Here is a 70054-nt window from a genome sequence, read left to right as displayed (position 1 = left end):
TGTTACTATAGGCTTGCGGTTGAACGAGGCATGCATATAGATAATTTTTAATGTATGCCATGTCTTTGGTCAAAGCTAGCTAGCTTATTTAAATAAAACTATTAATAGTTTTTGAACATAAGCTTTAATCATGCTAGGACGAATTTTATCTCTAAAGGAACAATAATGTGAGAATATCAATCTTCTTTGTGTTTATTGGCTTGTGCTTTAGTAGACCAAAGTTTAGGTTTTGCCCTTTTTGAGCATTCTCTAGTTAAAGGTCAAATGTGCTAGCTTGGGTTTGGGGTCATAAAATTTTGTTTACATGTAAATGGGTAGTATATCATATGTAGTGCTGAGTTAATAAAAAAGTTAGACGAGTTTTTATTTTCATAGGATTTTGCGAGATTTCTATACATGTATATATTTTGAAACTTCGATGGTCTACTAAAATAGTTAAGGAAAATTTAGAAAATCATAAAATGCTCTTTTTACCAATTATATTGTTTTTTTAATAAAAGCAAAAGCTAGCTATTAAGTAGCAAGTGAACAACGTCCCAGCGATCCAACAAAAACAAAACACAAAGGAAAAAAAAAACGATAACACCCTATCACAACAATTAAAGCAAAGAGAAATATACCATAAAAACGAAAAACAAATGGAAGACCGCAACAACAGAAGCGTAACAAAACAACTCCGGATAGACGTACACCAAAAAAACAGGGAACAATCAAGGGGATTCAACAAAGAAGCTTACCTTCAAGTCCAACTTTTGATGTAGCTTGAGTCATCAGTCATGAAGAAATTCGGGCATCAACTTGTAGTCTATAAACAAAGACGACGTCCAATAAGTCTACTTTTTACAAGCTCCAAATTCGATCATAATCCTCAAAAGATGACCTTATTCCCAATATGCTATGAATTTTCAATTAAGCTAAATAAAAGTTACTAACATATAAGAAAAGAAGTATTGTACTAGTATATATAACGGAAAACACGCTTACTACGCAAGAAGAATTGCCACATACTAATTGTGTGATCTTACAATCGTCGTTATATTTACTTCAAGTTCAATCTATGATGTGATTTACTTTTCTTTTTTATGGCAGGAAATATAAGTTTGTTAAATTTTCTTTTCCTAGACCTTCGCCTACGGAAACTAAGTTGCAATGTGTTGGCAAAAGTATTCGGAAAAGAATATAAAGCTTTGATTATAAAATGATAGTACTTCATCTCAAATTTTATTGCATCCATATAATTATTAATTAGCATTATAGATTCACGACATCAAGCATGAAGAAGAATAAGATAGACGGCCGAATAAATTAATTATTTGCTAAATACGGAATATATATAGAATAATAGAACCAAGGATTTCATTTAGAACTAGCAATTATCACCCTAATTAAATAGAATAAAAATGGGGTGGAATGCAAATTATTTGCAACCAAATAACATAGGATTGGAATGTATGTGGTCAAAAGATAAAAAAGATCCTCTTAGACCTTTGGCAATTGGCAGAAAATGATCACATAAATCTATATAGTCCAAGAGACATAACTTAGAGGATGCTAGTGATCATTATCATAAATTAAAGGGTCTAGAACATTATTCCCATTATCTTTTTGTAGCATTAAAAATAATTGTGAAACTTTATGTTGCAACTCATACAATACTATAACAATGACTTTTCAAGTATAAAATGGGTTAGGAGCTTAGGATTCACTTATTTTTCATATTTATACACCGATTTCACGATATCAACTTAATTAAATCTACGATTACCACCACTTCTGAATTCGGTGAATTTGTTAACATTTAGTCTTTTTTTAATAATAAGGTGCTTCAGCATAAAACAAATACTCACTTCATCCACGACAAATAGAACATATTTGTCATTTTTGTTCTTCATGAAAAATAGGGCACATTAAAAAAAATGATCCTCCCTCCATCCCACGTTACTTGATACTTCCTCCGTCCCACGTTACTCTTAACTATATTATTCTCTTTCTTACTTTTTTTTATCTCCACTTTAACTATTTATTATTATTTTTACAAAATGAGTGCGAAAAAGAAGTGACTCAAATAACGTGGGACGGAGGGAGTAGTTCTCAACAACTTCTCTCTTACTTTTTTCCCATCTCTCTTACTTTTTTTCTCTTCTCTCTTACTTTTTTAATTTTACATTTAAACCCTGTCATTCACAAAGTGTTCTACTATTTTTTATGGACGAAAAGAGTACTGGTAGAAATCTCACGGAATCGTACTATTTCCGTAACTGATTGTGCATTTGTGACAAAATTACCCCTTGCTGATATAGTCGGTTGCCATATAACGTTAATCACACCCGTATGATTTCCAAATCCAGAATCCTAAAGCTAATATTTGGTCTTAGTTTGTGTATATTTTAAGAAGCACAGAGATTATATAACAACCTCAATTTTGAGCGTAACTTATACGGTTACACCCTATCAAATATACAAAATACTAGAATAATAAAAAGATGAAATAATAATTAAATGTGTCATAACTCATAACTGTTTCTACATAAGGAAAAAGTACACAATCTAATTAAGTTAAGAACTTGTAATGCTACTTTTTAGATAATCAATTAGACTCTCAAAATTGCAAACACTGTAATGTAATGGGCCTTCTCTGCTCAGGTTTTTAAACGGGCTGAGCTTATATTTTGAATAAATGACTAAATTTGGTTTCGGGCTTAAGTATATTTAATTTTCACGACATGAGTAATTAAATTTAATACTCTAATGATTTTTTTTCTGTTTCCTTATAAATATTTTCGATATGTTTTTTTGGGACATAATTACTATCGCATTGAAAAAAAAAATCTATAAGAAGGATATAATAATTATGAATTGCGAAATTAAGCGCCAGGTATACAGTTAAAGGAGTCCAAATCATAATCAGCAATAATAAAAATAAACTTTATAAAATTCTATGCTACAAAATATATATCTACGTTATACGTTGTTTATATATACTTGAAACTTGAAAGTACCTAGTCCCTATGTTTATTATAAGAGTGTGTTTCTATACCTATTCACTCTATTTATCATAAAAGTGTGCTCTCCTTCATTGTAAATTCATCAAAGTAGCTAGAATGAGGAAAAGGAAAATTTCACCATCTCTTATTTCTTATTTTCGCTCCAATAAAGAAAAATATCTTCACGCCATTTCTCATGATAATATTTTTTTTCATCAAACTGAGAAGGAGAAACAAGAAAAGATGAAATTCTATTTTTTTTCTTGATAAGCAAGGGAAAGAAAGAAGAAATTTAAAATGGATTTTTTCTCTCACGAATTAACATGAATATTTGAAAATCATCCGGAGATACTCGAGAATCAAAGATATCCCCTATGGTCATCGCGATGCATTTCACATAGACAATGATATTGTAACGCAAATGAATGATCGAAGCAAAAGAAATGGCACAAGGTTGCCATGTTTGTTCCACAACAATCTATGTGCACGCAAGAAAATATTAACTTCTTTAATATTAAGATTTCTAAAATGCAATACAAAACCTGAAGTAAAATATATGATGAACTCCCTCAAAAACCCCAATTTAAAGAAATTATCTACCCTCTTTCAAAGTCAAGTACTCCTACTCCGTTTCAAAAACTACCCCAATTTTAAGAAATTATCTACCCTCTTTCAAAGTCAAGTACTCCTACTCCGTTTCAAAAACTACCCCAATTTTAAGAAATTATCTACCCTCTTTCAAAGTCAAGTACTCCTACTCCGTTTCAACAACTTTATGTGTTAGGCCATCCGCATCCCTGTCTCTTAACTGTCTCATCTCTTCACTATTCATGGGCCCCACTGTACTTTTCACCTCATCTTTTAACTAAGAGACAACACCTGCATCCCTCCATCTCTTAACCATCTCATCCCTTAACTATTCATTCAATTTCATTTTTTATTTTTATTTCCAACAAATTCAATTAATATTTCATTGAAATATTAAATTAATACTAATGATTCATTAAATCATCAAAAACCACAAAAATTACAACATCCGAAAATACGAAAAATACATAATTGAAATCCTATGGAGTATTTTTAATTTTAATTTTTTAATTTTCAATTTTATTACAATATTGAAAAATACAAAAACTAAAAATTATAATATTTTAATTTATTTTATTTTCGAATTATCTTGATTTTTTTTAAAAAAACAAAAAAAATACATTTTAAACGGATATAAACGACGCCCACTCGCGGGCCGGCGAGTGGGCGTCACGCACGAACCGGAGCACGCCACGTCGCCAAGGCGCGTGTCTCGCCAGCTCGAGGCCGGCCTCTTCGGGACGAGTCACGCGACGAGACGGCTCGTCTCTTAGGGACGAGATGCATGCCGCATCGCCGTCTTGATGTTGTCTCGTCTCGTCTCGACGAGATAGGGACCACATCGAGACGCGATGTGGATGCCCTTATGTGTGTGTAAACAATCTTAATGCATCGTACAACTGCATGTATATAGATATTCGGGAAGAGATCCTGTGTTGTGCATAAATGCACAGACAAGGGCTGATGTTTCTCACAATTGAATAAAATAATATATATTTATTTAATTTATTTGATTATTTTAATTGTTTATGTGAAAGCGCTGGGACTGCTGTACATTTGTGCACAACAGAGGATCCCCATCCTAGATATTCGGGATGGAATCCCCTGCTATGCAAAATGTCATGGCAGGAATGTGTGATGATCTACACCATTGATTAATTTTATTTACTTATATTATTTTTTCAGGAATCCCAGTCCTAGATATATTCACACACAAGAATGAGATTCTGTCAAGATAGTGACTGATGTCTCTTGTTGAGCAGCCAAGAAGAGAGCTAGATCAAGATCAACTATGAGTCTATGACAAACACTCATCAAGACATCAACTACCTACAAATGAGTCCTCCTTAAGACAATATGAGGCGGTTAAAGTATTAGCGCCTTTAATACTCACTTACATGTGTAATTTAATAAAAGAAAAAACACAGTGTCTCGATTGTATACGATTTTGTGGCACTAGTTGTCGCATGAAGCGATGAAACACGTGACATATAGAAACAAAATTATGGTGCAGTGTACAGTATTAGAAAAAAACAAACAAAATTGTTTTAACGTCTATTTCAAGTGCTTATTAGAAAGAAACTATGCATTTTTCGAGATTTGACAATAGATTAATAAAATTCAATTCAAAATAGTAAAGCACTTGTTTTTTATGGTAGAATTTTATCTCCAAATAAAACACTCACTAGAAAATGTAATAGTAATAATATCGTCCAACAATTACAATAATAATAAAAAAAATTTAACCCACACAAAAAGATATTTTTGGAATCCAATCATAGGTACCCACGTGAGCAACAGAAATCAAACGACTCGGCCGAGTCAGCTCAGTCAAACCACCTCGAATCGCCAGCCCTTCGTCGTCATGACTCTCTCCAACTCGCCGATCCCAACTTCAGCACAAGTAAACACCAACGTATTCAAAATCATTCCGTCACGTTCCACCACATTCCTCACCTTCCACCACCGGCATTCTCCCGCCAACTCGCACGCCACCACCTCCTCCGCCGCAGCGGAATTATAAACGTACACGAAATTCCCCGCTAATCGAACATCGATAGAAAAATCTTCTGAATCGCTCTTCAGTCCAGCTACCAAATCTTCCGGCATTTCACCGATTTCTTCAATCGAGAAATCATTTTCCCCAATTCGCCACATTTTAATTGTTTCACCGTTTCCAATTGGACAAATTCCGACGAGGATCAAACCGGTGAAGCTGGAGTAGCTGACGTGGCAGCTCTGGACCGGCTGGCTAGGGTTCAGAGCGATCGGACCGGACCAGGAATTCGCCTCCGGATCGAACCAGTGAGTCAAACCGGTTTGTTTCTCGACGAGGAAGAGCTTCTCCTGCGTGGCGGCGGCGGAAAGCCACGACGAGGAGGCGGAGTCCTTCAAACTCGGCGGCATTGACTTGCACGTGCGCCAGGCGCGCTCGCGGAGGTCGTAGAGCTCGACCGCCAGCGGATCGTCCTCGAAGTAGCACGCGCCGCCGGCGACGACGACGGCTCCGGCGACTCTGGCGACGATCGGATCCGTCCGCCAGACGCGGGGAGGGGTGACGCTGCGCCAGTCGGAGTGGAGGCGATCTGTGGAGAAGGCGAAGGCGGAGGGGGAGAGCATGTAGAGCATATTCGCGGTGGATGACGATCGGAGGGCGGCGACGTGCTCGATCGGAGGGCGGCGGATGCGCATCCAGACGTCGGAGCGAGGATCGTAGGCGAGGGCGGCGAGGGCGTGCGGGGGCCTAGTGGACTGCGTGTGGAGGATGAGCCACGGCTTCGGGTGGCGGAGGGAGGTGGCGACGGCGCCGTGCCATGACTCGGACACGTGCGAGGCGGAGACTAGGTCGACTGACGGCACGTGCGAAAAGATGGCTTCTAGAACGTCGCCATGAATCTCGGCTTCTTCTTCTCGCTCCACTCTCGTTGCCATTTTCTTTTTCCGGTCAGTCATCCAAACTCAAAGTTTTTTATTTGAAATCTTGATTTGTTTTGGAGACATTTTGGAATTGAATAATGTTGCATAAAATGTACATAGCTTTCAAACTTTCAATTCAAGGAAATGTTTACTCCCTTAATAAAATGGACCCATAATCAACTAGTAATATTAATTTCATTATTTTTTTTTCCTTCTCTTTACTTTACCAATTTTCTCTTCATTTCTCTTACTTTACCAAATTGTGCATTAAAACTCGTATCGTTCCAAACATATTTTAGTAAACGGACGTAGTAAGAAATGGAGCAAGATCAATACTTCATCTATTTAATATTGAATATCTCATTTTATTTTCTAACACGTATTTTTAAAATTGTAAAAAAACAAAATTCAAAATGGTGGAACATATCTTCTATTTTTACGTGCTTCGTATTAATTTGAAAATAAAAAATGAGTAAAATAATTTAGTTGTAGATTCATTTATTAAATTAGTAAAATTAGAATATAATAGGACTCTACATTTGCGTTTAAATTGAGTTAGTACCGATTTGCGTTTAAATGGAGTATAAACAAAAACAGGTGAAAAATCATTGATACGACTTGAAATGCGATTCTCATTTTTATATTCAGTTTTATTCTTAATACACACTCCATTTAAACTAGAATTAGTCAAAACTTCTAAGTGCATACTAACCAAAATATCAAACTAGAACTCCTAATAATAATAGTAATAGATGGAGAGAGTAATAGGGAGTAGTACTGTTTAATTAGTGGTAAACTTCAAAATCATTTGCCACTACTATTTTTTAGAATTTCGCCTTTCGTGCATGAATTATGCAATTTTTAGTCCATTCATATTTTATTGCAATTTTTGCGTAAACAAATTTGAATCCATCTATACTTCTCAGTGTCACTTCTCCGTCACAACATTTATGATCTATGTTCTCTGCACAATCTTTTCGATGTTTATATTTATCCTCTCTCTCTCTTCTTTAAATTTCTATTTTTCTTCTTCAATTGGGCATGCAGATGAAGAAGTATACTAGCTAGCGTACAGAATTTATAGGGTTATTGATGTGTTTATGTGTGGATGCGGTATACAAATGCAAGAGACTCTTCATTTTTAAGTTACTCGACCTTTGGAAGTATTGTATTTGTATACGATTGAAACAGGGTATATTACCGCTAGTGGGATTCCGAGGAGGCGAGAGTAAATGCATACTCTATTAATATAACATTCTTTTTGAGTGTTACAACTAATAGGATTTTTTTTTGGGAAAGGTAATTTCCATCTAATCCCATTTTTTGAGTGTTACAACTAATCATTCTTCAATATGACATCCACGTACAACACCATGAGATACATACATCTACAATGGTTCCAAACTAAAATGAAAGAAATCAATCGATTGAATGAACCCTCTTCTGTCCAAATACTTACTACCATTTAATACTCTATCCGTGTTTTAAATTAGTTTATAATTGTCATTTTAGGATATCTCTTAAAAATAAATCAATAGTAGTGGAGTAATATTTAAGGAAACATTTTTCTTTCTAATGGGATGAGTCTCATTCTTCACTAACAATAATCCAATTATTTTTTTCTTTTTATCTATCTCTTACTTTACCAATTATACATTAAAACATGTGTCGTTTCAAACGTTGTCCAATCTTTCAGGGACGAAAAGAGTATATCAGAATATCAATGAGCAATAATCTTCATCGGTCTATAAAAAAAAGGCACAAAAAGGACTCGAGATGTCTGCATTAATTTCTTGGGATTTTATAATTCTCAAAACCTATTTTCAAACATTTTCCTATTGCCATATGTATATTAACTTTTGCACTAATTTTTTGTTTGTGAAAATATGAAGTTCGGATCATTAAGTTTTTTATAATGTCCAGTCTCTTAATTAGAGGAAAATATCTTATTGATTGAGTTGCAATTCGCAATTGCTAGATATAAATCAATAGGTAATGCATAAATATATACTCCCTCCGTCCGCGAATAAAAATCCTGTTTTGCTATTTTAGTCCGTCTGTAAATAGGAGTCTCTGTTCATTTTTATCATAAATGGTAATAGGGTCCCACATTCCGCTAACTCATTTCACTCATATTTCATTTAAAACTAATACATACAAGTAGAACCTCAATTCCACTATTTTTTTTTCCCTCACTTTTTTTAATATTTCTTAAAACTCGTGCTGCCAAGAAATGAGACTTCTAATGGCGAACGGATGAAGTTTAGTTCAATCACTTACACTTATAGACTTATATAGTTCAATCGCTCTAATCAATAACTCTAGCAATTACCTAGAGTTAGTCTAATTTTATGTCTCATTAATATTAAGTATATTACGAAACTAGGTAATTGAATTTCAGTAGTACTTTATTCATTAGAACTACAGTCGATATGTTATTGAGTACTAGTACATCTTAAATTTTGTCTATACCTATCTTTATTTAATTTAACACTACATGTCACTAAGATTTTGTCAATTGATATTGAATGCAAATATTATGACATTATCATCTCAACGAGTGTAATAAATTTGTCCTCCATGTATTTCATGTTATGTGCACTTTTTTATTTTGTCTCGTCCCAAATTACTTAGTATTTATATTATTTTTGTTTTAAGTAAAAATTAAGATATTTAAATAATACTCCATATTATAGTAGCTAATTAAATATTTTCTCATTACATTTAAAATACTAATTTAATTATAATAAAAAATTAATTTTAAATTTACAGCTTAAAATAAAAAGAAACAAGTAACGTCCACGAATAGGATATGAATATCCTAAGTAGTAACGTCAGTGGGAGCCGGATCGGGTTGGATAATGTTATCTAAATCGAGAAGAATTGATAACTTGTACCTCTCTACAATTCTATTGGTGCTTCAGTTCCTATCAAATTTATTGTTGTACAACAATATGATATCTGAAAAGAATAAGAGGCTGAAAATGTGTTTCTACTCATTCTGGATAAGAGTAAATAGAAGCCATAATATTTATATATACATATATAATAGGTTTCTGTTAAAATGACAATCCATCTTAAAGTGACATCGTGACACTATTTATATAGCAATATTATAAACGCTACACAGTAATATTATAAACGTTACACAACAATCTATAGATTGCTGTATAGCTTGTTGGATATTGCTAATCAAGAAAAATTGTTCTATAGTGTATAAAATATTGTTGGCTGTCTTTTTAAGAAAATTTTTTTGCCATGTGGCAGCTTATTATTCGTCCACGTGTACAAATGATTGACTAGAAATAGTGGTATGATGTTATTTTAAGAGGTGGTGACACCCTAACACTCCCCATAAAAAATATCCCTATAAATAACATATTCTTGTATGGTTGTGTGAATAAGATTGAATATGTATAATGCGTGAACATTAATAAAATAGCTTTGGAATAATTTCAAATAATATTGAGCATCAATATACTACTTCTATCCAAATTTAATTGATAAAAAATTGTTGTGTGAATAAGATTGAATGTACTCCACAATAAGAAGATTGAATATACTCCATATGGGTCTATTCTAATGCTTATAGCACCCTAATCCAAAATCAAGACTAAATTTCCATCCTTTGGATTTTAAAATGAGTGGATGAGATTAAAACTCACAAATCTCAATAAATAGTAGACAAAATATCAACAAAAGGGTAATATCGTCATTATGTTATCATATGATAATTTTCGTGGGTGTTTTTTATATCAACATTGTGTATTACAAATATCAACAATATGATATAAAAATATCAACATTAGTACAAGAAAATATCAACACATATTTATTGAGATTTTTTACTGTGGTTTTATTGAGATTTTTTGATGTATTTGTTGATAAAAATCTGGGTATCAACATTTACTTAAAACTAAAATAAAAAATATTAAATTTCATCATCCGAACGTCGTCGGAACATATGCAATTGAGATCTCGTTGGAATCCTTATTAAATTATCTTTAATTTGATATATTTTTTTTGCTGAAAAAATAATTTAAATTGAGAGAGTTACGTAAATTTAAAGATTTGAGATGATTTTGAGGAGAGAGAGAAGGTAGTTAGTTATAATTACTACATATAGGATTTGACATTAATACCCTTTTAATTTAATTAATAACTATTTAAATTTAAAATATATTATATTTGACATTATATTAATCACAAGATCTTCTAATCTAATGGTTGAAAATTGATCTCAATTAGTTAGCAATTGATTACATCCCTACTCCATATTAATAACCTACTCCATATTAATAAAATAGCTTGGAATAATTTTAGTAATATTAACTTGAGCATCAAGATACTGTATCCGTTGAAGTTAACTGAGATATTTCTTTCTAAAAAAGAATTAAAAAATTAAATTCATTATTGATTCTCTTGCGGCTGCTGTCATGTGAATATTATCACTCAAAATCAAGATTGATGGCTGATAAGATGTACTATTGTATCCAACCTTTTATTTTAGTTTTCAACGCGGGATTCTAAGAGCATCTGCAATGGGCGGCTAGCGACCGGCTAGTCGATTCGTCGCGCTGACTGATCGGCTAGCCGAATAATTGGAGTCGGCCAGCGCGAAATCGGCGAGCCGATCGGCGTGGGCTGGCCGATCGCTGGCCGCCATTGTGGCGGCCCGATCGGTCAGCGCCGAATTTTGTTTTTTTTTTAATTCCTTTTTTTAATTCCTTTTTTTAATTCTTTTTTTTTTTTAAAAAATCTAATTTTTTTTTAATTTTTGAAAAACTATATAAACGCGATTTTCTCTATCTCTAAATTTCTGTATGCAGAGCAACATCTAGCGATGGACAACAACAACTAGCCCAATACAAAATTAAGACCTAAAACAAAAACATGTCATACCGTCGGGCCGGGGCCTCTCCGCGCCCCTCGGACCCCATGGCAGGGGGCGTCGCCCCCCTTGACAAGGGGGCAGCGAGACCCCGTTCGGCTAGCGGCAAACTATAACAGATTCAAGGTGGCTCGTGTGTGGAAGCCCGGATTTTTTTTTTGTTGTGTTATTTTTATGATTTTTAGTTAATGTCCTTTTTTTATTTAAATAAAATTAATGAATTTTCCCGTATGTCTCATAAATTTAATTCCGTATTTTAATCGTAATTATAATTCCGTAAATGTAGTATATTTTGAATTATTTTTATTGCGGCTAGCCTATGGCTGGCCTAAATCTGATGTGGCAGGTAGATTTTTTAGTGTTGCTGACGTGGCAGGGGAGAGAATGGCTGGCTTATTGCTGGCCTAAGCACCATTACGGATGCTCTACGTCAGGGCGTAGAAAACTCCGATTTTGGCGCAATTTATGATTTTATTTTTGTACTCTCAAACTTATTACTAGTACTCTAGTATTTCATTAGAAACTAAAAATATATGGCATTTCTAATTTCCACAACAACGTGTAAATAAAATTCGTAAAACATAAGCACTAAAATTTTAAAAACATAGTACTAGTATTATACTCCGTCCGTCCACAAAAAATACATCAATTTTGTCATTTTAGTACGTCCAAAAAAAATATATCACTTTCTAAAAATGGAAAGTTTATCTATCGTACTTTACCCACTTTTTCTTCCCTCTCTCGTACTTTACTCACTCTTTCTCCCTATCTCTCTTACTTTACCTACTTTTTCTCCTCATCTCTACTACATTATCAATCCTACATTAAAACTCGTGTCGAACAATAAGAGATCTATTGTTTATGGACGGAGGGAGTATATGGTTCCGCCGCCATCCAGCTCATCATCGTATTAAACCTCAACCCAACACCATTGTTAAAACTGTGCGACGCCGCCGTTGCTGGTCACTGGAATCACGCACTGCCATTGTGGTTAAAACATTATACACCGAAAAAGAGAGGTATTTATATAAGAGTAATGATAAACAACCAAATTTTGTACAACCAAAATAAGATTATATTAGCTATTTTGATGTGTTAATTAAATATTAAAATAATAAATATAGTTAGTTAACAAATTAAAAACAATTTATTAGTCTTTGGCATCATTTTCAATTTTTTATTTTTATATTTGAATTATTTCTCTATTATTTTTCAAATTTGAATTAAAGTATGCATTAATTACATTTTATGGTTCAATTTTTTTTTAAAAAGTATACACAAATACCGTAATATTATGCACGTTCCTTATACTATATGTATGTCTATATTTTTTAATTAAATGTATATATAAATTACTTTTTCTCTCAAATAAACCAATTTTTGGTTGTACAAAATTTGGTTGCATAGACTTATTGTTTATATAAATTCTTAAATACAAAAGTCTGGTGGTTATCATTTATCTAGACAAACGTGTGAATCAGACAAAATCTACAATGATTTTGCGGTCCAACATTACAATATATTTACAGATTAATTAATAGAGTGAACTATAAAAATAGTCTATGAATTACGTGTTTATCTCGCCAATGAATCCTGTACTTTAAAAATATTCTCAGACAACCCTACACTAAGCGTTTATCTCAAAAATGGTCATTTTTCACTGTTTCGTGACAAAAATACCCTTTTAGGGGGTTTTGGAGGGTTTGGGCAATTTGGTCTTTTTACATTTTAAATCTGATATTATTTCAGTTATGTACTAAATCTGATATTATTTCAAAATTATCATTCTTCTTCCCTTTTGTCATCCTTCACTTTGTTTCTTTATTTCAATATTAGATTTAATTTTATAAAATTAAATTTTAAATTTTGATTTTTAAATATCAATAAATTTTTTTAATTATTAAAATTACTATTAAATAACAAATTAATAGTTTTAATCAATATTTGATAGTGTCTAATATTTAATCAATAAGGTACGACGACGCCTTAGTTTTAATCATAAATAGATCATATAACACGATTTATTCCAAAAATAAATATGCATCTAATGTATAGGAGAATTTGATTAAAAATATTATGAAGTTGACTAAATCGTGTTATATGATCTATTTATGATTAAAACTATTGCATATTGATTAAAACTAAGGCGTCGTCGTACCTTATTGATTAAATATTAGACACTATCAAATATTGATTAAAACTATTAATTTGTTATTTAATAGTAATTTTAATAATAATAAAAATTTATTGATATTTAAAAATCAAAATTTAAAATTTAATTTTATAAAATTAAATCTAATAATGAAATAAAGAAACAAAGTGAAGGATGCCAAAAGGGAAGAAGAATGATAATTTTGAAATAATATCAGATTTAGTATATAACTGAAATAATATCATATTTAAAATGTAAAAAGACCAAATTGCCCAAACCCCCCAACCCCTCAAAAGGGTATTTTCGTCACAAAACAGTGAAAAAAAGAACCATTTTCGAGATAAACGCTTAGTTCAGGGTTGTCTGGGGATATTTTTAAAGTCCAGGGTTCATTGGCGAGATAAACGCATAGTCCAGGGACTATTTTTGTAGTTCACTCTAAAAAATAAGTTCATTTGGAATATCACAAGAATTAATACATTAATTGATAAAGAAAAAAGAGTTAATTACATTTTTAGGCTCTTTACTTTCAGCGACGAACATTTGCGGTATCTATATTTGCAAAATATTATTTGCGGTACCCAAACTATATCACTTGCTCGTTTCAATTCCCATTAAGACAAAAACACCCCCAAAGGCCTAAAGGCCATTTTTGTACATTACGGTCCAAAAGTAGGCGTCATTTTGTGACTCAAGATTTCCCAATAAATTCAATTAGTGGGGGATATATGTTGTTTATGAGATTCAGATTTCTGCTTAATTTCTTGTTGGATTTCGAATAAGCTATGGTTGGTATAAAGTGCTTGTTTGTTTAATTTCTAGAATTTTTCAAATTTTGCATAGCGACTGGTGATGTTGGATTTTCGGTTGCTTTTGTGGTTGAACAACTGTTTTCTTTTTGCGATTTAGAGCATCCGCAATGGTGCTTAGGACAGCCATAGGCCAGCCATTCTCTCCGCTGCCTCGTCAGCAACACTAAAAAATCCACCCGCCACATCGATTTAGGTCAGACCATAGGCCAGCTATAGGCCAGCCGCAATAAAAATAATTCAAAATATACTACATTTACGGAATTAAAATTATGATTAAATTACGGAATTAAATTTACGACACATATACGGGAAAAATAATCCATTCCATTAAAAAAAAAAGTAAAAAGATTTTTTAAAAAAAGTACTCCCTCTGTCCCATTAGAAATGAAACGTTTTCCTTTTTGGTCTGTCCCATTAAAAATGAAACGTTTCTAAAAATGGAAATAATACCCTTTCTACTTTTTTTTCTCTTTTACTTTACTCTCTCTTCATTAACTCACAAAACAACACCGCATAAAATCTTGTGCCGAAAAACAAATGTTGCATATTTAATGGGACGGAGGGAGTACATAATTTTTTTTTTTAAAAAAAGGGCTTCCACACACGAGCCCCGCCGCTCTCTACTCCTCATCGCCGTCGCCGTCGCCGTCGCCTCCGCCGCCGCGCCACCCGTGGTATCTGAGCCCACGTCGGAACCCGCTAGCCGTGCCCTCGCGATCTCCAAATCAACACGCATGCTCTCGAGCATCTCGTGAAGAAACATCTTCTCCGTGGGGTCAGTGGCGGCCTTCCACTCTTGGAAGACCTTGTACATCTGATCCCGCGTATGGTTACGCGAATGGAGAGTGTACTCGAGTGGGGCGGGTGGGAGGGCGGAGGACTGGACCCTCGCGGGGCGATAGGGGGGGATCCGCCCCTCGCAGCCCGCTGCGCCCGCTTCTGTCCAACCGGGCGAGGGCGACCGGCAAATGAAGGGGGGATGGAAACTCCTCGGCATCCAGGGGAGGTCGTGGGATCCGCCAGCCATAGTTGAGTCGGCTGCTTCTTGACCACCCGTAGCACCGCCGGAACTTCTCCGAATCCTTCAGCAACAAGAAGCACTCCCTGAAGGTGAACTCCTTATACTTCCCTCAAGAGGCCGACTGTGACTATCCTCGGGGCGTCGTCCTCATTACGCCTCTTGAGTGTGGGCGTTGGTGGCCACAAATTCGCAAAGCGGCCCACGCCCGGCTCTTGTGCGGCTCCCACCCTGCCCTCTTCAACTGGCACTAGGACCTCCTTGTTCTTGAAGTCCTTCCGTGCGGGAGCGGTGCCTCCTATAAGCTGACTACGATCATAGAGCCATGTTGGCGACCGGTTGTTCGCAACCGGCGGATCGTCGCACCCTCCAACCACCCCCTGGCCACCCCCGCGTACTCATCCTCCGTCCACTTCCTCCGGCCCGGGGTGTGGTCAAACAGCGGACTGCGATGACTCGCCGACCGCCTTGGCCTTCCCCTCGTCTTCTTCGACGCGGCCCGCCTCGCTGGGGAGTATCCGGATCCTCGAGATCGATCCCATATCATGCAATGACAAAAGGTCATCTTCAGTGAACTGCGTCTCCAGGGTCGACGTGTGAGACGAAGTCATCAAAAAATCAAGCGAGGGCCGATGTCTGAGTGTCCCCTCGCAACCTTTCACGATAGGTAGCCAAAGCCTATCTAGGTTGTGAAATTCTTCTTTTTCTTTTGCAAAGCATTGCATAGATCTGACCGTGTTACCTTAAAGTGGACGACGCCCACAACCGGTCTACTAAGCAAAAGACTTAGACTTTGTTTACTTCTTATGCATTTAAATGTTTGTAAAACATCTTATAAATGCACAAGCAAACACAATGTAATAATAATAGTGATTCTATTCGTGCGAGACTGCCGAATAATACTGAATCGGGTTAAAAGTGGATTATAGAGTTTTACGTATACAAGCAAGATTCTATTCGAAAAACTTGCTCGAAACATGCTTGAAACATGCTTTTCAGTATACCAAACCTAACAAGCCCACGCCAAAGCGCTAGCCGATTTCGCTCTCGCCGACTGCAATGGTTCGACTAGCCGGTCGCTTGCCGACCATTGCGGATGCTCTTAATATCCATCGCAACAATTCAGTGTTTAGAGCTATGGGTCAAACTTTAGATTTTGTGATTTAATATTCAACTGATTTTGTGAATATAATATTCATCGCAGTTCATCGGAAAATGTTCCCAGTGGCCCTACTTTTGGAACGTAATGTACAAAAATCCCCTTTAGTTCTTTAGGGGTGTTTTTGCCTAAAAGCTTGCTCAAAAAGTGAAAATGCACTTGAAACGAGCAAATGGTATAGTTTGGATACCGCAAATGATATTTTGCAAGTATAGGTACCGCAATTGTTCGTCACTGAAAGTATAGAGCCTAAAAATGCAATTCACTCAAGTAAAAAAGATGAAGAGAAAATATGATATTTAAAATAGTGTTAGTAGATAATGAGACTCACATTATTATAGTAAGTGTTTAATGGTAGGCCTAGTGATAACAGTAAGTTGTACATAAATTGATTTATATTTATAATGAGTTTAGGAGAACTTTCTATAAATGCAAATGAACTATTTTTATGAGACGGACCGAAAATGAATCTGACCTTATTTTTATAGGGTAGAGGAGTATTACACAATATATTGTTAATAACTACTCCTAGAATTACTCCCTTTGTCTTTGAACTCGAACAATATGAACTTTTGGTTGAGCACGATTTTAAGACATACTTCCTTTGTCTCGGATAATTCGACTCACTTTGACCGGGCACGAATTTTAAGAAATGTAATGAAAAGTGAGTTGAAAAAGTTAGTGGGATGTGAGTCCTACTTTTATATATTAGTTTTATAATAAAATGTGAGTAGGAATGAGTTAGTGGAATATATGATCCACTACCAAAAATGATAAAAGTGAAATGAGTCAAATTATCTGGGATGGACCGAAATGGAATACTGGGTCAAATTATCTGGGAGTGAGTAGTTAGTAAGGATGTAGAAAAAGGATAGTAGAAATAATGTTAGTAGATAGTTTGATCCATATCATTAGTATTGTAGTCGGATTAAAAAAATTTGCAAGGTTCATAATTTATAGGAATGAACTAAAAAAATAGCTCATATTTTTCATAGATGGAGGGAGTACTAATTAAGTGGTGGAGACAAAATTTTTATCAATTTTCTGTGATCTTAACAAATTTTAATTAAATTTCGGAATACAACTAATTATCGTTGTATTTCATGTGTATCCCATTAGTGTTGTGTCAGTAGTATTTATTTTGGATTATTCATTACATTTGGATCATTTTCTTTTTTTTCAAATTCCAACCCATTTAATTTTTCTTACTTTATTCTCGTACCTTATTCTTTTTACTTTTCTCTCACCACTCTTCTATTAATTTTCTCTTACTTTATTTAATTGCAAGACTTAGTCATTAACGATCAATCCTTTCTAATAACTATTCATGTCCTCGTAGTCTCAGCCCTCATGATATAATTTTTTACTCCATCTCTTGAATACGAGATGACCCACACAATTCAATATCTCAACCCCCAACCCACCCGTAAATATATCGGGTCAGGTTTTGGATAGACATTTAGATGATTTTTAGAAGGGTACTCGACTTTTTCGGGTCGAATATCCACGGATACTCATATTCCCACCCTTAGCCTCATGATATAATTTTTTTACTCCCATCTCTTGTTCAAGAGATGACCCACACAATTCAATATCTCAACCCCCAACCCACCCCCAACAATTGAGTCCTACTAGTATTGAGTCCTACTAGTATTATTTTATTGAAGAAGAATATATATATATATATACAATAGCACGGAAACAATTGAATATAAGTATATGTAATAGAGATGGAAAAACAATAGAAATTAATATACAGTATAAATTTGTAAAAGTGAGAGAAATAATGAAAGAGTGTGAGTAATATATAGTACTACCTCCGTCCATCAAAATTTGTCCTGTTTTTCTATTTCCGTCCGTCTCCCAAAATTTGTCCCATTTCATATTTACCATTTTTGGTAGTGGACTCTATATTCCACTAACTTATTCCTACTCACATTTTATTATAAAACTAATATATAAAAGTAGGACCCACAATCCACTAACTTTTTCAACTCACTTTCCATTACATTTCTTAAAATCCGTGCCGAATCAAAGTGGGACAAATTTTGGTGGATGGAGGTAATAATATATTAGATGTATATGCCCTTGCCTTTAAGCCAAAAATATAGAAAAATAGTAGAAATGTCAAATGTCTAAAAAGTGTGAAAGGATCGAAAACGTAATTATCCCCATTGTTAAGTACTATTGGTGCTCATAAAATTTATCAGGCAAAAATGCAAATGCAATTGTCCAGGTAATAGTTTACTAAAAAAAAGTATGATTGACGAACTTAGAAGTAAAACATCCCACTTCAAAGAAAAATTAGAATATAAAATTATTTACTTTTAAAATTGAATTATACGTTGTGTTATTTTTAATTTAGTTATTCAAGATTTTTAATCGAACAATTACGTAATGAAATTCTTTTGTTATATTTAAGTTATTTATTTGGATTAAGTTGTGATATGATCTGAAGTATAATGTTTTTTAAAAAGTAAAGGTCAAAATTGATTCTAAATATATAGTCAGAATATCAATTTGGTTCAAAATATTCAATTTTTGAAAATCGGGTCTTTAAACATTTGAAATCGTTAACGAAGTGGTCCTAATTTGACGGAACCGTTAATTCTGACTGTCAACACCCAATTAACGATTTTTTTGACTTAATTAGTATAATGATGCATAATAATTTAATAAATTAAAAATAGTTTAATTCAAAATAAAAATATTAAAAAAATCTAAAATAGAATTTCTCACATCTCTCTTCCTCACTCCCTCCTCTCTCACCGGCGACACTCAATTCATCACTCTCCCTCGTCAATTCTAAAGGGGTACCCTCTCCTGCTAAATCGACACCTTCATCTCCACATCCAATTCTCATTCCCACCCCATTAAAATCCAAGAATTCACCTACAAAGACTTCCAATTAGCCACCGCCAACTTCTCCGACTCCAAGAAGCCCTCTGCCAACAACCTCGACAATGAGATCGACATCCTCTCCTCCCTCTACAGCCCCTCCCTCGTCAACCTCCTCGGCTTCTCCACCAACTCCGACGGCCGCCGCCTCCTCGTCGAATTCATGAGCAACGACAATCTGTATGACTTCCTCCACACCAATCCTCGCTCCCCAACCTGGCCCCGCTGCCTCCGATTAGCTCTCCATACTGCCAGAGCTGGATATGGTGAATTCGTCGTCGTTGGTGGTGGATTGGACGATTCCGCTGATAAAAAAGCGGAAATTTATGAGCGAGTACGATCCTAGGGCTCCGGCGCCCAGGGATGCAAGGGTGAGGAATATGGTGTCGGCGAAATGCGTGAGGTCGTGCAGAGAGAGGAGGTTGTCGATGAAGGAGGTGGCAAGGTGTTTGAGTAAGCTACTGAATTTGTGGAATGGATTATCGAATCCTTGCATCATGGGGAAGGATGTGGAAATCGTTGAAACGCCATTGAAGGATCAACAACTAGAGTTGGCGGTTCGAAGCAATTTGATGGAATTAATGGTTTAGGCTTACAACTACAAATCTCAGATTTTAGAATTGATGAGGGAGAGTGATGAATTGAGTATTGCTGGAGAGAGAGGGGGGAGAGAAAGAGAGATGTGAGAGAGATTTTATTTTAATATTTTTAAATTTTAATTCTATTTTATATTTAATTAATTACTAATCTGGTCAAATTTTTTGTTAATTACGGTTGACTGTAAGAAAATTGATGGAATCGTCAAAAAAAGGACTAAACCGACAACGTTTTCATATATTTAGGACCAAACTGACAGCGTTTCAATATGTTATGGACCCATTTTTGAAAAAATGAATGTTTTGAAGCAAATTCGTATTTTGAGTATATGTTTAGGACCAAAATTGGCCTTTACTCTTCTTTAAATTATGATTTGGTACCTAATTTAAGGAAAATAATAATATAACAAAATCTTGATCTAATTTACGATATAGGGATCATTTTTATTAATACTAAACCAAATAATTTCGTGTGTCTCTATACTTCAACAATTATTAGGGTCCGTTTGATAAGAAATGTGAGATATAAAAAGATACGTGAATTAAGATAAGTAATATGGGTTTTGTGTCAATATATGACCAGATAAAACTTTTACGTTGTTGTTTGATAGGCGAGATATTATCTAAATTTATGTACCAGATAACACATGAAATGACATAATTGCCCTTCTTTAAAAATGTGTCGTAGTAGGAGTTCGTCTAAAGAAACAAAGCAAACCTGTGGATCCAAAATCCTTTTAAGAGCAATTTATTTGGAAAATCAAATATGCTCATATAACCACAGTATCATCACTACTTTCGAGAATCAAAGAATCATTTGGACATTTGAATGGAAAAAATCAAAGTGAAAAATTGGTATACAACAAAATCATCACTGCTACATCTTTCATTAACAAGAAATTGAAGAAGAAAGGTACTAGTTGTCACAGACAATCAAAGAGAAACATCATACTCTCTCTCTCTCTCTCTCTCTCGGCAAGTCCCAAAAATCGGGACTCTAGCACCTTCGTCCAGCACGGCGCCGACTCGGCGGCGTTCCTCAGCCGAAATCCGGTTTGGCCTCCCTATTTCCGCCTCTTTTCCTTCTCACAGCCATTGTCCAACGCAGCTCCATCATCGGCTTGGGTTCGCCATCCATGGTTATTTTCCGGTGGTCTGCCTCAAAGAGGTCATCGTGCAGCGTCTGATCGAAGAATACTCCAGCCGCGTTGCAACCCGCTCTCTGGCATCCGAAATCGTGCCTCCAGATGCGGTCGTCGGCGTTCCTGCTCCACGGTGGTGTGAACTTTATTGAGAAAGGGGGAGAATCATTGGAATATGAGATGTGGGTAGTGCTGGAGAGAGAGAGGTAGAATCGGATATCGAGAGAGAAAATTTGGTGGGATACATAGCTTAGCATTAATGTGTATATTTGGTCGGGCCGAGACGGGCTTAGACGTTATACTGGGCTTTGAGGTAAGTATTTCAATCATATCAAATAAATAAAAAAGCCAAGATATAAATCTCTATCTTGGCATTACAGCCTTATCGAACATACCCTTACAATATAGGGATCATTTCGTTAAATAAATTCTGCTACATATACACAAAAAATCGAAAAAATAAATTCTCCTAAGTCCTAAAAGTACACGGACCGGTCGAATTAGGATCCAATCTCCGTCGCGTCGTGATCTCCTCAATTAGGGTTTCTATTATTTTGGGGAGAAACCAACACTTTCTTTATTCCTTCAATTGGAAGGAAATTGCCGGTAGATCTCGTTTTCGACTTGAATTTCACAGCTCAAATCGTATTCACTTATTTCTGAGTTCTGATAATATCGAACCTTTTTTTAATAGCAATGGATGACCAGAAATTGGAGAATCTGAAGATCCAATTGCAGCAGTTACACAATGAAGCACACGAATTTGTGCAGAGTATCCCGCCAACGCAGCTCTATGGTGCTATCGGAGTAGTCATTTTCACTATATTCTTCTTCTTAATCAGTAAGTTGACCTAACAATCTTAATTTTTTTTTACCGACTCGAGGTGAATTTTGAATTATGTTTTCTTCCTGTTGCTCGAGCTGTTTGGTCGTGTAGCATTGTGTTTGTGCATGTGATTTTGCATAAGTCGTAAGCGAATAGCGATCTTCTCATTGCTCCTGTGTTGTTAAGTGATCGATATCTGAAATTTCATATTTAGAGTGATTCAATCAATTGTGGATACAAAATCACCTAATTTCACACTTGCGCTGTTGCCTATGCACAATTGCAAACCCAATTTTAGGCATCTTGAAGACGTGAGCGAGTTGAATCTATATAAGTATGTTTCGATTTTTCCTTCTCTTTTGAGCTTCAGATTGTGTTTAATATAGTTTAATTAGTTGCTGGTGGACTGACATTGTTAGAGCTATAATATAGTGACGATATGATTGAGGTGTTTGCTAGTTTCAGTGTGATTTTATTTATTTTAACTTGTGGAGTGGAGCACTGGAGCTTGAGCTGATCATAATTTAATCAAACCAAAAAGAGTGTAAACGCTTAGTTCATTATGCTTCATGGTACAAATTCAAATGAGATTTGAGCAATTGATAGTCCTATGATGAAATAGTTCAATTGTGATTCTCAAGATAGGACATCGTAGGTAACTCTTGTATCACGTTACAGTTGTGCTTCAAGTTTGACTGCATTGTGTAATATGGCAAATGTTAAAGAGATGACCAGTTTCCGGCAAAATGACTTCTTATTGTCTGGTGAAAACTGCCTCAGTGTATAAACTTTTGGTGCAAAATTTGTAATGCACACTAAACATGTTATTTTAATGCTCTGGTTTGTATCGTCAGTTGCATGACAATGGGTATGTTCACTCTGTTCATTTATTTGAAATACTTGTGGCTGCAGTTCGTCTTTTCAAGCGTAGGGCTTCGAATACCATTGTGCTCACTGGATTAAGTGGAAGTGGAAAAACTGTTCTTTTTTACCAGGTACATATGCAAGAAAGAGTTTTAGATGATTTAGATTCTCTTCCTATTTTCTTGAATCGAGTACTGTACTACTGTTATAGTTTACTTAATTAAAATTTTCATGTTCCAGCTTCGGGATGGCTCCTCCCATCAAGGTACTGTGACATCAATGGAACCAAATGAGGATACATTTGTACTACACTCGGAGACAACTAAGGTGATGCACCCTTTTATTTCTTCTGAAAAGTGGGTTTAGATGAATTCTTCGAGCATGTTTAACTGATTAAGTAGTGTCTCTTGCAACAATATCATTTTCAAGCATAAATTAATTATATCATCTAATGCCAAAATTACTCCATATGTTACTTTGCTGTATCCAGCTTGCAAAATAAACATTTATTATTTTTCACCTAAAGTATAATAACAAAGGTGTTGAACTAAATATAATTCGGTTACATGCTGCAGAAGGGAAAAGTGAATCCTGTTCACATTGTTGATGTTCCTGGGCATTCACGTCTTAGACCCAAACTAGATGAATTCTTGCCTCTGGCAGCTGGAATAGTTTTTGTAGTAGATGCTGTGGAATTCTTACCTAATGTCCGTGCTGCTTCAGAGTACGTACTATTTGGATTTTTAGCATCGTCTTGCAGAGGCCTGAAATTTCATCTCATGTTGTGTTGGTTTTTATATATATTGTTGTATTTATTCATGCAGGTACCTCTATGATATTTTAACCAAGGCTAGTGTTGTGAAGAGAAAGATCCCTTTGCTACTCTTGTGCAACAAGGTAGACAAAGTTACAGCACATACAAAAGATTTCATCAGAAAACAACTCGAGAAGGAAATGTAAGATAATTATTTCCGACACCTCTGTCGGAACATTTGCTCTTCTTCTAGTTAGATATGTATGCCGTGATGTCTCACTGATAAAGAACTCCCCTGTCCCAAGCATCACCAGAAAATATCATCTTAAACTAATTAATTAAAAGTGGACAAATTGCCTTTTGCACCTCTGGAATAATTCATACACAGACATAACAAGGCTTGGATCAGAAAGGTAATGAAGGGTGATAGTAGCTTTGAGTAGATGTTTTTTAGGTTATTGTGTGAAGCCTTGATACATATAACTCATTCCTATTGTATTACTTGCTTTGGTTTGTCTTGATTTAATGAAATTATATTGCGAATCATATTTCTCATTTCCTTCTGTAATTCTTGTTTTGTGCTCAGCGACAAGCTCCGTGCATCAAGAACAGCATTATCTTCAGCTGACATTGCTAATGAATACTCACTTGGGGTACCTGGAGAAGCTTTTGCATTTCATCAGTGCCTCAATAAAATCTCAGTTGCAGAAACTTCTGGTTCGACTGGTGACATCTCTCAGTTGGAGCAGTTTATCAGAGACTATGTTCAAGCTTGACCGATTGTACCAAATTAGAACCATGGTTGTGATTTTTGTTTTCTACTGGTGACTGTAAAAGCATTGACATCTGTAGAGACGAGAGAGCAAGAAGAGCGGTCTTTGTATAACCTTGTATTCTTAATTTTCAGTCACAGAAATACTTGTGCCAGTTGTGTACGAAAAAAATTGTTTAGACATACAACTCAGTATTAGCCAATTTATGCTTCTAGAATCTAGGATATATTTTGATGAGCTTTATCCCCTCAAAATTATTGTTGCAGTCTTGCTATCTTGATAAATAACGTCGCTTGATCTTGAATATAAGAGAGAAGATCCCATATAATGGAATATGCATCAAGCCAACACCCAGATACCTGCTTGTCCATCAACTATGAGCATATAGAATGAAGAGAATGAAGTTTAGTGTGTGTGTGTGTGAGAGAGAGAGAGAGAGAGAGATTACCATAAGGGTGCATAAGGAGATGACAAGTCTAGGAAGGTATACGGCCAACTGTTACACAGAAATTTCAACCTAATGTCAAACAATGCTAGAAATATTTTGATTAAAATATGACTAAGACAATTAATTTCTTACTATTTTTTAAGAAAAAAGAAATGCAAACCTCATTGAAACACAAGCATGGATGATCCACTGGAAAATGACGAATACACATGTCCACAGAGCAAAATATGCAATTCGAAAGAAGGGGAAACTCTGCAAGGAAAAAATCACACTTGTTTTAGTCGATAAATCTTCGAAGCAAACTTAGGTTTACGATCAATTCTGTATGGTTTGTAGGCTCTCGTCCAAGAAAAGGAAAGAGAAAAGGGCTTTCAGAGAATACCAGGGCGTTTAAAATGGTGTCGCCGAGGAGGAAAACTGCATTGACAGAATGCATGCAAACTTCCAGCTGTGTTGGATAGAATACAACAAATTGAATACACATTACACAGTCAATAGTCCATAGGAGTATTATCATAACATTCTACTTACAAAGGATATATTGTCTTCTTTGCTGTACAGTACGAGCCAATAAACTGAATCAGTGAGCAAGACAGCCCCAGCACATATCTACAACCAAGTAGTAGCAGAAGGAATTGATAAACACGAGAAAGAAAGTTCTTATTTATAGCAAGTTCTTGTCTTAAAATAGACTAATGGACTGCATTTGCAGAAACAAAGGATGTGTTTCATGATTTTGGAGAAAAACTACCTGAAAGATTATTTGAAAGGCGTATTCTGCGATAGATGGAGTTACAGGAGTAGTGTTGTGAGAGTCGCTCAAGCTTGTTTTTGTGGTGTCCGGTGGTGGTACAAACAGGCCATGCTCTGTATCTGCAACGATGGAATGATCCCCCTTCGTCTCCCTTTTAATGCAGCAACGCAGACATCCGAGGATGGAGAGAGATGAAGCCATCTACAGAACATAAGAAACTTATGTGATTATAGTATGTTACAAGATCAAATAAGAAGCAATATAGTGAGAGTTTGCAAATTACAACACATTAGGAAATGTAAATTTATGTGACATACCCCAAAATAGATGGTGACCAATGTGAATGTCCACCTGCAAAATGGAATTATCATAAAAAAATTAAATTAAACCATAAGGTACTTATGTGAAAATACACAATTATTGGAACACTATCAAGTCTACAATATACTGCTAAAAATCGAAAGTGATCAAGAAGCATATTGTCAAAAGTAACGGCCTTAACTGCGTGTAGTAGTAGAATATGCCAACACCATGGAGAATAGTATCAGCAAGAATCAATCCTAGCATGGTGCAGAAAGCAACAATCCGAAAACCAAGCAGCCAAACAGGATGGATTGAGCTCGAACTTGTTGCCCAAGACGCACCCTTGTTCCTCTGATCCCCACTTGTACGACTACTGGGCGAGCTGCGCCCTTCATACCTCCATATAACGAGCGCTGCAACGATCATACCCACCACAATCCATATTGCACACAGCAAGAATCTCCAGTTCAGCCAGTAGCTCAGGGCCGTCGTGTCCGTTGCCATCACAGGCCACCAAGCAACATACAACCCTTCTTCTAATCGAAATTTCAAAACTATATCAACATTTTAGTTAATTAAAGCATGAAAATAGCTATCTTATCTTGGAATTGTGTACATTCTTGACATTTTTGGTGAATTCCAACATCAAAAATTGTAAAATTGTTTGTGTTGATAGCATAATGGACAACACAATACAAGTAACACAATCGAGCTAAATTCATTACATATTAGCAGCAAACATAAAACCAATTTCATCAGCAAAAAACAACCTTTTCACATAGTACTAAAAGTAAAAAAGGCTCGCATACCTGAATTTTCTCGAAATGAATGTTTGATCAGAGATTCTAGAATTGGGAGGTCTTTTCCTTTTTCTCCTGCAATCCCAAAAATCCCTAAACTTCGCTGCCTAATTCACAGCTATGTTCGTTAGAGATGGGGAGCGGGATTTTCGGGATCAGTCAAGAGAGAATTTTTTTTTTATTTTTTTTTTCAATTTCACGAAAGCTCAGGCTCAGCTACTCCGCCATTTGACCTTGATTCAGTATCTTCTGATCAAGATCCGTTGCTTGCCTTTTAAAAACAAAAAATAAGTGACACGTGGCTGCATTTCACTCGTGAACATAATAAAATAAATAAAAGCTACTGCATGAAATCCCTACCTCATATCAATATTGACCGCTATCTAATCATTATTCCCAATTTCAAGATTTAATTTTATCATAAACGACTACACATTTATTGATCATTGGCCAAGAATAGTTACACTGTTTGAATTACAAAATTGGCAAGAGCTATACTTATATATACATATCCTAAATATGTATATAGGCATATGCTCTAATTCTCATAATCAGATTCATCACCATCGCTGAATTGCATTGCTAACAGATCTATTGGCAGTGATCCTAATGGAACTTGAGATTCCACTGCATCAAAACACTCATCATCTTCACTAAAATCATCGTCGCCATCCTCATCCTCATCCTCATCCTCTCCAACTAGGGCTCTAGAATCCGACGACGAGCTCCCGTCATCCGAATAGATCGTGGCGGGATAAGAGTGTGTGATTGCCTGAGACGCGCTCTCAAACTCCTCCACCTTCGAAAGAAGCTCGTCCGGGCTCACGTTAACCTCATGTAGAACCGATGCTCTTCCCGACTCAATGGCCCGTTGCCACAGCGCCATCATCTTAGGGCTTACCTGCCTCGACTCTGTATCTGATTAGCACGAAAAACCAATACGATTAGACAAAAATGCCGATCACCATTTGTGAGGAAGAGAATAGTTCTGTACAAACCCGAAAGATCTGTAGGGGACGAGTCATTAGCAGAAGGTAGGTATATCCGAGGAACTTCGTTCCGATACATTGATTTCCACTCCCTTCCTCTCCACATCAGTATTTGCTCATCATCAAACGATAGCAGCACGCAGGGCACCAATTCCTGCAGTCAAGGAATGTGAAATGAGATTAGAGAGATTGTTAGGGGAAGCACAATAATGAACAGCAGCGAAGAAACGGAACAAACCTTCAATTTAGCTCCTATCTTCTTGTAATCACTAGGTTGCAACCCTCGGCAATCTATCCTCACCAATTCGGAACCTTCAAACGCGGTCCTCACATCCCTCACCAGGGTTATGTAAACCCCATTTTTTGCTATAAAGGACACGATTTGTCACAAAAGCAAGTTAACATCAAGAAGACGAAAAAGCTAATGTCTTTGAAATTTGAATACACTACCTAACTTTCACCTTATATGAAAATGCATCATGATATAAGCCCTAGTTTTTAGATTAGGGAAAAACATGAAGCAATACACGTTTTTGAGTTGGTACCTAATTTACGGATTGGGAGAAGCCTTTTCCCTTTCATTCTCAACTCATCTGCTTCTTCCTTTGTCAGCCCCTCGGGGGCATCTTGTATAAGCTTCGGATAAACTGGTGTAGCCGGTTTCCAAAGCATTATCGGGAAGCGAGGCCGTTTTTGGTGATCATAGTTTCTGCCACGGAACAGATACAACACTCCGCCCATCCTATAAATAATCTTGCCACCGGATTTTTCCTGCATGATCAGTACTCAGTCGTTAGGTAGTCATAAATGAACAAGTTGTCCATAGCAATTCTAGTAGCAAAAGCATCAGCAAGACTAAGCCAAGAACTCATGATCACCAAAAATCCGATGAGAAAGTGAGAACCTCAATGCATCGGCATATGTTATTCATGTCAACAGTTGGGACACCCAAACAACGGACTTTACAAACAGGCTGTCTCCTCCAATGTGTGTGTATCAGCTCCAGCATATTATGTGTTAATCCATCTCTACCTGCAGAATTCAACATTTCAATCAAGCAACAATGTTTATTACTACCTTATTACAACCCGACACTAACTGAAATCCTCATCCCAGCACAAAATCAAAACAAAAAGACATAATCCCACTGAAGTTATCTAGAAATGCAGCTCTCAAGTCCCAAGTAGTGAAGTAATGAAAAAACAGCATGTGAAATAGCAAGAAACAGTTTTGAAATATCATAATGCATTAACTCAACCTAAACCCCAATCACCCTAATATATCCAAACAAGACAAAGAGAATAATGCATACAGCACTAAATAAACTGAAAAACAACAATTACAACAGCAAAAAACAAATTTTGAAGCATCATAACATTAAATCACTAAATTCCCATTATCCCAATACGAAACAAGAAGAAAAACCATAAACCCAATTTCCTTGCAACTTTCAAGAAACTGAAACAACAAGAAACAAAACAGGAAGAAACAATTTTGATACATCAGAACACATTAACTCACCTAAATTCCCCATCCCAACATGAAATCCAAACAAGGAGAAAACACACACACACAATCCCACTTAACTAATCCAAAAATGCAACTCTCACGAAACAGAAACAAAAGCAAATAAAACAGCAAGACACAATTTTAAAGCAACATAGTACAATAACTCACTAGATGCAAACATCCCAAAAACTAGAAACTCAAACAAACCAAACCAGACGGCAATAACAATCTTGAAGCATCATAACTCATAACACAATAACTCACTAAATCCCCATCATCCCAACACAAAATGAAAAACCAACAAGTAGAAAACAGCAGCAACAAACAATCTCTCCATAAAACGAACTCACCTAAATTCACCTGTTTGTTACTAGACAACAAGGGTTTCACCATCTCTCTCATCTCCGCCCTCGTCAGCGGCGCCCCCAACACCTCCTTCCGCGGCCTCACATTGAACTTCCCCATCTCATAGCCCCTCAGCATCTCGTACTTCTTCGACCACAAATTCTCATTAGGATTTTCATCACCGCCGCCGCCGCCCAACGGCTCAAACAGCTTGATATTCCTCTTACTCTTCTTCACCGGCGCCTTCCCCGTCCAGGGGCGCGGCATCGTGGGAGGGGCGAAGGGCAGAAACGCAGGCTCCCGAATCGCCAGAGGCTGAGCCCTAGGCGTCTCGGAATAGCTGTACATGAATTCGAAAGGGGCGCCGGGCAATTGGTAGGAAATTCCGGAATTTCCGACGACGACGGCGCGGTCATCGTTGTCGTCGGGGTGGAGCTTCTGCCCGGGCTTGACGGGTTTGTAGTATTTGGAGGTGCGGTGGTGGGAATTGAAGGCGGGGTTAGTGGAAGGGTCTGATTTTGGTGGGCGTTTGGATTTTAAAGGGGGGTATTTGGGGGGTTGGATTGGGGGCTTTTGGGGGAGAGAGGGGTGGCTGGAGGGGGGTGGAGTGGTGGGGAGAGATGAGAAGAGGTTTGGATTTGGGAGTGATGAGAGAATCGCCATGGAAATGTGATTTCTAATGGAGAAATGTGAAGAAGATAAATTGCATGGATATTTTGAGGGGAAATTTTAGAATTTTTTAAAGTTGAGGGGTCGGAATGTTAATATTAGAACATTAAATACTCCATCGATTTACGAAAATCGAACTACTACGTTTTTTTATATACATTAATAAATTGAGGAAGCGTATATCGTGATTTTATGATTACCATACTTTTGTTGTGTGGAAACTGTGTGTTGTTTATGTATTTTTGGCATGGTAAAATACTCGAACCTCAGTGGTTAGTTTGTGATAAGCAAACTCGAAGCATGCACATTACCACATCGATCAAAATTCAAATACAATACATACATATATATATATCCCACATTATATAACTAGATCCTTCTTCTATTGTCGACACGCGCCTTCTTGAAAGACCCCAATGCCCCATGCTCTGAACTTGATTCTATCTGTATAAATCGTGATGTGAATATATAAAGCTATAAACTGATAGTACTAATGAAAAAGAAAATACAAAGAAAGAGGGGATATGGAATTTGAGAATTTAGTCACCTTATTCAATTTCTCCCTAACCAACTTAACCGTTTGATTCATCGATTCTGATGGAAAATATTCCTGCCAGGATTCAAGTCAACCAAGGATTCGAAACAATGCAATATACTTCCGAGAAAATTCACTTATAAACCAACCTTATCCGAAGAGACTAATGGCATGGAGGAAGCATATCCTGTGATACCAGCCCGTGACTCGACCGAATTCCTAAACAAACAGATAAGGCGTATCCAAACATCACGAAACATGAAATTTTTGAACGAAATTGCTAAGGGGGCGAAGTGCAGGAGTACCTTTGAGATAAGGAAGAAGTAGGGGGACCTGACTCCTTGATCGAAGGAGTGGAAGCTAAGGAAGGCTCTCTACTGGAATCCGAAGGGCCTTTAGATCTTCTTGCTGAAAGAAAATTGGAAGGTTTCACAAGCAATGTAATGGATAAGAGGAACTCTGCAACAACAACGAACGTGTCACTTTGGACTTACGGTTAAGTCGTGCTAGAACTTCCTTCCTCCGTCCTTCTAACTTCTCTTTTGTGTCAGAGAGGCTCTCATACTCGGGTGCATATGTCACTTGTATTTGGTTTCCTAGAAAAACAGACTCGTCTAACTTTCTTTTGGCAAACCTATCACCAACATCAGATTAAAGAATTAAGCCTCTACACATGTGGCAAATTTTTGAAACGTACGTAATACATTATATGCACGGAACTTGTATATAGACATTTGTAACCAGCCTTTCCCGCAAAAACTCACCTATACGTGTGCCTAAGTTACACGCGTAATGTGCTGCACATAATGAAAAACCAACTCGTGAATGAGTGCGAATGTGCATATTTGTCACAAGAAACAAATCGTAAATGACATTTTCTACACGAACCACCGCTAGTTTGTTAACCAGAGAATAACACATGCACCAATGCTCACACCCAACCTAACCTATAAACAACACACAATATGTTGCACTCATGTGAAACCACACAAAAGAACACATGCATAAACACTTACTAATCAAGATAAATAAATTGTAAAATGCCCCTTTTCCACACAAATCACCACAGATATTATACATATTCCAATACATTTTACACACAATTACACATATTTACCAAAAGAAAACAAATCACAGAAACCCCCATCCCCAATCACCAAATGCATCAAGTATGGAGTCATTGACTGATTAAGCAACATAACTTCTCAATTAGAACACAAATATCCATGAAATGCAAAGCATCAAATCGGTAAAATCATCTAGCATTGCTGAGTTGATGAAATTTGATCCAATAAACATCGGTATAAGCCTCACATTCTTCCGCATCCATCGGCTTACATCTGACAAATAATAACAATCACAACACCATCACTATTTGCACTTTCACATCAAATTTCCATGAAAAAACAGATCCCGTAGCTACACACTTTCTTCATTTCTTACATACAATAACAACTCTACCTTTCTAAAGCAATCTGCATAAAATCCATAAAAAAATCTATTTGTTCTTCTTAAATCATTCTGAAGTATGCAATAACTTACTCTGCAACTGGGCCATAAGTAGAGAACAATTTCAAGAGCTCATCTCCACAACCCAAAGAAGGAACATTCCTAACAATCAGGTACCTGCATCCAAAGCCAAAATACTCAAAATCCTAAGCTCAATAACTGAAACTTTCTTCATTTATCCCCCCTTTCCCGAATAAAATTAGGGGGAAGAGAAAAAAACTGAAGGAAAAACCTTGATTCATCACAAACTGTATAAACGCGAACTGCAGGGGTCTCGTTTTTTGATTTAGGCATCGCTTCCCAATCGAATAAACTGCAATTTGGGACGACAAATAGAGGAAACCTTAAGAAAAAAAATTGGAATTTAAATATTATTCAAAAATTATAAATGAATATGTGGAACTGGGCTCCATGCTTCAAAAGTTATGGCCTATATATGTTATTGTAAAAGATTTTGGGCGGAAAACAAAATATTATAGCCAAGAAAGAAATGAATGTATACATATGGTTTCATGTATTAGTCTGCAAATTTTGAATCTGAAATGGTTGAACTGCACTGACCCTTTATGAGATCTCTTGGCGTCAGTGGCGGATCCAGGGGGGGCAGGAGCGACGGCCAAGAGCGTCAAATTTTCCTAAGGGTGTTGCAATTCGAGCTCAAATCCAGCTAGATCGCAACTATCGCAGCAACACAACAACACCAATTAGCACAATAACACTCAAACACACCAACAATATAATCGAGCTAAGATAAATCGAGCTGAGGCGAAATCGAATGTGTATTGCGAATAGGAACTACGAAATTAACAGTAACAGCAGCAACAACACAACAATAATATGTACTAGTGTTTTTTCATGAGTTAATGAATAAAGATTATAGTAAGAAAGATGAAAAGGTAGAGATGACGTTGTTTGCATTTTAGAAAACGTTTCATTTTTAATGGGAAGTGGAGGTATTATTTTATTATTAAAAAATATATTAAAATATTATATTTAATTTTTATATACTACTAATAAATTCTGCCCCCTCCGTTTTGAAGCGTTGGGTTATTAATGTAGTGATAAACAAAAAATGTTTCTTATCGACCTCAATTGCATTTCCTTTGATCTTAGAGGTATAAAATGAGCATCATTTATCGACAGCGGCAGATCCAGAACTTGAGAATGAAGGGACGGAATACAGATACAGCGTGCTACAAAGTCTCCTTTTAATTCCAACTTACTCCATTAAACTATTCTTCCCATCCTCTATTTGTTACAAGAAGTGATCTCTAATTACCCCTCAAACATCTAAGGCATACCTTTCTACCAACACTATAAACTCAACTTAGTATAAAATGCAAGATCCACACAAGTAAAATCCCAAATTCTGTTGGTTTAACAAGAATTATCCTTTCCTAAGTTCTTGAGCATTATAACATTCTACTGCTCATGTGTCAAATAACTCACAAAACTTTATACTACTCCCACTCAAATGTACATTTCAAATTATACTTCAATATTCTAGGCCTACCTTTCGATCAGTACATGCCTCCTACTAAGTCTAGATTCCACTCACTATCATTATCAAACCCCATTACTAAATATGCTTATAATACAACTTCAGATTATTTACAGTAGTTAAAAGAAACTCCCAAACTCAATTAAAGTTCATAATTTTTGGTCCTTAATATTACCCACACCGCCCTAATCTATTTCACAAACCTCAATTCCAATGGACAGTATTTACTCTCAGTCTCAGTCATACATAAAACCAATTTAAATAGATTAAAGCAAGAAAAAAAATCCTAATTCAGCTATTAACTAAAGCAGAAAATCCAATTCATCAAATTAGGGAACTATAGCATTCGGGAACCTTTCAATGTTTCAACCTAGGAGTGGATTCCTTCTAAATCCGAATCAAATTGTAAGCTTAATTCTATTTCTAAATCGTGAATTAACAAGAAATTGATGGAGAAAGGATAGAATTTCACCTATATAAATGTCACTGTATGTGCGATTGTATACTGTGGGATATGAAGCAGATGACGAATGAGAAATGAAGGCACGCGCGACGGTTGGCGGTTGAATGTCGTCGGAACATGGAAACAACGCCGTTGGCGGCAATCGGCCAATGTGCGAAATTGCTTGCTTACATAATTGAAGTTTATCAATTTATGCTTTCCTTTTTTTCAAGTTAAAATGCTTGCCCAATTGGCCCAAATTTCGGCCCATAACTTATATACTCTATTTAAGAATTTGTTTTCATTTAATTATAATTTTTATTTAATTCTAATTAATTAAGCTTATTAAGCTGATACATGATCTTTATGATAAAAAATAGCAAATACTGCATTAGACAAACTTCCCAAATTCTCAACCAATTAAAGTTCAATAAATTTCTATATATATAGTACTTATCACCCCTCAACCCTTATGCTTATACACTTACTATAACTAAATTCAAAATTTAAAATAAATAATTCACATGTCAACTACATAAAATTCACATATTATATCAATTACATATTTCAAAACATTCTAAAAAGCAGTAGGACCCTCTCACCTCTCTATATACTATACATTTATCTACATGCAAAAATGATGAGGAAGGGATGTTGCCAAAATGCGTCAGCCGCCGACCCTGATAACATGTAGAGTTTGTATAACTCACATTAACCGAAACATCACTGATATCTTATTCCTGAAAAATATTAGTGGTTTATATGAGCCACAACTCAGTGTATGTAAACCTTACCTTTAATTCCACATACAAATATCAAACACAATCATTCACCAATATATATCACCGGAAGTAATAAATATCATAAACAATTTAATATTCACATGCATATGCCTCTCCGTTCTTTTTATTATTCTGTGATAGATCAAGCCTGGTATCTGCCCGGGATTTCCATTGTGTATGACCCGTCGGTCCCTTATATTTATTTGACCTTTCCACGTATCATTTCCACCATCAATATCAAATAATACATAATTATATCTGAGTCACATCATATAGTTCAATTATTCACTTTATATAAATACCTAGCAAGAAGCACATAAAACATGTAAAATTAAAAGTGTGATTTATACACACCTTAAATGTGATAAATAAACTAGCTGAACACCGATCCCGTCTCCTGTACTATGACCCTCAATTCTATTTTTCTTTTCTTTTTCCTCTTCCGTATTTTTCTACACCCTTTTCTTTCAAACCTAAGCTTCCTTATATATATAAGAGTGAACTACATAAATGGTACCTAATCTTTCACTTTCGCACGTAAATGGTACCTGGTCTTTATTTTATATCATTTTTGGTACCTATTAATCACATTTTTAGTACCTGATAAGATTTTAACTCCAAAATACCCTCTAAACAAATGCATTTTTCCATTTGTGTCATGGAGGATATTTTAGGCATAAACAAAACTAGTACCAAAAGTGATATTATAATATATCTTCTTTCATTCTCCTCACTCTTTATATTATTATTATTATTAATATTATTATTATTATTATTATTTTAATATTATAAATTAATAACTAATTTATTTTTTAATATCATTCAAATATACTTAAATATAATTATAGTTATAATTATATTTAATTATTATTATAATATTATTGTTATAATATAAAAACTTGTAGTAATAATTAATAAATAATCATAGTATAATTATTTAAATTATGAATCATAAAATATTATATAATAATAACATTATTATTATTATTATTAAATTAATAACTTATCAATATAGTCTTAATAAAAAAAATTTAAAATCGTGAATTGTATTCGTAATGATATAAAGAGTTGAATATTTTTAGTTAGGTGTTTCAACCCTAAAATGAGTATAAAATAATTTAATAAAAAATATTCAATTGATTTAATTACTTTAAATAATTAATTTAATTAGGTGTTTTATTCTTGATTTATATTATGAGTACAATTAGATGTATGTATAACACACTAAAAAGAAAGAAGAGAAAAGAAAAAAGAGAAAACATAAATTAAAGAGAAAAAGAAAGAAGAGAAAAGAAAAAAGAGAAAACATAAATTAAAGAGAAAAAGAAAGAAGAAAGGAAGATGAAATACTAAAAAGAAAGAAGAAAATGCAGAAAAAAGAAAGAAGGAGAAACTAAAGAAGAAAAAAAGAAATAAGTAAGGAAGAAAAAAATCACATCTTTGTTACTAATTAATTGAAATTTTCAAAAATATCATCCATAACAAAAAAATCTCATATTTGGTATCCAAGGTTATTTTTGTTATGGGGTACCATAAACGATATAAAATAAAGATCATGTATCATTTATGTGCGAAAGTAAAAGACTATGTATCATTTATATAGTTCACTCTATATATAATTGGATGAAGCGGTGTAAAAGACCGACTTATTTACTACTCCCTTCTCCCCCAGAGAGATAAACTATGATAATGAATATATAAAAGACAATGTTTTGCTAAAATATGAATTTCATCTAACAAAATATAGATCCATATAATTGAATCCATCGTGTATATGCCTATATAATTCTTGTTTTAACAAAATAAGGTTCATAGATACAAAATAAATATTCTATTCATTTGATAAATTTCTAGTTTATATACATGTATTTGTAGGTGACACGTATATATCTATTATTTCATGCACACACATACGTGAATAAATATACACGCACTTTTGTAGGTGACACGTATATATCTATTATTTCATGCACACACATACGTGAATAAATTATACACGCACTTGAATTAATTATTTAGTATTTAAATACATCTACACACATTTCTATATATATAATTATATGCAATTAACATTATAAATATAAAATGATCAATAAAACTCAATCAATATGCAAAATGATCCAAGTTTCGGGTTAAGAATGTCACAGTACTAATACTTTATTAATTTAAAATACTATATCCATCCAAAAACATAGTTTTAGACTTTAGTAGTGGGTGACGAAAGATTTCACTCAAAATTAGTAAAATAAGAGAAATAAAGTAGAAAGGTAATTGAAGTAATGTAATTGAAAATTTAGACTCGCACATCAGAGAAATAATTTTAAACACAGGCCCGTTAATACCTTCGAAAACCTCCCAGAATCGGCCGTCGACCCAAGGCTGTTGTGGCTCCGACCCCACGCTATAGCTACTTCGTCTTCGTCTCCGTTTTAACTTTCATTTCCCACGCTTAAGATAAAAAATATCCATTAATTAATTAATGTTTGCTATGGACTTAATTAAGTAACTTCTTATAAATTCCAAAAGTGGACTTAGCATGGAACACTTATTTATTATTCATAAAGTAATCAAACTCCAACTAGCTAGGTTCCGAATAATAAAACTTTGTTTCGTGTTCCTCTTGAGGACATTATCAAATGAGACTCACCTCGCGCATGATTCAACATAATAGCAATCCTAGCACCGCTAGATATTAATCACCACCACCCAATATATCAGGATTATTGGGTTACGAAAAATCCGCACCATTTGATAAGTCAAAGTAATGCATAATCAATACCGTATGCTCAATGCTAACCTACATTGATTAAGAAACAAATATTTATCAAGACATCGCCTTTCAGTTGATAGCATAAAGACTCGTCTTGCTGTTAGATCCGTTCAGTGCTTTACCACACCAATGTCATCTTATTTCAACAAGGCTTAGAAATATTCGGACTGACATTGCAACCTTTCACGATGGATAGTCTAATTCCATCTAGGTCGTGAAATTCTTTTTTTTCTTTGTTTAGGACTGACCGTGTTACCTTAAAGTGGACGTCGCCCACAACCGGTCTAAAACAAAGACTTAGACTTTGTTAAGTTTACTTATACATTTAACCATGCAATCAACATCCATTAAATGTAAAACATAACAACATTATGACAACAAATAATCTGTTTTATTCCTTGGAAAATAAAATAAGAGTTTTACAATATTCAATCACTCGAAAGGTGATTTCTAGTGTACAAACTCTAACAATATTTGCATCTCTACATTGAAATCCATTTTAAAATCTCAATCCAACTTTAAGATCAAGCTCCTTGTGATTATACTTTAGATTACACACACATTTTTTTCGTGATTTAAATCTAAATCAATCTTGAAATCTCAATCAACGTCAACAAAGATTCCACCTAAAATTCAACTCGTGGGGTTAAACTAGAAAAATTGAAACTTCATGATTTAATTAGCGGATTTCAAACTTTATGGGATATACCAAATTTTGACCAAACTTGATGATTTAAATAGATTTCCCCTAGAATTTATTATCACATTATTCTCATTTCTAGTTTCAATTTTTTTAAGATGTTTCAAAAAATTTAAAATTTTTGTTAATTAAACTCAAAAAGCAAATACACAAATTTCACTAACAGTATAAATTTTTTTTTCATGAATACCAATAGCGTAAAAATGAGAAGAAAAGTTGAAGGAGGGAAAAGAGTCGAGTTACGACAGGTTGAGAAATACGCATATTCCACGCTGTTTTGATTTGGTCGGAAAAGAATTGAACCATGTCAAGTTGAGAAATTGGCACAAACACATAAAGTTTATAATTGTTCAACCACTTTTAACATTTGAGATATACAGTACCATATTTGATTCTAAATTATTGATTTTTAAACCACTATCCTTAATATTTATTGCGCCAAAAATTGTAGTACTCAGTCCGTTTCTTCGTAGTTGAGTCATTTTATCATTTCAGAAAGTTTCCATAGTTGAGTCATTTCCTTATACGGTAACTTTTTTCTCTTTCTTACTTTACTCTCTTACTTTATTCGCACTACTTTATTCACTTTGTACTTTATTCTCTCTACATTTTCTTCTCTATTACTTTTTTATCTCTTTATTTAACACACTCAATATTCATTTCTAAAACTTCGTGTCGAAAAGTTTCGTCCAACTAGGGCGAAACGGAGGGAGTACCATCTAAAACATTTTGTCCGAAATTATTATAAACAATTTGATATTACAAACTGCATATATGGCCTACATATCAAGTTTCTTGGTTAAGGTTTACTCATAATGCACTATAAATAGTGGTACTAGTCTTTTTGTAAGGAGATTTTTAATGTTATAGTACTCCAATTTAAAAATCAACCTAGCCTAAATTATAGTGGTAACAAATATGTTGTGTATGTAAGAGTGTGATTTGAGCAAAGATATTAGATTGAATGTCTCATATGATTCTCATGTATTTTCTGTATGTGATTCCTACGTAATGTGGTCACAAAAGCATACCGAAGAGTAGCCTTAATTTGTGCATGCATATGTCATACCCAATAATACCAACTACCAATTTAAATCCACACAACACAACCATAGTCCATAGTTATAGCTAGTCACGGATTGCTCTCTGTTGTTCCCCACCACATGCTCAATGAAAATCATTGAGTATCTCTTATTCCAATTTTCTGATATTGCAAAAAATCACATTTACAAATGATTAAAATATTACATAGTAGGAGTATTATATTCAATAAAACAAAATGATAACACTATATGTAATATGTTGAGATGTTTCATTTAGGCCGTGAATGGATGCATATGAAATTTACACATAATAAAAACAAAAAATATTTAGCCAGGAAAGAGGAAGGAGAGCCCAAGTTTCTCAAAAAGAAGAATAAAAAATTGTTATATGTGTTGTGATTATATACTGTATTATTTAATCCTGTGAATGGATATATATGAAATTAGCGCTATAAAGCAAAGGTGTCCAACTGCAAGTTAGACATGCCAACCACCACTGATTTCTAAGTTCTAACAGCATTTGCAGATCTGTTAAAATCTTGTAAAACAGTGGTTTTCTATTATCGAGATATGTATTTATCGCAAGCATGTCTACACCAATTTCAGCTCAAAAATTAGACTTTATGAAAATTAAATGGGAGTTGCAATGTTGCATGATAAATTGATAATTATAATAGCAAGATACTTAAATAGTTATGTTGCACTAGTATAGAATTTAAATTTATACGAATTTTCTTGGACAATCTCATGTTTGTTCTCATTAGTGCGATTTGGAACCCACATCGAAGCACCAGATCTTGTGTTTATACCATTTCAGACTTTTAATATATACCCTTTTTATTTCATTTTTAACTTTTTCGTAAAGCTAATGTATTAATATACAAATAAACGATATGGTTGATGAATATTTCTTAGAATTTTATTTGTACCTATATAGGAGTATCATATATATACCTGCTAGTCGGAGTTTTATGCACGACATACCCAAAAAGGCACAAATAAATTATAGATTTTTTATTTTAATAGAAAGAATGACAAAAGTACCAGCCTAATCTTTTTGTTAGAATGACAAAAAGGCAATTAATTAATGGTTTAGATTCCGTAGAATGTGGAATGACAACTGGTATTGCTTGTCTTAGCAACATGTCCAAGTATTCAATTTTTCACAATAACAACGACCATTCCAAATTTTTAAATATTTCACATAATTTACAATTAATAGAAGATGGCACATGCATCATGCATGACTGCGACTTGGTATGTTATTATGCCTTCAATATCACCTATAAAAAATACTCCACTAGGGACATAAGTTTTAATGTAAAAATTCGCGGGAGCAATGATCGACTACTCTCTTATGATTGCGCACTCCACTTACTACTAGGAGTATTACTTGAAGTGATTAAAATAATAATTAGACTAATATTTTGCTCTTATTAGGTAACAAAATATCAATTAAAGTCATTCATTATCTAAAGTAGCCTCTTAAGTAAAATTGATAAAAAAAGATGAATGGAGAAAAAAAATTTATTAATAAAAAAAAGACATAACTTATTAGAAATAGAAACTTTTCATAAATTCTTTAGTCATAGTGTATATACAGATAGATAGAGACTAATTTTAACGACAAATCAAAACGAAAAAATATGATTGTTCTTCTTGAATGAATATATACTACTACTATATTATTTATCATTTGGCTAATTAAAACTATCACGCAGTCATATTATTATTATGTTAATCAAATGTACTTAACTGAATTATATACTACTACTACTAGCAAGGTCTTAGATTCAAATTATGAATTGTTAGAGATCAAAAAAAGAGAAAGCTCTCTATCATACATAACTACTACTACTAAGTACTATCTAATCAAATTTTATAGTATGACACATGAATTATACAGCAAATGTTGTCGTCCTTTTATCACACTAGTCTTAACCCACGTGCGATGCACGACAGAATATTTTTTTGTCATACAATTTTAAATTGTTAATCAATTAATTAATATAAGAAACAAAATAATTATATACGATTTAAAATAGAAAAATATACTACTATGTAATAAAAATTCAATAAATATATACTCCTCAATTCATTTTACACCTAAAGACATTAACTTAAACATATTTAAAATTGAATTGAGACAAACACAATTATTTGGACAATGATAAAGAGACTATATTAAGTGTTGACATTTTTGAAAAATATGTTTAAAACAATCCTTCATATTTATCTACTAAAAATAATAAATTGTGTAAAGATGAAGATAAATACTATGTATGTTTGAGTTAAGGATGTTACAATTCTTCTCTCTCTAAGAACTGTAAGAAATATTGGGATAAAATTCTGGAACCATATACATGCGGTACTCTAACTTTTGTAATCAAACGAAAAAAACAACAACAAATGAAATGGAAATTACAATGAAAATTAGTCAAGAAAAACCATCTTCCCGCAAGACAAATTACATCACGGTTAGTGCTCTCGGATTGACATATTTTTCCCAGAGATGAAAACGACTTCCTCCTAACGTATATAACATCTCAAACCTGCTAGGCACCTATAAACTTGATGGGGCTCCAAAATCGAGCAAAACAATGTTCCTAAAATGTGCAATAAAATGTTGAGAGCTTGAGAGAGAATGAAGAATGTTTTGTTAGTGTGTATAGTGTATTTCATCCACAATTCTATGCCTTTTATAGGTGCAAAATTAGTACATGAGAGATCATGGAATTAAAACATCATAAATTTTAAAATCAAGACAATATAGGTTACAAAATTTGTTAAATGCTCATTGTTCTATTTAAATATTTGTAACCACCAATGAGTCATTGTAGTGCTTTAAGAATTAGCCAAATGTTCATTAAAATATCTAAATAAATATTCATGATTGCTTAAAATATTCAAATTGGTCCATAACTTATAAATATTTTAGAATAAGAACAAAACATATAAATATTTCAAGAAAAGGCCAAAACTCGCCTTTTATATATGTATAGATGTTAATATATAGTATTATTCAATCAAATAATACGCATTTATTGGGCTGAAGATAATGCCCAATGTTGCCTCAATAAATGTGTGATGCCAAAACATTTGAAATAGAGCCTACTAATCTAATCCTAAGTTCACGAGAAATAAAAAGCTCACGAGTGTATTACTATTATTCACAAGACGAATTGAACCAACGGCTTAGAAGGTTGTACTTATCTGTTAAAGTCGCATAACAAAACATTATTGTAAAAGCCAAATTAAACATGCCAAAATAATGCCATTGATTTGAGATTTTGCGATTTAGTATATATCTCTTCTATTGGAAATTTAACTTTATGCCAGAGCTTAGATACGGCGATTTTCTGGCGAAAATGGCAAAAAGGCTATTCAATTTTACTTTTAATTAATTCAAAATGATACTCTAATTTTTAATTAAGTAAATTTTTTAATTATTTTGATTTTTTTACATTAATGTTATTGTGACATGTCGAGTGACAAAATAATGGGATCATTACTTAGAAGTGGACATCTGAATAAAAGTTTATATATAGCTAGATACAATCACTCCTTAAATATTTTTTTTTTTAATTCAACAAGAAGCATCTTAATTCACTGAAAAGCCTGTTGGTGAAATAATTGCAAGCAAATAGAGATGGTTCCATGTCCTATTTTTATTTCATGAACTCGAAAAAAATAGAACTAAATATATTAAATTGGTTCATGGTAGAGTGTGAAAAACGATTTTTGTTAATGACGTTTTCCCGTGTGTAGAGGAGCTTTGACACGTCACCACGATTTGTGATGAGAAGTCAAACCCCATCAACGAAATACTTGGTGCTGAATATGAGGTTTTGCCTCATTCATAAATCGAGGAGCCACGATGAGCTTGTAAACACAATCGAATGCCAAAAGATCTATGTTCAATAATAAGTTCCAATTAAACAATCTTATTAGAATCTGAATGACTTTTTCTATATTTATAGTTAATTTCATAGTACATAATTTGAATCCAAACGACTTTTTTGTAATCCTAATCCCAACTTCTAATAATGAAAGCACCCTCATTTTTAAGGTGCACTCACTCACTCGTGATTTCTCTGACTGTTTGGTAAATTATTATGGGATGGACACGTGGACAGCTTGTAGGTATATTTCCTAGTACCTTTATCTGCAAAACTTTACAAAACTCAATAAACCTATACCATGGGCGCCCTTTCCTTGTTTCCTCCCCTTCTTATTTTTTCATGCATATTATTCTCCATTTTTCACTAAAATTATGTACTATTTCCCTCCACGCTCAATTAAAAGAAATCAAAATCGATCTTATTATAAATTGACTACTCATCCCTTAAAATGCCTTATAGATTATTCACACTCGTAGTTAGATGAGATCTTCACGTTATCTACACTTATATAGATTAGAAAGGATCTTCATCAAAGTCGACGGGGACATAATTTAAGAGATTATCCATACTTGTATAAATTAGATGACACCTCGGGGGGAGGGGGGTATCTACACTTGTATAGGATAGATGAAATCTTCACCAAGTCAATATGAAACAAAATTTAAGAGATTATCCACTTGTATAGATTAGATGAAACCTCATATGAGGAGAGTTATCCACCACTTATTGATTAGATGAGATCTTCACCAAGTCGACGCGGGAATAATTTAAGAGGTTTTAACACACCCTTGCACGTATGGGCCGGAATGACATATGATCAGACTTTCATTACGTGAGTAGGCGTGTAGGACCGGAATGACACATCAGACTTTCAACACGTTGGTAGGCAAGACAACAAGAGATAAATAGATAAAAATTATCATCGATTGAGCCCGCTCCGGTACTATATTAGAAATCAGTAACTCATCTTCTTAAAAGGCCCATAAGGAAGAAGGTTATCCACGCTTAGATTAAATAGAATCTTCACCAAATCAATATGAAAAGGAGAACAAATCACATATCTCCTCTTAAATAACCCCAAATACTTTTTTCAATCATCAAGATAACATGTACTATATATAGAGTGCAAATTGCCTAATTGATAGAGTGAACAATCTCATAATTATTAGTTTATCACTTCATATTTTGTCCCATAATGAGCAGTTTCATGGAAAAGATTAGACTTCACATTTTATCCTCAACGCAAATTCGTTTGCGGTTTGAGTTTTAATGAAACATAACTAGTGATTACCCACTTTATTTGGAGACGTAAAATATTAGGAATGTGGCATCACAGAGCCTTGGAGAATGTTTCTGTAGAATAAATTAATAGATGGATGAGAAGGAAAAAAAAATGTATTGGTATATTTAATAGGGATAATTGGTAGAAGACAAAAGGGTGAAAAGCGCAGCCCGTGAAGGAATGCATTTGCATGTGATGGTGAAGGGAGCTGTTATAATCACTGTCCTTTGACAATCTATACACCCACTCACGTGTCTTTCTATCTCTCATCAATTCCATTTATTAATCATCACTATATTTAATACAATCACACATATATTATGTGTATGAACACATAAGCATGTAGTACAACATGCAACATACGGAACCCCCTACCATTAAATTTTATTTTAAATTTTAAAAATTATGAGTATTAAAATTGTTGGAACAATAGCATATGTAACTATAGATATATGGTATTAAAACATGGCCATTTGAAAGAAATGTGAAAGTTAACATTGTTTTACAATATGAGTTTCCATAATGAAGCTTGAAACTTATTACCATAATTCAATATACTTTGTTCATTTTGAAGACAATTGTAAGTTCTCTAGAAATGAAGATATATACCACTCATTTAATAAATGACAATTTGTAGGGAGTACATGCCAAAGCACAAGATATACTATTATTTAATTGTTTATTTATTTATTTTTAGATTCTAGTTTAATGCAATTGGCTAGTTAATTGCTGCAAACCAGACTCCCATGCACTAACCAATTAAAATTTAATGTATTTTTGCATGGACGAATGAATGAGATACTTACTACAAAACAAAACATCACATTATGTTGGGCGAAATTCCTAAACAAAATATAACTTCACAAAAGATTGTGACAAACATTTAATAAAAAGGGCACAAAATAGAATAAAGACATCTAGTATAATTCTTTTGTTTATGAACTCAAAACAGATGGTCACTCCACCTATATAAAATCCTTGAATCCCACCACTCCTCTCCCCCTCCACCTATCACTCCTCCGCCACCGGAAACAAAAAAATGGGTGGTTTTCACCTAAAAAACATCACATTCACAATCATCATAGTGCTTCTAATGTGGTGCTCCGCCGTCGAGTTTTGCAATGCCAAAAGAGTAGGCAAGCATTGGCGGCGGAGTCGAAACTCCGCCGCGTCGCTCTCCAAGAAGAAGAGCAAAGGCCACCGCTCCGGCCACCACAGCAGCCGTTCCGGCAAGCAGAAACCGAAGATCCCGCAGCCGCCAATTCCGCCGCCGAAGCAAGGTGGTTCAACAGTGTTTAATGTGCTGAATTTTGGAGCTAAAGGTGATGGGAAATCAGATGATACTAAGGTACAAGAAGATTTCAGAATTTTTTTTTTTTTTTATAAAATTGCATGTCAAAAATAATGTGGTCCAAAATTTGACATTCCTACTCTATAACTCTTGTTACATTATCATAATTAGCATTGTTTGCACGGTCAATTTTTAGGAAATTTTTTTGACGAAAATGAAACTGCTCCAATCATTGCCCGTTTTACTTTTATTATTACACTTCTCATGACTTCACATTACGAAATTAATAGCAGCCAAATTCCGTTATTAGTGCACATGGGCCGTCATTAGTTAGTGCCTGCCACGTGTATAAATATTTGATTGTGATTTAGATTCAGAAATTGTTTAGGAGATTTAAACTCGTAATCTTTTAAATTAATTTGTTAAATATTTGAATAAAGTAACATAGGGAGTAGTATTTAAATATAGGATAACAGAACTGCCCACATATTTATTCCACTAAATAATGGCAGAACAGTCACATAAATAGACAAGAGAAAAAGTGTGGTGGTCCACTAATAAATTTCCAAAGGTTAAAACAAATACTTATTTGCACACAAAAAATAACATCTACAACAAGTTAAACTGCAATAATCCAGAAATTCACAAGCAGCATAGGAATTGCTGATGCCCATGTTTGACTACTTGGAAAATTGGTCCCATAATCTGTACTTAAATACAATTATATATATCATTAATTTCAATTTTAAAGAATAAAAAAACCCCTCTTATTTGTTGCAGGCATTTCAAGCTGCCTGGGCTGCTGCTTGTAAAATTGAAGCTTCAACCATTAATGTCCCAGCAAAATACGTCTTCTTGGTGGGGCCCATCTCGTTTTCCGGTCCATACTGCCAACACGACATTGTTTTTCAGGTAATAATTCTTCTCAATTTTCGAAATTGAAGATGACATTCATTGATTGATCTCCATGTGTTTGTTGAAATGCCGTAGTTAGTTCTTACCAATTTAGGAATAGAAGATGAAAATCATTGATTGATCACCATGTGTTTATTGAAATGCTGCAGTTAGATGGCACGATTGTGGCCCCCACAGGCTCGAGCCACTGGGGTTCAGGGCTTCTCCAATGGCTCGAGTTCACTAAGCTGGTTGGGCTCACGATCAAGGGAAGCGGCACGATCGATGGAAACGGCGCCGTTTGGTGGAAGAGTGTGCCGTATGATAATGATCCCTTTGATGATCAAGCTAAATTGATCTTCCCGACTAACCTCACATTTGGACAAAAGCCTCCAGCTCCTGTAATAGAATTTTATCCAATTTCCTTGTTTTTTTTTTTAATTTTTATATTTTTAGTTTTTTTCTCCAATAATCTATCTTGTTTTGATTCCTATTTTAACTGGTAGTTTGATTGTGGCAGGTGAGAAGCTCACTTGGTGGGAAAATGCCAAGCATCAAACCAACTGTAAGAGCCAATTGAAAAAAAAAATAGACAAGGGAATTATTCAAAATTTTAACTTTTTTGTATTGTTAATTGAATTCTTGAATTTCTCTGCAGGCACTTAGATTCTATGGGAGTTTCAATGTGACGGTAACTGGCATAACGATCCAAAACAGCCCTCAGTGCCATCTGAAGTTTGACAACTGCATTGGAGTCATGGTGTACAACTTCAGCGTCTCCTCGCCTGCAGACAGCCCCAATACCGATGGCATTCATCTGCAGAACTCCAAAGACGTCCTGATCCGTAGCTCCAGTCTTGCTTGTGGTAAATTACGCAAATAATTCCTTAATTCTTACTACTAATGTTGTTGTCGTTACATGATATGAATGCTGGTTTAGGTTAGGACAAACTTGTGATCCGTTATGATGAAATCTTATCCGTTGTGAGGGGACCTATATAGCAACCACACATCCTTGAAATCAAGCCATCTATTGGTGGTCCATTTCGGCATTTCATCCTGTTGAAGACACTTGTTCTTGATGACCTTTTAGTGCCATGGATTGTCGTTGTCTTAATGCGTGGATAAGAATATGAATTCTGTTGTGTTTATCACATTATTACAGAATGAGACAAGTGTCATGTGAACTTTTTGGATAGATGAATAAATCTTGGAACCTATACTTAGATAAAAACAAGGATTTTGTTGTAGTGTGGAGCCTAAATGGATTGAACACCAAAAGCCAGACTGATCCTAATGGTTTTAGCTTTTATGATTAGGGCTTAGTTGCTATATCTATTCATATACTGACAAACCGGGTAAACAATTTTCATGTTCATTACTGCTTTTCGTGATTGTGCGTGTTTCCAACAATTGTTATAATAAGAAGTGTTTTGTTGCAGGGGATGACTGTGTCTCTATACAAACTGGATGCACCAATGTATACATACACAATATTAACTGTGGGCCAGGGCACGGGATCAGCATCGGAGGGCTAGGGAAAGACAACACCAAAGCTTGTGTGTCGAACATCACTGTCAGAGATGTTATGATGCACAACACGATGAATGGTGTCCGGATCAAGACATGGCAGGTAAGAAAAACTTCTCTTTAATAGCTCTGTTTCTCAATTGCCACGAATCTTGCCCTAACCCGAGTGCTGCTTCTCTCTAGGGCGGGTCGGGGTCAGTCCAAGGCGTGCAGTTCTCAAACATCCAAGTCTCCGAGGTGCAGTTGCCTATAGTCATCGACCAATTCTACTGCGACAAGAGCACCTGCAAGAACCAGTCCTCTGCAGTGGCTCTGTCCGGGATCAACTATGAGAACATACGTGGGACCTACACAGTTAAGCCAGTGCACCTTGCCTGCAGCGACCACATGCCCTGCACGGACGTGACCCTAACGAACATCCAGCTGAGGGCACAGCCGGAGCGCTACAACATGTATAACCCCTTCTGCTGGCAGACTTTTGGGCAGCTCTTCTCTCCGATGATTCCTCCGGTTGAGTGCCTACAAGTGGGGAAGCCGTCGAGCAACAAGATTCAAGGGGATCATGATTCTTGCTAGGTATATTGATCAAGACATTTTGACGATATTTGTTGCTATTTGTGTATATAGTGATGAAGTTACTATATATTTATGCGGTGTATTCTTTTGTGTGGTCGGCGTGGTTTGGGCTGGCCCCTTTCGCACCATAGCTTGTGAAGAATAATTTTTAGCAAATATTGGATGACAATTGACGATATCAATAATTTGTTACTCGGATTGTGAAGAATAATTTTAGCAAATTTGTTTGAGAAAATTGTCAGGAAAAAAAATTACTTACTGGAACTTGTCTCACCAAAACTTGACGTTCATGATGCTGAAAAAGTAAAAATCTTGAATAGATTTCATATATAATGGATTATCAGTAGCAAATTTTATTCTTTCAGTATAAAAAATAAAACTATTGGAAAAAAAGAACATTGAAAAAGAAAAGGAAAATAAGATCGCTATATAATGTCCTTCAAAGGTAGACTTTTTGATGATGGTTGGCCCATTTCATGACTCCAGCCCAGAAAGCATTTCCTAAACTGGATACTTTGATATGCTAATATACACCTATGAATAAGTAAATGACTAATCCCTTCGTTCCACAGTAATAGAGGCGTTTCGTTTTGAGCTCTCATTTTGAAAAAATGATAATAATTAGTTAAAGTGGAGAAAGAGTAAAGTAAGAGAGAATAATATAGTGAAGAGTCTTATCTACAATATTCTCTCTCTTACTTTATTATTTCTCCACTTTAACTATTTATTATTATTTTTTCAAAATGAGTGCTCAAAATGAAACGCCTCTGTTACTATGGAACAGAGGGAGTAATATTTATGATTATCAATTTATCATAAATCATAGTATTACGACGATGTCATTATCATCTATATATAAATAAAAAAGCTAGTTTATTCAATTTCAAATATGTTTATACATAATTCAGAATTTATCAGCTATAATTTATTTCATTTTCTCTAATCTAATTAAGTAGGAGTAGTATATCTGATGGAATCGTAATCAGGCGGATATGAAATTAGTAACTCCATTTCAATTGTCTTTAATTTACCAAATTAGTAACTCCATTTCAATTGTCTTTAATTTACCAAATTAGTCAAACTGAATTTCATGTTCAGTTCAATGGCAAAACAGTAAATCTCCTTAGCTTATCATTTCTTATCTCATTCGCCACATCAACCTTTTCCCATTTCCCAATTTGCCAAACGGAAGCATCATCAATGGCGGGAATTACAGCAGAAGCTGCTAAAGCAATCAGCAGAAGAGTGCTAGCTGTTTCAAGGCATCTGATTCCGGAATCGAATCACGCTCACGGCGTCGTCATCTCCCCCTGCAGCTCCGGATTCGACGACACCTACCACCGCGTGCACGGCGCCGTACCGACTCATATCCCGCCCTGGAAGGCGGCGATCGACGATTCCGGTAAGGATTTCGCCGACATTATCTACGAGAAGGCAGTCGGAGAAGGAATTGCTAAGGTCAGCTCTCTTCTCCAACGAAAACCGCACTGATTTTCAACTTCACACATATTTCTAAATAGTTTAATTTATTGACTAATATACGTACATACATGTGTGTAATTTGTGTGTTATACTGTCGTAGATCACAATCAATAGACCGGAGAGGAGAAATGCGTTTAGGCCTGAAACGGTAAAGGAGCTGATGCGTGCTTTCAATGATGCCAGAGATGACAACTCAATCGGAGTCATCATCCTCACCGGGAAGGTAGCATTGTTGTTTTTTGATTTACCGGAGTCACTTTACCTAATTAACCAAGTGTTTTGAGAAGAGCTAATTCTCACTTTGTGTACTGTTATGCTGTAGTAAATTACTAGTAATCACCACTACAAAGTAAATGTGTATAATGATATGGTGCAGGGCACCAAGGCATTCTGCAGTGGAGGGGATCAATTACTCAGAGTCAAAGATGGCTACGTTGATTATGATAGCTTCGGACGTCTCAATGTCTTAGACCTTCAGGTAGATTAAGAGTTTTATCGATCTAGGCCTGATTAGTAATAATTGTGTCCATGCTCTTCTCATCATCTTGATTGATCATGAGTGAAATGCAGGTCCAAATCCGCCGCATTCCTAAGCCAGTTATAGCAATGGTAAGCTCCATTGCCTATTTATTTTTACCGCAATATAACTTTGCAAGTCATTTATTTGCGTCTCTTTTATGATTGACAAGGTTGCAGGTTATGCAGTAGGGGGTGGACATGTGCTTCACATGGTCTGCGATCTAACAATAGCAGCTGATAATGCCGTATTTGGTCAAACAGGGCCGAAGGTAGTCTTGTGTTGTTTTCTTTGAGCACAAACTAATCTTGGTCATTAGTTATTCATCTAGTTCGTTCACATGTTTTTTATGCAAACTATTTAGGTTGGAAGCTTTGATGCAGGCTATGGGGCTTCGATAATGTCTCGTTTGGTACTCAAACATACGGTTTCTTTGTTATATTTTTATTCTCTAACAAGAAGAGGAAGTTCATGATCATGTGTGTTTAAACAGATTGGCCCAAAACGTGCACGCGAGATGTGGTACATGACAAGGTTCTACAATGCTAAGGAAGCAGAAAAAATGGGACTTGTCAACACAGTTGTGCCTGTAAGATTTCCATCTAAAAAATCCTTATGAAATGCCATCAAACATAAACTTTAAACTCTGTCTTTGATCAGCTGGAGAAGCTGGAAGAAGAAACAGTTAAATGGTGTAGAGAGATTCTGAGGAATAGTCCAATGGCAATTCGGTTGTGCAAAGCAGCCATCAATGCAGCTGATGACGGACATGCTGGACTTCAGGTAATCTTGTAACAACATTGCAGTTGTCTCGAATATGAGATGGTAGTAGCATAGTCCGTGTGTGTAATGCTCGTATTTTTCAGCAAATTGGAGGGGACGCTACGCTCCTATTCTACGGGACTGAAGAGGGCAATGAAGGGAAGAACGCATATTTGGAGCGAAGGAAACCGGACTTCTCAAGATTTCCTAGGCTTCCATGATTGGCCATGTTAATGTTGTCTGCGTTGAGAAATAAAAATCTTGGAGTTCTGTGAGGATTAGAGAAACAATCCATTTTCATGTGTGCTTCGTGTTTAGAAAATGTCCTTTATCATGTTCATATATAGCAGATGAAATTGCTGCTTTTTCACGATCTTGCGTTATTATCTTCTCTTCAATTTTTTGACAAATGCATCAAAAAAATTCTTACAAATTGAAATTCCAGACCGAAATTTGGATAGCATTAAACTCTGAGACATATTAAAACTTAAAAGCAATCGTTAAAATGAATGTGATATACAAAATTTCAAATATTATTGAAATTTATAGATGAAGTTTAGTAGGAGTATTCTACAATGCATATATGATATACCCTAAAATTTGCCCATTTTTTTTAGTTTTAGGAAAATGTAAATATATATTAAAATTCACTGATTTTGGTATGCCTAAAATTTGCGACACCCTTCCTAAATATTATACTCCTACTTATAAGATTATAATTATGACGTAATGTTATTTTCAATAGCAAATCAGGAAAATAAACTCATTAAATAATTATTTTTACCCAAATTGACGAACCAGCTGACAAATCTGGCCGTCGGACGTGTGGAGGTGAGATCCAACGGCTGGATGCGAATGAAGCCGATTACAAGATGAGGGGCAATCACGTAATTATAGCTACTTTCCAGTGGCAAATTAGGTATTTCGGAAGTAAATGGAGCGCTTTCAATATAAATAATCATTGGTTGACGATTCTCCATTCTCCTCCCGAAAATTGTTATTAGCATCTCGCGTTGTTCTGAGGCAGCTCCACATTTCTCTCTCGCGCGAGCAGGAACTTACTTTCTCTCTCTAGCGCGTCTACCAAATCTATCGTTCCAAGGTTCGTCGCGATCCCGCTACTTTTTATTTTGTTCATCATGCTCTGATTTTGGTTGAATTTTGTGCTTAGATTTGAATTTCGGTTGTGATGTGTCGGATCTGTGATTTTTATTAATGGATTTTGTAGAATTAGGGTTATCGTTTAGATCGAGCTGCTTGTTGGTCTATTTAGGTTTTATTTATGCTGCATTTTCGATTTCCTTTGTGCGGTGATTGGGATTTGTTGAGTTTTGGGGGTTGATAGCTGGTGAGATCCATCCGTCTTGCGATCTCATTTATGTTTAGTCGATTTAACGATGTTGTGATGTGACTTCATCTGGTGTCGGTTTCTGGTAGTGATCCGATCTGGAACATCATTCCGATCTGATGGATTTATATATGAATTTCGCATCTGTGTTTTGCGAAGCTGGAAATTGTGAAATGATTGTTGCTTTTGGTTTATGTTGTGGTGGTGTTGGGATCTAATTTTGGATTTTATCTAGTATTGTTTCATTTTGAAGTTGAATTTTTTAGCTCCAATTGTTGCAATGTCAGATGCTTTCCTTTTAAAGCTCCAATAATTGGATTTGATCGTGTAGCTACCTGCATTTGGTAACATGTGCAGTCTAGGATCACAATTCAGATCATTGCATATAAGCTCCTTGTAATTCAATTCAGGAATTGCCTTAAAGAGAAATGATGATGTTGATCTTATATTTTTAGTAGGACTATGTTTGATACTGGAAAGGGTACTAATTGGTAAATTTGGTATGTAGGAATTCAAATCTGCTTATGCATACAAGTATCGTATGTATACCTTGTTTGGCAGACAATAAGTTGTCATAGATATGTAGGCACACTGAAACCATATTGCAGTAGTCAATTTTCCTTATCCCGCAAGAGTATAACTAACCTATGTTTTTGGTTTCATATTTATATGATTTGATATGAAATATGCTTGTGTATGTTATATGACGTGACTGGGGCGCTAAATTTTGCAGAGATCAAAAGCAAGAAAGGGAAATGGGGTTGACATTCACAAAGCTTTTTAGCCGGCTTTTTGCCAAGAAGGAGATGCGTATTTTGATGGTTGGTCTCGATGCGGCTGGTAAGACCACCATCCTGTACAAGCTCAAGCTCGGAGAGATTGTTACCACCATTCCTACCATTGGTATGATTTCTTTTGTAACTTGACTACTATTTCGACTCATGTAGAAATTGAGAAGGGGTTCCAATGCATGTCTTGAATTATGAATTTGTCCCACTGCTATTTTATTTTCCACTAACCGTTGCTATGCAGGCTTCAATGTGGAGACTGTCGAATACAAGAACATTAGCTTCACTGTGTGGGATGTTGGGGGTCAGGACAAGGTGGGATTTTTTTATTATCTCGGAATAATCTGTAACTTTATTTTGATATAAAAAAATAACCATGATAATCATATATATATATGCTCTATTTAGTAATTTTATGAATGCTTCTAGTATTTTGACAAAACATTCTTGCATGTGTTTGTTAACAATGTTGTTTAAATCCTTTTACAGATCCGCCCATTGTGGAGGCACTACTTCCAGAACACTCAGGGTCTCATCTTTGTGGTGGACAGCAACGACAGAGATCGTGTTGTTGAGGCAAGGGATGAACTGCATAGGATGTTGAATGAGGTAATATCCCTTTTTTTATTTGATTCAAATTTAACTTTTGAGATGGGAAGTGGCTCTTAGAAGTATAGTTATCAGTATTACCTTTTATCAAGAGGCCATGTCAATTATAAAGAGTCTATCTCTTTCCAGAAGACATGCTGGAGATAATTTATTTTGAGGTTCACTTCTCAGTTTTCTGATAATAATTATGGTTCAGAAAGTAACGTACACTACTTTAGTTGCATTATAATTTCTTTCTCCTTTGGAGAACTATAATCAGTACTTGTTCGGTAATTGTGAAAAAATTTCTGATTAACACATTTCCTCTATCAAGAGGCCAAATAGTTTGTATGAAATTGTTTTAAAATATATGCAGCAGATTTAATACTATGAACCTGTGAATATCATTGTTTCTGATTGAGGGCCATATTTGCTAATGGATATGGTATTCGATCACTCTTTTCATGTTGGCATAAAATCATTGTCTAGACCACTTGGCTAAAACTATCTGCTGATTCATTTAGGATGAGCTGAGAGATGCTGTATTACTTGTATTTGCAAACAAACAAGATCTTCCCAATGCAATGAATGCTGCTGAAATCACTGACAAGCTTGGCCTACACTCGCTCAGGCAGCGCCACTGGTATATATTCTTAATCTGTGAGATCAGTACACTTCACTCACTGGTTTTGTGATTTTTACACATTTTTTTTGCTTCCAGGTACATCCAGAGCACGTGTGCCACCTCTGGTGAGGGGCTTTATGAGGGACTGGACTGGCTCTCCAACAACATTGCTAACAAGGCAAGTAGTCATGCCTGATACATTTATGATTTATCACGTAACTTTACTTTGTGAGATCTTCGAATTTAGCTTTGTTGTATCAGATGTTTTGTCAGATTCTGAATCTCCTAAATTATATTACAGGCTTAGAGCTTTTCTGGAGCTGTTTACGCAAGAGCTAATACTGGAAACTGTCGAGGTTTTATCTAGCTTTTTCTTAACCATATATTGCTTTGAAACTATGTTGTTTTTTCATTTATGTTTAGGACCTTCAAAATGTCACTATATCAGACAATGGTTTGTTTTATATTTCCTCCTACGTTTGCTTAGTTTTGAATGTAATATTCAGACACAGACTAGGGTTTTGGATTATTATTTGTTTGCCCCACGCTTCTCTCTCTACTCATTAACTGCTTGATCTCCATTACTTATTTAAGTGCAGAAAACGCTCAACTCAATCGAATCTCCCAAACTTGTCTTTCATTGAAAATCATAGTATTTCCAAATGAACTTATTTTATTTGAATTTTAAAATTAATAGTTACATTTGTTTTATAAAAAAAGGAAGAATTGTAGGCTTATAAAGGATCACTAATATCATTCGAACATGCGAAGAAGTTGACAAAATTTCCAAATTATAAGTAGTTATGTGGTTTTAAAAATCCCCAACATAATTTCTTAAATCTATGAACCAGGCATATTAAAAGTGAATTGGGTTCGAACAAGATGATCCTAGACGATGTATGAGTTTGTGCACACCTTTTTGTTTTGTACATTGATAACAAGTAAACTCTCCAAATCACTTTGCAAGCAACCCCACACCTCAATTTCAATTAACTTTTACTAAAGAACACAACAAAACACACAAGAAAGAACTAAAGATAACCACGTCTACCATATGCTTGGATCACACGACCAAGCTCGCAAACTTCTGAATACCGATTTGCAAGCCAATAACTCTTTATTTGCAATCAAATTCATACTATAAGCCTTATTTAAGGCCAATAAATTCAAAGTTGGAATAATAGCAATGGTGCAAAGCCTTGGCCTATGTGTAGATGAGAAAATAGCAACACTGCAGATGAGAAAATTTGAATGTGGGACCCAGCCAAAGGGGCCTATCTATTTTGTATCTTTGGATCCCCCAACGCTAAGGGAGGCGAACCGAAAGAAATGAGGATCAGATTCTAGCAGAAACCCATCCCCACCTTTTCCAATTCTTCAAATTTGACTTTTACTACTACGATACTAGTATTATTCAATTCCTTTTGGACATATTATTGAAATTTTTTGGATTCAAATGATTGTTTATTCATGAAATTTTATATATCATTTTATCAACAGCTAATGAAAATGCCCATCTTTGGTCCAACTTAAGACATTACATGGCTGTCACTCAAAATATCAAAATATAATTACAAAATCAGTTTTTGACATTAGGTACACATATTTATGAATATGTCCACATACATGTATGCCTGTAAAGAAAGTACGAATATGATTATTTATAGTACTGTATTACTATTAATCAAGATGACATGAGAAATCTATTTGAATATGTTTAAATATACTTGTGTATGTCTCCTATTAATTCTAATAGATAATTGCAATAATTATTGGAAATAAATCGTTTTTTTTTTGCTTTTTATGTGATTCGAATTCTGGTGTTTTACTCATCCAACAAGGAGGTGCATCCATCGTAAATATGTATGTATAGAGAGAGAGAGAACTGTTATATTATGTACCTTATGTAAGTATTATTCGTGAGCACCATTCTCATTTTGTCCACGGTAGCATTATTTATTTTATTTTAAATGCAAGTGTTCTCACGTTCTGTTGTTGTATGTATACATATAAACCATTACTATTGGCAAACTAATGTAGAAATAGAAACTAGAGTTGTGGTGAAGGAGACTCGAGGACCACAGCAGGTTACCATGAAAGAAGGGTTTGAAAATGAAAAAAAGATTCTTTAATTTAATTTTCAAAAAAGTTGGGTTTGACAGATGGCCATTGGTTGCAGCTTCCAACAATTGTAATATTAGTTGTGTGTATCAATTATTTGAGCCATGCAAACCTCTCTTCTTCTCATCATTGAATTCTCTCTTTGTCTTTTGCATCCCACTTGAGAAGGAGATGATGATGATAGATTCCAATTTATTTATTATTTTTTTGCTTTAGTATAAAGTTCCACAATGTATATTCCACCCTTTTTGGTGTAGCCTGTTTTTGGTGACTCCATTCCTCCTTTCACCCTTAACTTCAAAAAGAGGAACAAAAGAATTAATCAAGATTTGACTTATATAATTTGTTTTGTTAATTAAAATAATAATTAAAGATGTGTATTAGAATTCAGAATAACAAGTAATATTAAAAAAGGAACAGAAATATGAACTATATAAATGTCTGCAAACATTTATTTTCCAAGTTAACAATTTAAACTCTTTACGTACAAAATTGATAGATAAGTTTTTCTAACTTTAAATCAATAAAATTCATTCACCACTTCTTTCTCTTATCTTCCTAAATTGGTGGGCTCAAAAATTGAATGGCAAGCTGGCTGATGATATCGAATCAGAGATATACAGGTAGAATGGACGGTGATAATGTATTTTGTAGTAACTTTTATTTGGTAAAATATGCAAAATTAGAGTTTAAGGAAAATAGCTTTTATAAAGACTAAATTCTTTTATTTATTCTAGATACCTTGGACTTGAACTTATAATTATTAATATTAAGGTTTGGATAACGATATATATAAACATTAAATTTACTTTCGCTGTTATCTTAGCTTGGTAAAGAAAAACATTAAAAAATTTAATTGCTTCTGCATATATATTTATACTAATGCATGTGATTAAAGATTAAATTAATAGTTGAAATTATCTGACTTCACTCAAATCATCTTCAATAAACGAAAAACACCAAAAATCACTATATTTATTGCTTTAAAGGGAAATTTGTGCTAATATATACTCCATCCGTATGTTATTAGAAGTCTTATTGAGTACAACACGAATTTTAAAAAATATGAAGAAAAGTTGGTTAAAAAAGGCAGCGAAAATATGAGACTCATATTTTTAGTATTAGTTTCATAGTAATAAAATGTGAGTGAAAAGAGTTAGTGGAATATAAGGTCTAACTACTATTTATAGTAAAAGTGAGTCGGAACTCTTAATGATGAATGGATTAAAATGGTAAATCGAGACTTCTAATGACGCATGGTGGGAGTACCGTCAAATATGAAATATAATTGGAGTATGACTTAATCAACCAAATATTGGACAATTAATAGTTCAATTACTATTATTTTTGTTTAATAAGAACAAAATAGAATCATCTAAAAACGTTATGGGCCCAAACACATAGTAAAAGGTGCATAGTGATTAGTCAATTTATAATTTGTTGTGTTGATGAAAAGAAGGTATTCTTAGCTTCTCAAACATGCAAATTGCTCGTTGTTTCTTTCCAATCATTGCTGCTTTAATTCTGACCCGTAACATTGAGACCCACAATAGTAATTCTTAAAAATTGTGCCACTTCAATATTTTTAATTAGGATTAATTGTAATTTCAACAAAAAAAATTACTATATGATAGAGAAATGAGCATTGATTAAGTACCGTCGATTCCTAGTTAATACTATTAGACTATAATGATTAACATGATAAATTTAATATCCCCGTCTTCATAATTATCTAAAGTTTCAGTGTGATGGTTTGTGGGCACATATGATGAAAAAATGTTGCAATAATCTTTTTTAGAATTATTACTAGTATACATGGTCTTATCAAATTTTAAACGAAATCTATGATCGATGATAAATTAAATTATTTCGCCGTTCAATATCTTAACTCAAAATAAGTTACGAATATTATTAAAATATAAAAATAATATGTACATCAAATCGGTACGTAACTATGAAATAATTTTTAAAGAGATTAGACAAGAATAACTTAAACCGTCAACTGAATTACTGATAAAAATTTCCATTGGGAATTACTCTTCTTCATTTTTAAATTTTTTTTTTTCATTTTGATGAACAATAATACGAGCCGACTAAGGCCAATTTAAAATAAAGATATCTTGAAATAGTATGTTTTAAATGTGAAGAGTTAAGTACTAGATACTGCATTTATATTATCTAGTTGTAACTTTTAATATCAATGGAAGTTTATAAAGACAAGAGTGCAAAATCCTCGTGTGTGATTGGATCGACAGCTTTTTTAAATCGTCTGCCTATTTTCTTGATAATATATTTTATTATTTCTTCCCCACTATATATAACACATGTTAGTTTATTTCGTATTTCATTAATTTATTGCAAACTTTTCATACTAATTGGATATGCACTAGTGATTGGCCAATTAGTCCCACTAATAAAACCCCACTAGTTCTAAAAATAATTGTGTGATTATGTCTTTCCGGACCTAGAATATATGAAATTAAAATCGTTTGTGGAACACAAAATCAAATTTTAATTTGACCTAGATATAGGACACGACTTATACCTCGATTCTTTAACCACTCCATTCATAAATTCTACTAATATATATGTTACGTATTAGTGTGAGATACTATTATTTATCGTATTTTAATACAGATCATTTTGTTTAACATGACACCTAATTGAAAAAGATTGAACACCTAGAACTATATAAAATGTGATGATTTTTTTATCTTGTCTTTTTTGAGTCAACCACATTGGGGAACAAAACACAATCACGACTCACCGAAAAATAGCAAAAAAACATGCCTACAAAACCTAATTCTAATTTCGAATGCCTACGTAGCTTAACTATTTAATAGTAGTAATTTTTTTGTCTCCCAAATTTATTCATTTTTTCCCTAATAAATATTCGACGAGGACAACGACTCCCACTCCATACACTTCTCTTATCTTTGCATGCCTTTATTTTCCATCATAAAATTTGAAGAAAAAGGAACCAAATGAATAAAATTAAAAAGAAAAAAAGGAATAAAGTAAGAAAATAGTATATCCAAAGTATGTCAATTCCAATTCCAATTGAACACGACCCCAACCCATTCAATCCAAGCCGTTGATCTTGGTGATAAGGCTACTTCGACGGCGAGATCAATGCTTATTCATTCTCTCCACACATCCCAACACTTTTTTCCAAACATAAAAAGAAAAAAAAGGATACCACTTCATTCCCATGTAGTAGAAAAAATAAAATTAAAAAAAAAACAATATTTTCTTTATTAATAATTAAAAAGAAAATGCATATTCATTTACATTTCATTTCAAGTGAATTTAACAAGCATAAGCATCACATTTCCCTCCTATTTAAACAACCCCAAACCATGCCATTGAAGCTCAACAAAACACCAAAGACAAAAGACTAGGGTTTTGAGCAAGGCTTCCTAGTTTTTCATCATTAAAAAAAAAATCTTACAACAAAAAGAAAAAATGGCCCCTGATGCCTTTTCCAGCGCCGGAACCGGCAAACTCCAACCGGCCCTCGGGTCGAGGAAGGGCTACGTTACGTTCTTGGCTGGCACGGGCGACTATGTGAAAGGGGTTGTCGGTTTGGCCAAGGGTTTGAGGAAGGTGAAGAGCATCTACCCTCTTGTAGTGGCGATCTTGCCGGATGTGCCGGAGGAGCACCGTGAGATCTTGAGGGCCCAAGGCTGCATTGTCAAGGAGATCGAGCCGGTCTACCCACCGCCCAACCAGACTCAGTTCGCCATGGCATATTATGTCATCAACTACTCTAAGCTTCGTATTTGGAATGTAAGTACTTTTCTTAATTTTTTTCATGCATGTTTACACTCTTTTGTTCTAAATTTGATTGTTATAAATGTTGAAACACAAGTCTATGTATGTGATTGCTTATGTTTGGTCGAAAAATCTTACCCACTAAAGAAAAATATGCACTTTAGAAAAGTTTTGTGCTTATTAAAGTCTTTGCATAGTGTTTTCTATTATAAAAAGTTGTGTTTGGAAAACTAATTTGTGTTCAAATGGTCTTATTTTGAGACTAGTAATTAGATCATACTCCTATTACTTTTCAAGATTGAGCGACTTGCATGCATATCTCAACTGTACATATTACTTAGTTTTTTGTGACCTCCTAACTTTGCACAAAGTCATGGCATGTTTTTTCCAAAATTGAAAATTGTGTTTGAAGAGACAAAATGCCAATGATGTCATGCACCTAGAAAACACCTAGAAGAAGACAAGAATAATTAGGACAAAAGAAGCCAACAATATCTTTTGCCATAGCAAACTATGTCGTCTTTTTCCTATTCATGAACCGCATAAGAATTTTTTTCTTTTTATACTCTATGATTATCCCCCAATTTTCCAATTACATATGTGATCTACCTAATTCACTAGTTCCAAATTACTTTTTACCAATCCAATTAATTGATATACACTTTTTTGTATCCACCAGTTCCTTGAGTTTAGCAAGATGGTGTACCTTGACGGAGACATCCAAGTTTTCGAAAACATCGATCACCTCCTCGACACCCCTGACGGCTACTTCTACGCCGTTATGGATTGCTTTTGTGAGAAGACATGGAGCCACTCTCCACAATACTCCGTTGGCTATTGCCAACAATGCCCTAACAAGGTCACCTGGCCCGCTGAGATGGGCCCCCCGCCCCCACTCTACTTTAACGCGGGCATGTTCGTGTACGAGCCAAGCAAGACCACTTATGAAACCCTCCTTGAGACTCTCCAGGTCGCCCCCACTACACCATTTGCTGAGCAGGTAATGATCTCATCATTGAAAAGTCAACAAGCGCAGTCTGGTCAAACAGTTTGACCACACTGCGGCTTCACTATTGACTTATTATGATAAACTTTTTCAATTTACATGACAGGATTTCCTCAACTCCTTCTTCAACCCAATCTACAAACCTATCCCACCGATCTACAACCTCGTCCTTGCGATGATGTGGCGCCACCCGGAGAACGTCGAGCTTGAGAAGACCAAAGTTGTCCACTATTGTGCTGCTGTAAGTCCCCAAAGCCTATATGAGGTTAAATCTACACCTTCTAAAAAACACACTAACTTTGGTTACTTTCAAATTAAACTTTTAGGGATCCAAGCCATGGAGGTACACCGGTGAGGAGGCGAACATGGACCGAGAAGACATCAAGATGCTGGTGAAGAAATGGTGGGACATCTACAACGATGAATCCCTCGACTACAAGCCCGAGGAGGCAGATGAGTCATTCTCGAAGCCCTCGATCATGGCCTCCCTCCCTGAACCCGCGGTTTCTTATGTCCCGGCTCCCTCAGCTGCCTAAACAAGATCGACTCCAACGAGTTTAACATAGTATTGCCCAACTCGTTATGTCTTACGCTATAACTAAATCTATACGAGCAACTTAGTTTGCTTGTTTTTGGTGTATAACATTTCAAGAATCATCTATATGCATAAGTTTGGCTAGTGTTTGATGCCAATCATGTGTAATGTAATATAATGTAATGAAATGAAGTGAAATTAATTAAAATTAAGCAGTATTGGAATGTAATAATTCTACTGCTATTATTATGAAAATATCTGTGTAACTGTAATCCATGGAGCCCATTTGTCACCACAAAATATCATTATATTTATCTTTGATCGTGGATCATATATACTACTCTCAGTGTCAAATTTTCTCTATCATGCAATTTGTATTATCTTTTTTAATTTCAGACAACATATAATATCTATGCAATAACTTTATTTATACACGTAACATGTACATGGCACATAATATGAAAAAAAAACCAACCATAACATTGGAAATTATACATGGCGCTCGATTTTTGTTTTTATGAAATATTGTTAGGCCACAAAAAAAAAACAAATTATATTTGGAAGTATTGAATTATCAGTTCCACCTGGCCCATTTAACATTTTGGGCTTGAGTTCGACTTCGGCACTTTTTTTTTTTTTTTTGAGTACAGACTTTGGCACTTTAATCATTGGTGAAAAGAGAGAAAAGTTGCAGTCCAAAATAATGCTTTTTGATGCGTTTATCTTTAAATATCACAAAAATAAAAAAATGCCTAAAGATACAACCTTGTATTTCAACTAAAACTAAGAGAACAAATAAAAGTGTCACTGAAAGCAAAAGATTAATTAAGGTGTAGTGGACAATTATAACCTCAACATAAGGGTGATTTTCTTTGCGCACTTATTTTTGGATATTTTTCAAAAAAATTCAATGTTTACTAGAGCATGAATAACGCTACTGGGCCGGGCCACAACTCGCGAATCCTGGCCCGTGTTTAGCGTTGGACGACGATGCGGCTCGGCCCAGGCCGGTCCCGAGGACGCAGTTGCGTCCCGGGGCCTCTCCCTCCGTCACGTCCAGGCCGGCGATATGCGTGCCCGGGCCGCATCGGTTGCGGCCCGTCCCGGCGTTATTTGCGTTCGGGCCGGGCCGCAAGTCCCCTCCGATTTTTTTTTTTTTTTTTAAATTCGAAAATGAATATATAAATATCACTCTTCCATCTATTTTCAAATCACTTCAACTTCATTCCCTCTCACTCACCATAAAATTCGAAAAATGAATCCTCGGCGTGAAGGCCAACGAGCAATCGAAGCTCAAATGGCTCGAATGTTAGAGACGGCGATGCCCGCAATCCAAGAAGAAATCAACAACGAGGTGGAACGCTATCAAGCTGCTATCCAAGCGTGGAACGAGCAACACGACCGGGTACCGCGTACTCGGATGTATATCCACCGAGATCGTGAACAAGCTGGTTTGCGGCTTTTCATGGATTATTTCTCTGCAGATCCTCGATGGAGTGATCAGATGTTCCGTCGCCGGTTCCGGATGCGGAGGAATGTGTTCTTGCGCATTGTCAACGCAGTTGTGGCTCATGACGCGTACTTTATGCAAACCTTCGATGCTGTCGGGCGGCAAAGTATATCGACTTTACAGAAATGCACATCCGCCCTCCGCCAACTCGCTTACGGAACAGCTGCAGATATGTTTGATGAGTACCTCCATGTGAGCGAGCATACTGGACGCGCTTGCCTAGCCAAATTCTGTCGGGCAGTGATCGAAGCATTCAAGGACACATACTTGAGAAAGCCAACGTCCGACGATGTTCGCAGATTGGTGCGAATGCACGAGGAGAGGCACGGCTTCCCGGGGATGCTGGGCAGCATCGACTGTATGCACTGGCCGTGGAAGAATTATCCAATGGCTTGGAGAGGAGCATTCACTAGCGGGCACAAGGGCTCGCATCCAACGATTGTGTTGGAGGCCGTTGCCGACCAACGGTTGTGGATCTGGCATGCCTACTTTGGAGTCGCTGGGTCGAACAACGACCTCAATGTGTTGAACGGGTCTCCATTGTTCAACGACTTGTGTGCCGGGCGAGCGCCTACCTTAGAGTTCACGGCCAACCACCGTCGGTACACTATAGGGTACTATCTGGCAGACGAGATCTACCCTAGATGGCCCGTGTTCGTGAAGACCATCACATGTCCGACTACGGATAGGAGGAAGTTGTTTGCCAAAAAGCAAGAGGCGGCTCGGAAAGATGTGGAGCGCGCATTTGGAGTTCTCCAATCACGTTGGGCTATAGTGAAGGGACCGGCCCGTGGTTGGCCCCGTCCGCTAATCGCCGACATCATGTATGCATGTATCATAATGCATAACATGATCGTTGAGGACGAGGGAGACAACGCCACTGACTGGAGCGACGATCCGCTCGTCAGCGCCAGCAGTAGCTACACTGTCACCGATCCGATCGTGCAAGGTGTTCCTCCCGACGTGCGCAATGTCATGGCCCGTTCAGCGGCAATGCGCCAAGAAGATCAACACACACGCCTCCAAGCGGATCTAATTGAAGAAATTTGGAACCGCAATTGACTTATGTTTTAAATTTTTTTTTTTCGAATTTTTAAATTTCAATGTTGTAATTTTCTATTTTCCGATTGAACAATGAATTTTCTCGGTTTTAATTGTTCAATGTATTCTATTTTACGATTAAAATATGTTGTGAATAGTGCAGATGAATAGTTGTGGCCTGAGTTGTGGCCCGAGTTGTGGCCTGCGGTGTTAGATGAGTTGTGGCCTGGAACCCCTAATTTGAGGGAATGATGACGTGGAGGGGACTTGCGGCCCAAATCCGGGCCAGGGTTATTCATGCTCTAATATTTTTAATTTTGTATCCTTACAAGATAAAGTTATTGTAATGATATATACTTATATAGTCAATAAACATATAATAGTATTACAAACTAGTACATAGATAGCAATAGTGAGATAGTACCATTTCAGATAGATATTAGTAATCGACTAATACTCTGATTAAAGTTCATAATTAAATGAGATGAACTATATATAACATGTAACTTATAGTACTATTAAGATGGTAACAGTTTGTCATTAAATCCGGCATTTTCACGTCATTAATTAGTCTCTTAAATTTCCATGTTGAAACATTTAAGTAGGAGGGCGGTAAACTAGATTTTCACCACAAAAATGGTAAGAGAAATGAAAATATTGGCGTACTTTGTTGCATTAGCGTTGCTATGTTTGGGCGCAAAAGCGGATTCAAAGAAGATTGTTTGGATCAGCAATAAGGGCAAGGCCGACGTCGCGATCCGATGCACCTCCGGTGTGACGGTGTTTAACAAGTTTCTGAAGCCGGAAGAGAAGACACGGTGGAAACTGCCGGCGAAGTCCCACACGGGGATTTGCCACGTGGATATCAAGGGCAAAGGCGGCGGCCAAGGATACTTGTGGGTGTTTGTTAAGAGTGAGTGCAAGAGTGAATGCAAGTGGAGGGTTTTTGATGGTGGGATTGTGAAGCTCCGGTTGGGTTCTGGGGTGTGGAAGAGGTTTCCCCTTGTGAGCGATGAGGAGTCGGCTAGGCGTTCGTGTGAGGACGAATCAGCAGCGCCAGGACGACATATGGAGGAGAATGAATTTGATACAAAATGGTTGGCGCCAGCACCGGCCACTGTCAAATATGCATCGCCTGAACTTGACAAAGACAGGGAACATATACGTGGGGCGCCGTCTCCACATGTCAAAAGCAGGGAACATACACCATTTCCTCAACATGTTAAAAGCCCACCACCGTCTCCATTGCCTCAACATGCCAAAAGCCCACCACCACATACACATCCATTGCCGGAACATGTTCAAAGCCCACCGCCCAAATCACCATCGCCTGGACATGTCGAAAACAGGGAACAACCTTCCAGAGCTCCATCTCCGATTCGACATATCCAAAGTCCTTCGCCTGAACCAACACATTGGGATGGGGCGCCCTCGCCGCAACCGGATAAAGCTCAAGTGCCACCATTGCCAAAACCTGGTTCCACGTTTTACACCTGTATTAAAGAGGGCACTGATTAGCGGTATCCCCAATTCACCAAACTCATGTTAAAATGTAGAATCTCAAATAAATATATCATCAAGAATTTTGATATATAAATTGCTTCTTTTTTTTTTTAATATATTTTACTACTCCTACTATATATACTTTTTATGATCAATGCGGAAATATTCATTTGAACTGCTGTGAAGTAGTACTACTTATTATTAAAGGTAAATTCTTCTTCAATTTTTGGAGTATCTTATAAATAAAACTCCAAATGTGTACAATACAAAACATAGGTTGATTTTCTTTTCATCACCCCTAAATGATAAATTGATAATCTAGTAATTTGGAATTATATAGAAAAGTTGAGATCCAGTTTCGTTTCTGGTAAACACACCATGGCCATAAAATGGTTTTTCAATTAACATGTCCATATACATATATACTCGAGGTCGAGGTCGAGGGTGGTGGTGGGCGGTGAGTGGCAACGGCTTCATTAATTAATATGAAGCCTGTCGGCGTAAGTAACGTGTCTATTTCTTATATTATTATTTGTTTTCCATAAATAGCAATTAGGAGTACTCTATGAATATAGAATGAAGAGTATTATGTTTTCAATTTTTAACATAACGATTTTCACATTTATTTTGATATGCCCGGGTGTCCCTAAAGACATTTCTTGCCCTAAAGGGATACAATAAACTTTAATAGAACAGTTGGCATGTAATAGTTGTAAATGTAATAGCATGTTTTTATCAATAATACTAGTATTACTAATTTATTAAATTATTTTTATAATTCAAATAAATAGGAATACTATGTACTCCATATTCCACATTTTGTAAGCAGATACACTTTTATAGTAATAGTTAAAACATAATTTAAAAATAATATTTTAAATCTTTAAATTTTAAAAAAATATTATTCATCAGCTCCACTGACATGACTAAAACACAAATTTTAAATGAAGTAGAAACCAAACAAAAATCAATGTAATGGATGCATGAACTTATTATTCTAATCTATTTATACACAGGGCGGCCTAATTGATAGTCAAGCCTTTACCAAAGTACTATAAGAAAGTCAAATAATACAGCCTAAATGGAAGAAGAAGACAACTTCAAAAATTTATTGTATTTGCCTATTTGTTGGGCAAGCTGCACGATTATTAATTTCGAATAACGAAACATTTAATTATGACAATTCCCCTATTTCTTTATAAAATTTGGAATGGTAGGTTTATGTCGGAAGAGCATTGGCCTCCTATCCTAAATATTTATTTGGTCTTAATACTAAACCTATTCGTTTAGTTACAACATTGATGCAAATGAGATAAAGTCCTCATCCAACAAAAATAAATTACTAAAACAAAACAAAGCTTAATATTGTTTAAGTTGTGTTTCGAATCTCAACAATATCAGGGCATCCACAGTGGGGCGAACTATAGCCCGTCCTAAGCCTCGTCCTATGCACCGCCACATCAGCATTTTATCCTCCGCCCTTTCCACCTGCAATGGAGCGGACTATAGCCCGCCCTAAGCACTGCCCTAAGCATTTTACTTCTATTTTATATTTATATAATTTATGTTTGCAAATATATCAAGCAAAATAAATAAATAAAAACAACACAATTAAGTCAAATCCTACATTTAATTAATTCAAAAAAAAGTTACTACAAAATTAGAAATTTTAAAAAAAATGCACTACATATAAAAAAAAAGAGGCTGGTCTAAAATAGTCCCAACTTGCAGCTGTGGTCATCGATCATTCGCTGGAGGACTCGATTTGAGCCGGGTTGGTCGCCTGCATGAGGGCGTTGTGCGTGTCCAACAACGTCCTATAGTCGGAGGAGGCCACCAAATCCATGTAGGCATGTGCTGCAGCCGAAGTCGCGCTCGGGGTCGGGCTCGGGGGCTGGTCAGATGGCGCGCGGACGAGGATGTCGCCTTGCCCTTGCCCTTGGAAGCCTTGATGCCAGGGGGACGTCGAGAGGACATCGGTGTGCTAGAACTCTCATCCTCGAACATCGGATGGTTTCGCTGCTTGTATAATCACTGAAGGTGCGCTTCGTCACCCTCTTCTTCGCCACTGTCTATTCGGGCAGCACACCTCCAACGAACTTCTGCTTCTCCTCAAGAGCGCCCAGGACTGGTAGTGCTTGAAGCCGTAAAATGACGTGTACGACTGGATTGCTTTGTCGCGCACATCTGCGAGACTCTCGCCGCTGGCCTGCTCCCTTCCGCACTTCTCGTACTCCCCCGCGAACAAAAAATTGACTTGTTTCTTTATTTGGTTCCAGTGCTTGCGGAGCGGCTCTCGTCGGCGCTTGTAGGCGGCCGGCGGCTTGGCCGCGTTGTATTTCTCGATGATGCGCTCCCAATACGCAGTAACCTTATGGTTGTTGGCGAACACCGGATCCTCTGAAATATCAATCCAACACCTCGTCAAGAAGATGGATTCTTCCGGCTGGTAGTTCGTCCTCCCCGGGGCGAACTCTTCATTCACCGCGGTAAGCGGCAACTTCTTTGCCTTGGGCCACCTCTTCTTGGTCGCGGAGCCAGAGGCGTCAGCGGTGGCGGCGGCGGACGAGCGGCCGCGAGATGGGGCGGGTGTGCGGGTGGGAGAAGGCTCCATGTTTGACAGCCCGTACGAGTCCATGCTGAAATCGGGATCGTACTGGGTGTTGGTGTTGAAGGGCCGATATTCATCGGGTTCTGTACCCGGCCACCGTGCACCACCATCGAACATCGGACTATTCGGACTTGGGTAATCTCCGGGATTCATTTTGTTTGAAATGTGGAAAATGGAGTGTGAAATGGAGAGTGAAAGGAGTGAAAAATGAGGTGAAAAGTGAGAGATATATATAGGTTTTGAAAATTGAATAAAATTAAAAAAATAACCGAAAACGCATCGCATCGTCAGTCGCATTGTCCGTGATGCCACAGTGGCGGACGATGCGACGAATGAAGCTCGGAGGACGCGCTTCGTCCGCGGACGATGGCTCTCACATCGTCCGCCCCATTATGGATGGCTTCAGTTCACCGAAATAAGTTCTAAAATTTGTCTGAATAAAATAATACTACTATAACATTTCGTGACGTCTAATTTGGCTTACATTTTCTAAATCAGTACATTGATGAAAAATAACAAAAACTTGCTAAAATTAAAATTGTTGTCAATATAGGATAAACGTGTAGTACACTATACTCCTTCAGTTTGTATGTATTCTTTCTAAAAAAAATTGTTTTTTAGCAATTTGATTTTTTTTTCAATTATATTACGATTTCTAACTGAATAAATACACCGTGTTTTACATTTTTTAAAAAAAAATCTCCTGATATGACAAATTCAAAAGTGCATGATGTCTGCACATTTCAGTTGCTTTTTTAGAATTTAGCCTGACGAAACTACTATATAAAAAGTTGATAGATATTGTGAACCAATTTGCTAGTAACTCTCTACTATTAAATTTTTTAAAATGAAGACCAAATGCTGTGACAAAATATGGCATTTTACTAGTAATAAGT

The 70054-nt window shown here is 35.6% G+C and overlaps 10 protein-coding genes across 13 annotated transcripts; 6 read left to right on the top strand and 4 right to left on the bottom strand.

Moving 5' to 3' along the window:
* Positions 1-5245: 5245 nt before the first annotated feature.
* LOC125204153 (F-box/kelch-repeat protein At1g23390) lies at positions 5246-6640 on the bottom strand. Its single transcript, XM_048102719.1, has one exon. The coding sequence runs from the start codon at positions 6522-6524 to the stop codon at positions 5403-5405; it is 1122 nt and encodes a 373-aa protein (XP_047958676.1). The 5' UTR covers positions 6525-6640; the 3' UTR covers positions 5246-5402.
* Positions 6641-21607: 14967 nt separating this feature from the next.
* On the top strand, positions 21608-24527 carry LOC125207499 (signal recognition particle receptor subunit beta-like). The gene is made up of 7 exons (XM_048106873.1): positions 21608-21762; positions 21851-21997; positions 22895-22977; positions 23087-23173; positions 23422-23570; positions 23671-23802; positions 24187-24527. The coding sequence occupies exons 2-7, from the start codon at positions 21853-21855 to the stop codon at positions 24374-24376; spliced, it is 786 nt and encodes a 261-aa protein (XP_047962830.1). The 5' UTR covers positions 21608-21762; positions 21851-21852; the 3' UTR covers positions 24377-24527.
* LOC125207498 lies at positions 24461-26937 on the bottom strand. Of its 3 annotated transcripts, none has more exons than XM_048106871.1 (9): positions 26688-26937; positions 26078-26432; positions 25893-25926; positions 25573-25776; positions 25353-25430; positions 25204-25269; positions 24982-25073; positions 24822-24869; positions 24461-24732 (listed from the first exon to the last, which is right to left on the bottom strand). In XM_048106871.1, exons 2-9 carry the CDS (start codon positions 26380-26382, stop codon positions 24645-24647), a joined length of 915 nt encoding a protein of 304 aa, XP_047962828.1. In that variant the 5' UTR covers positions 26383-26432; positions 26688-26937; the 3' UTR covers positions 24461-24644. The 3 variants fall into 3 exon arrangements, with proteins under 3 accessions (XP_047962828.1, XP_047962826.1, XP_047962827.1); XM_048106869.1 differs by having other exon boundaries at positions 26078-26414; XM_048106870.1 differs by having other exon boundaries at positions 26078-26411.
* Positions 26938-27091: 154 nt separating this feature from the next.
* LOC125207496 (CRS2-associated factor 2, chloroplastic) lies at positions 27092-30184 on the bottom strand. Its single transcript, XM_048106868.1, has 6 exons — positions 29527-30184; positions 28572-28699; positions 28213-28438; positions 27906-28033; positions 27677-27821; positions 27092-27596 (listed from the first exon to the last, which is right to left on the bottom strand). The coding sequence occupies exons 1-6, from the start codon at positions 30182-30184 to the stop codon at positions 27217-27219; spliced, it is 1665 nt and encodes a 554-aa protein (XP_047962825.1). The 3' UTR covers positions 27092-27216.
* A 283-nt stretch (positions 30185-30467) lies between these two features.
* Positions 30468-34397, bottom strand: LOC125207500 (RNA-binding protein 48-like). 2 transcript variants are annotated; one of them, XM_048106874.1, is made up of 10 exons: positions 34208-34396; positions 32796-32912; positions 32467-32547; positions 32268-32351; positions 31985-32065; positions 31220-31359; positions 31031-31133; positions 30875-30944; positions 30738-30800; positions 30468-30634 (listed from the first exon to the last, which is right to left on the bottom strand). In XM_048106874.1, the coding sequence occupies exons 3-10, from the start codon at positions 32526-32528 to the stop codon at positions 30560-30562; spliced, it is 678 nt and encodes a 225-aa protein (XP_047962831.1). In that variant the 5' UTR covers positions 32529-32547; positions 32796-32912; positions 34208-34396; the 3' UTR covers positions 30468-30559. The 2 variants fall into 2 exon arrangements, with proteins under 2 accessions (XP_047962831.1, XP_047962832.1); XM_048106875.1 differs by lacking the exon at positions 31985-32065 and having other exon boundaries at positions 34208-34397.
* Positions 34398-45617: 11220 nt separating this feature from the next.
* LOC125203521 (polygalacturonase At1g48100-like) lies at positions 45618-49075 on the top strand. Its single transcript, XM_048101888.1, has 7 exons — positions 45618-46004; positions 46728-46859; positions 47012-47242; positions 47362-47406; positions 47500-47707; positions 48284-48474; positions 48555-49075. Exons 1-7 carry the CDS (start codon positions 45696-45698, stop codon positions 48945-48947), a joined length of 1509 nt encoding a protein of 502 aa, XP_047957845.1. The 5' UTR covers positions 45618-45695; the 3' UTR covers positions 48948-49075.
* Positions 49076-50091: 1016 nt separating this feature from the next.
* On the top strand, positions 50092-52078 carry LOC125207684 (1,4-dihydroxy-2-naphthoyl-CoA synthase, peroxisomal-like). Its single transcript, XM_048107132.1, has 9 exons — positions 50092-50405; positions 50530-50652; positions 50806-50907; positions 51000-51038; positions 51119-51217; positions 51311-51358; positions 51440-51535; positions 51607-51729; positions 51813-52078. The coding sequence occupies exons 1-9, from the start codon at positions 50148-50150 to the stop codon at positions 51927-51929; spliced, it is 1005 nt and encodes a 334-aa protein (XP_047963089.1). The 5' UTR covers positions 50092-50147; the 3' UTR covers positions 51930-52078.
* A 581-nt stretch (positions 52079-52659) lies between these two features.
* LOC125207092 (ADP-ribosylation factor 2) lies at positions 52660-55602 on the top strand. Its single transcript, XM_048106301.1, has 7 exons — positions 52660-52810; positions 53790-53959; positions 54089-54159; positions 54334-54453; positions 54957-55075; positions 55154-55235; positions 55359-55602. Exons 2-7 carry the CDS (start codon positions 53812-53814, stop codon positions 55362-55364), a joined length of 546 nt encoding a protein of 181 aa, XP_047962258.1. The 5' UTR covers positions 52660-52810; positions 53790-53811; the 3' UTR covers positions 55365-55602.
* A 4943-nt stretch (positions 55603-60545) lies between these two features.
* LOC125207361 (galactinol synthase 1-like) lies at positions 60546-62748 on the top strand. The gene is made up of 4 exons (XM_048106663.1): positions 60546-60967; positions 61632-61952; positions 62065-62199; positions 62285-62748. Exons 1-4 carry the CDS (start codon positions 60644-60646, stop codon positions 62492-62494), a joined length of 990 nt encoding a protein of 329 aa, XP_047962620.1. The 5' UTR covers positions 60546-60643; the 3' UTR covers positions 62495-62748.
* A 1000-nt stretch (positions 62749-63748) lies between these two features.
* LOC125206791 (protein ALP1-like) lies at positions 63749-65065 on the top strand. The gene has a single exon (XM_048106013.1). The coding sequence runs from the start codon at positions 63749-63751 to the stop codon at positions 65063-65065; it is 1317 nt and encodes a 438-aa protein (XP_047961970.1).
* The last annotated feature ends 4989 nt before the right edge of the window (positions 65066-70054 follow it).

Source organism: Salvia hispanica, chromosome 2 (assembly GCF_023119035.1).
Source record: "Salvia hispanica cultivar TCC Black 2014 chromosome 2, UniMelb_Shisp_WGS_1.0, whole genome shotgun sequence".
NCBI classification, from domain to species: domain Eukaryota; kingdom Viridiplantae; phylum Streptophyta; class Magnoliopsida; order Lamiales; family Lamiaceae; genus Salvia; species Salvia hispanica.
Note: the sequence above shows the minus strand (reverse complement) of the source record. Positions and strands in the feature narration are given on the sequence as shown.

Bases quoted from the DNA above. Each gene is read 5' to 3' on its own strand.
- LOC125204153 (XM_048102719.1), bottom strand. From the start codon at position 6,524: ATGACTGACCGGAAAAAGAAAATGGCAACGAGAGTGGAGCGAGAAGAA.
- LOC125207499 (XM_048106873.1), top strand. From the start codon at position 21,853: ATGGATGACCAGAAATTGGAGAATCTGAAGATCCAATTGCAGCAGTTA. The intron at 22,978-23,086 runs GTACATATGCAA...TTCATGTTCCAG, and splicing joins AAACTGTTCTTTTTTACCAG to CTTCGGGATGGCTCCTCCCA. The intron at 23,571-23,670 runs GTACGTACTATT...TTATTCATGCAG, and splicing joins AATGTCCGTGCTGCTTCAGA to GTACCTCTATGATATTTTAA.
- LOC125207498 (XM_048106871.1), bottom strand. From the start codon at position 26,382: ATGGCAACGGACACGACGGCCCTGAGCTACTGGCTGAACTGGAGATTC. The intron at 25,777-25,892 runs GTATGTCACATA...TATGTTCTGTAG, and splicing joins TGGTCACCATCTATTTTGGG to ATGGCTTCATCTCTCTCCAT. The intron at 24,870-24,981 runs GTTTGCATTTCT...TCTGTGTAACAG, and splicing joins CATGCTTGTGTTTCAATGAG to TTGGCCGTATACCTTCCTAG.
- LOC125207496 (XM_048106868.1), bottom strand. From the start codon at position 30,184: ATGGCGATTCTCTCATCACTCCCAAATCCAAACCTCTTCTCATCTCTC. The intron at 28,034-28,212 runs GTACCAACTCAA...TGTCCTTTATAG, and splicing joins TCTCCCAATCCGTAAATTAG to CAAAAAATGGGGTTTACATA. The intron at 27,597-27,676 runs GTTTGTACAGAA...CGTGCTAATCAG, and splicing joins GTCCCCTACAGATCTTTCGG to ATACAGAGTCGAGGCAGGTA.
- LOC125207500 (XM_048106874.1), bottom strand. From the start codon at position 32,528: ATGCCTAAATCAAAAAACGAGACCCCTGCAGTTCGCGTTTATACAGTT. The intron at 31,134-31,219 runs GTAAGTCCAAAG...ATTTTCTTTCAG, and splicing joins AGTTCTAGCACGACTTAACC to CAAGAAGATCTAAAGGCCCT. The intron at 30,635-30,737 runs GTGACTAAATTC...CGATTTATACAG, and splicing joins TTAGGGAGAAATTGAATAAG to ATAGAATCAAGTTCAGAGCA.
- LOC125203521 (XM_048101888.1), top strand. From the start codon at position 45,696: ATGGGTGGTTTTCACCTAAAAAACATCACATTCACAATCATCATAGTG. The intron at 47,243-47,361 runs GTAATAGAATTT...TGATTGTGGCAG, and splicing joins GACAAAAGCCTCCAGCTCCT to GTGAGAAGCTCACTTGGTGG. The intron at 47,708-48,283 runs GTAAATTACGCA...GTTTTGTTGCAG, and splicing joins TAGCTCCAGTCTTGCTTGTG to GGGATGACTGTGTCTCTATA.
- LOC125207684 (XM_048107132.1), top strand. From the start codon at position 50,148: ATGGCGGGAATTACAGCAGAAGCTGCTAAAGCAATCAGCAGAAGAGTG. The intron at 50,406-50,529 runs GTCAGCTCTCTT...ATACTGTCGTAG, and splicing joins TCGGAGAAGGAATTGCTAAG to ATCACAATCAATAGACCGGA. The intron at 51,536-51,606 runs GTAAGATTTCCA...GTCTTTGATCAG, and splicing joins TTGTCAACACAGTTGTGCCT to CTGGAGAAGCTGGAAGAAGA.
- LOC125207092 (XM_048106301.1), top strand. From the start codon at position 53,812: ATGGGGTTGACATTCACAAAGCTTTTTAGCCGGCTTTTTGCCAAGAAG. The intron at 53,960-54,088 runs GTATGATTTCTT...GTTGCTATGCAG, and splicing joins TACCACCATTCCTACCATTG to GCTTCAATGTGGAGACTGTC. The intron at 54,454-54,956 runs GTAATATCCCTT...TGATTCATTTAG, and splicing joins TGCATAGGATGTTGAATGAG to GATGAGCTGAGAGATGCTGT.
- LOC125207361 (XM_048106663.1), top strand. From the start codon at position 60,644: ATGGCCCCTGATGCCTTTTCCAGCGCCGGAACCGGCAAACTCCAACCG. The intron at 60,968-61,631 runs GTAAGTACTTTT...TGTATCCACCAG, and splicing joins CTAAGCTTCGTATTTGGAAT to TTCCTTGAGTTTAGCAAGAT. The intron at 62,200-62,284 runs GTAAGTCCCCAA...TTAAACTTTTAG, and splicing joins TTGTCCACTATTGTGCTGCT to GGATCCAAGCCATGGAGGTA.
- LOC125206791 (XM_048106013.1), top strand. From the start codon at position 63,749: ATGAATCCTCGGCGTGAAGGCCAACGAGCAATCGAAGCTCAAATGGCT.